At 37.4% G+C, this 72,089-nt stretch overlaps 1 protein-coding gene across 1 annotated transcript; it reads left to right on the top strand.

The window, feature by feature from the left end:
• Positions 1-36,024: 36,024 nt before the first annotated feature.
• On the top strand, positions 36,025-40,183 carry LOC107761325 (uncharacterized). Its single transcript, XM_016579551.2, has 6 exons — positions 36,025-36,207; positions 36,327-36,377; positions 37,240-37,291; positions 37,456-37,514; positions 37,700-37,745; positions 39,761-40,183. Exons 1-6 carry the CDS (start codon positions 36,082-36,084, stop codon positions 39,901-39,903), a joined length of 477 nt encoding a protein of 158 aa, XP_016435037.1. The 5' UTR covers positions 36,025-36,081; the 3' UTR covers positions 39,904-40,183.
• The last annotated feature ends 31,906 nt before the right edge of the window (positions 40,184-72,089 follow it).

Below are 72,089 nucleotides of genomic sequence, written 5' to 3'. Positions count from 1 at the left end.
TGCCGAAAAAGTATTCTTTCCATTTCGACTTAAACCAAGTGCTGGCCAGTCATCTACGAACTACTTTTTTTGAATTCTACACTTTCAAACTAAAACTATATATGTGTATGATTCTTTGAGAAATTCACCATATGAGCGTGCGTTGAAACATGTCCAAAATTTTGCCTGGTTGATCCCACGCTTGCTAGAATGCTTGAATTTTGGCACACACAATAAAACTTATCGGGAAATCCTGTGAAACGTTTTACGATTAAGTGGATGAACACACCCCTGCAGGAGAACAAGTACGTGTTTGGCATATGTTTACCATGCATCTTATCTTTTTCGTTTTTTCTTTATTTTTTTAGAGTTGTGTTATTGTGTTAATTAATCTTCAATTTTTTTTCATGTTCTTTTGGTAGTGTTGATTGTGGTATATTTGCTCTTAAGTTCCTTGAGATGCGATTGAAGCAAGATGATGTCTTCAAATTCAAACAAAGTGATGCGTTGACATTCATGAGAGAATTAGCTACGAATCTTTGGGCTCATGGAAAGTGAAAAGAAGATAGTGGTTATTAAACTCCATAAGAGCAACTAGGACATGACTATGGAGAATATGAAAACACTTTATGTGAATATTTTCAATAGAAAAAAATTATAAATGAAAAACAATTTTTTTTGTTATTTTTTCAATGATGTAAGTGAAAACAAAATTGGATTTGAGAATATATATTATTTTTTGTGAATTATGTGATGTCTATCTTTTAATATTTTTGTTCTCTTCGTGTTAATTAGTCTGAAGTTGTCTTGGATTGTATCAAATACTTTTGTATCTTTTATCATGAACTTAAGCATGTTTTGTGAAACTTCAGCATATTTAGTGTAAAGTTTTACCAAATGAACTAAATAATTTTAGCACGCATAATCAAAAACTCATTAGAAAATTACATACTGAAGGACAAAAACTTAAGCATGTTTAGTCTGAAGTTTTAGCAAATGAACTAAAAAACTTCTGCTTGTTTAGACTGAAGTTTCGGATAAAACTCATGACAAAACTGTTGATTGTAGGATAAAACTTCAACATGTTTTGGTATGAAATTTTAGCAAATGAACTAAATAACTTCAGCATCCATTAGCATGAAGTTTTAGCTTCAATATAAAACAACTTCATACGACATTAGCATGAAGTTTTAGCTTCAGCATGTTTAGTGTGTAGTGTTAGAAAATGAACAAAAAAACTTTAGCATGGATAAGTTTGAAGTTAAGCAAAAACTCAATAGAAAATTATGTACTGTAGGTGAAAACTTCAGCATGTTAATTGCTAAACTGTAGACTGCAGGACAAAACTTCAGCATGCTTTGGTATTTTTTTACTTGAAACTTATCTTTTTTGTATTTACTAGCTACTTTTTGTCTTTTACCACCTACTTCATCTTACATTTAATTTGGCTGAAGTTATTTTTTAACTATAAAAAAACTGTGGACTTATTAGGCCGAAGTTATATTTCGTTTTGCATTTACCATCTACTTGTTGTCTTTTACCACCTACTTATCTTGTTACAATCAATTTCTCTGAACGTAAAACAATAAACAGGCCTGAAAAGTTACCTTTGCATTTATAGATATTAAATTGATTAGGTGCACACTTTGGCTATATTAACAATCTCTTCACTTGAAAATTTCATAGTCATCCATAGACTTCTATCATATTTCTTTAAATTTATATTCATCCATAGCCTTTTAGCTTTTTTAAAGAAACAATGTCTGATGCTAGCGGAAGTAGGAAACTTACAATGGATGAACTTATGCAAAAGTGGGAGATTTTAAAGTCTGATTGGAATAGTAACGTACCAACGGCTAATCTTATGTAGAAGTGCGAGCAAATAAAGACCGATTGGGAAAGAATCAGATCACAGTTTTTTGCCGATGAATCATTCTAGAACATGATGAACCTCGAGCGCAGTTATGAAGGTTATTCAACCTAGTTCGACAAGGTTGTCCAGCAGTTTGATTCCTTTATGTTTCTCATCAGGGACGACTATGCCAAGATACACAAAATAGCTTAAAGAGTCTTCCTTATCTAATGGACATAGCAATAATTGAAAAAATCAGTTGTGTGATCAATTCAACAAGTTGAAGTACGATCTCATGAGACTTTGTGGTCTTTTGCCCGAGTATCCTATAATTATCTCTGATTCGGATGATGATGAGATATATCGAGAAATTGAGGAGTACTATTCTGATGATGGTGATACTTAGTTTTTTTAATCCCTTTTTTATGTTTTTCTTCTGTATTTTTGTTAATGTTTTTTATGGCTTTCTTTTATTTTGTGTGGTTTTTTTATCTTATAATATGTTATATAAATGAAAATCATGTTTCATTTTTGTGTATAAGTGTTTTGAATTTTGAAGGATGCATTCTCATTTTAATATGGTGTCTTATTTTATCTCACTTTTTGAGTCTTTGTTTGGTCCCTCTAATATTTGTCACCTTTGTTCAAGCTTCCCAAATGAACTATCAAGACTAGCAAAATCTTTATCTCTACCTAAAGTTGAATCTTGCTAGCATCATCATCATTTTCTCTACACTCTTTGTTTTTGGAACAACTGTTACATACATACACATATATAATATATATATATATATATATATATATATATATATATATATATATATATATATATATATATATATATATATAAAACTTATCCATGCTGAAGTTTTTTTATTCATTTCCTAAAACTTCACACTAAACATGATGAAGGTTTGTCTAGCAGTCTGTAATTTTTGTAATGAGTTTTTCCGAAACTTCAGAGAAATCATGCTAAAGTTTTTTAGTTCATTTGTTAAAATTTCAGCCTAAAAATGCCGAAGTTTTATGTAACGACCCGGCCGGTTGTTTTGAGTATTACAGCCTCATTTTCTCATTTACTTCTCTATTTGTGCTTTATACTTATATTATGATCTATCGGATTAGTTAGTTCAGGTCGGAGAGATTTCGGAATGAATTGAGACACCTATCCTTGTAATGGAAAGCTTAAATTGAAAAAGTCGACCGAATGTCGACGTATGCATAAACGATCTCAGATTTGAATTCTAATGATTCCAATAGCTCCGTGTGGTGATTTTAGACTTAGGAGCGTGTCCGAAAAATTATTTGGAGGTCCGTAGTGGAATTAGGCTTGAAATGGCGAAAGTCGAATTTTTGAGAAGTTTGACCGGGGGGTTGACTTTTTGATATCGGGGTCGAAATCCGATTCTGAAAACTGAAATACCTCTGTTATGTCATTTATGACTTGTGTGCAAAATTTGAGGTCAATCGGACGTGATTTGATAGGTTCCGGCATTGTTTGTAGAAATTGAAAATTTCAAAGTTCATTAGGCTAGAATCTATGTATGATTCGTGTTTTTAGTATTGTTTGATGTGATTGGAAGGCTCGACTAAGTTCGTACGATGTTTTAGGACTTGTTGGTATATTCGGTTGAGGTCTCGGAGGCCTCGGGTGAGTTTCGGGTGGTTAACGGACCAGATTCGGACTTAGAAGAAAAAGCTGAAGTTTCTGTCATCTGATGCAATCGTACCTGCGGAAATTTCATCGCAGAAGCGAGCATAACAAGCGCAGAAGCTGCAAGGGGCTGGTGAGGTAAAGTGCGCAGGTGCGAGCATTTTACCGCACCTGTGAGACCGCAGGTTCAAAAGGAAATGCGCAGAAGTGGAGGGAGCATTGTGGGAAATCGCAAAAGCGGACATTTCGCCGCACCTGCGAGACCGCAGATGTGGCTAATCTGGTCTCAGGTGTGACTGGCCCTGGACAGAATAAAATTGGAAGAGTTCCGAGTTTTGCCATTTTTGGACCTTCAAGCACGGGTTTGGGGCGATTTTCAGAGAGAATTCAAGGGGAACTTGAGGTAAGTCACTTGTGATCATTTCTACTTCATAATATTGAATTATCATCGAATAATCCGACTAGATTACGTGTTTTTGAGGTGTAAATCGGGAATTTGAACCTAGGGATTTGAAAATAAGATTTGAGGGTTTGGAGGTCGAGTTGAGGTCGGATTTTGGTAAAATTAGTATGGTTAGACTCGTGGTTGAATGGGCTCTCGGATTTTGTAACTTTTGTCGGATTCCAAGATGTGGGCTCCACGGGCAATTTTTGGAGTGTAATTTCGGTTTTTATGGGAAAATATTAGTATTTTGGTATGGAATTAATTCCTATAATTGTGTGGACTGAATCAAATTTATTGTGGCTAGATTCGAGACGTTCAGAAGTTGATATGCGCAGAATGGGATTTCTGGAGCATTTTGATCTTGCTCGGAATTGGACTCGTCTTGTTCGAGGTAAGTAAATCTTCGAATCTTGGAGTTGAGGGTATGAACCCTAAATATATTTATTATGTGAATTGTTTGGAGGTGATGCACATGCTAGGTGACGGGCGTGTGGGCGTGCACCATAGAAATTGTGACGTAATTGGTTCCGTAGAATTTTGTAGTCATAATCTTGGCATTTTCTATGTAGTTTTATGTGTTAAAGAAGCTGAGAATCATATTAAAAATCATTTTGAGACTATGTGCCAGTATTATTGAGACCCACAGAGGTCATATTGCTGTGAATTATTTGTTTAAATTGAAATTTCATATTCATTTCATTACATATCATATCTCAGTCTCTATTGTTATTTATTGATACATCATATCATCATTTTCGGGCTATTTTCATGACATTGTAAGCCCATGAGAGAGAGACTGGAGAGATTGATGAGTGTGGGAGGCCGAGGGCCTGACTGTGAGGATATGTCTGGGATCGAGCTGCACGCCGCAGTAGGCCATGTTGGCTTTATATATATTATTATTATTATTATTATTATTATTATTATTATTATTATTATTATTATTATTATTATTATTATTATTATTATTATTATTATTATTATTATGTGGATCGGGGATGCCCGCCTCCAGTAGGCCTTATAGGCTTTATATAGCACTTGGGGCTAAAGGAGCCCCTTCGGAGTCTGCACACACCCCCAGTGAGCGCGGTTGATATTATTGAGGGATGAATCTTCCCTGGACATGGATCTTGTCCGAAGTATTATATACATGGAGATGAATCTTCTCCACGGGCTGAGTTGGCCCTACTCGGTACTGAGTGACTGATGATCAGTTTATGTGTATATTCCGGGATGGATCTTCCTAGGGCCGGATTGGCCATATACAGTACCGAGTGATTGGGCATGATGAGTGGAATGTATGAGAAAGTGAGATTGAGTACTCTGAAAGTATAAATACACACATGACATACATGCATAGAGATGTATTTTTCTCAGATACATTGCATTGACATACACACATGACATACATGCATAGAGATGTATTTTTCTCATATTGTACTGTATCACATCATTCATGATTTCTCACACATATTTACAGATGTGCATAGTGATGCATTTGTTTTACACGGGTTATCTGGAAAGAAAATAAAACATCTTATTTATTATTGAAAGGATTTTGGGAAAATTATTGTTTTCAAACTTATTCATATTTTTGGCACCCCCGGGTAAACGATTTGGGTTTTCATTGATGTACCTGAAAGGCAGAACTATTTTCAGAAATCTTATTTTTGTTGAGCATTTGATTGTTGAGTTATTTATGGTATTACTTGCTTTACGTTGTTATGGACTGTTGTGGACTATTGGTTTTGGACCCGACCTTGGTACAAGCTCGTCACTACTTTCAACCTAAGATTAGGTTTGTACCTTATTGAGTACGTGGAGTCGGTTGTACTCATACTACACTTCTACACCTTGCGTGCAGATGTTGGTTGTTGATGTTGCTGTGTTCGTTGGGAGCTGGATCATAAGATATACCTGTGTTCCGGTTATAGCTGCCTCTTGTTCATGGTAGCCTTAGATTCATAAAACTTTGTTTATGTAATTTTCAAACAGATAATGTATTACTTCATACCAGCTTTGTATACTCTATTCTTAAAAGCTCATGATTAGTACTATTAGTTCTTGGGAAAATGTATTAGTTTTATCTTTTTTTTTTAATTAATTGCCTTATTAATTTCATTGGAATTAGATAGTTGGTAATTGGCTTACCTAGCGGGTTGGATTAGGTGCCATCACGACTAGATGGATTTTGGGTCGTGACAAGGTGGTATCAGAGCTCTAGGTTCATAGGTTCTACAAGTCATGAGCAAATGTCTAGTAGAGTCTTGCGGATCGGTATGATGACGTCCATACTTATCTTCGAGAGGCTACAGGGCATTTAGGATAATTTCCCATCTTTATTTCTTTATCGTGCGTAATTGATTCAGCTTGAAATATAACTCTTTGAATTCCTTCCACGCATTCGTGAGCGCATGTGAGCACTCGGTATCAGTTGTGTATCGCCGGCTTGTGATCTCAGGGATGACGTGCGAGATGTGTATTCTGTGTTTTGGTGATGGGCCAGTGTGGAGGACTTGAGGCCAGTTTTAGACCACAGCTTAAGCTCGGTAGCTTCAGTTGTAACTTGTACATTTGGACTCATAGGTCCGGTAATGTCTCTATGATTGGAATTTGTGGCGCGATGAGCAGTGGAATTGCTTTGTGATGAGTATGATGTAACTGCGGGATGTGTTAAGATGTTTTGAATATGACGAGAAGTGTTTCCTTGAAATGTAAAGGAAGGCCATTGGGTGCTTTATTTTCGTTTTGATATGACGTACAGTCTCGAGTGTGAATATTTTGAAGGATCTTTCACGTTGTAAAATTTTGGAATAAATTAAATTCTCATGACTAGTTATTGAGTTTGGACCCAGAAAGATTAAGTGATTTCATAGTAATTGTAACTACGAAAGGGTATAACAAGGTACCAATTTGAGGCTAAATAGGTGGGTTATCCCCTGCGGAGTAATCTACGTAGGTATGTTCCTTATAATGTGAGTGGAGAGTTTCTTTTCTGCTAGTAGGGCGTATCTATTGAGATTTGAATTTGAATCTGGTTGAGAAAGTTGACTTGAGTGTTAAGAGAATGAATGCGAGCTTAGCGGATGATTTGGGGTATTTTTATGGTTGGCGTTGCATGAGCTTGAGAAGAATTTTCGTTGTACTGACTACGGTATTATGACAGTAATAAAGTATGGATATTGTGAGTTATCGAGTGTTTAAATTTATGGCTTGGAGCCAAGTGGGGGAGTCTGCTATTGACAATTTAATTCATAGTTATGTGTCAAATTTTTATTTTGGCCTAAGGCATATTTGGGAATCAGTGACGACTTGCAGAGGTGGAGTTAGAGAATGACTCGAGTAAGAAAAATCCTTGATACGGGTTATATTGCGCTTAATGAGTATATAAAAATCATGGGATGAGTGAGTTGCTATTTGTGAATGATGTAGTGCGCACGGAGTATGAATTTGATAGGTGGTCTTAAGGCAGGATTACCTATTTGAGTGATGTTATGCTAATGGGGCACGTGTCTTTCAGCCTATTTGGGCGGTGTAATTTGGATTTGAACAAAGTGGGTGACTCTCGAGAAAGTTTCAATAAGAAGAATATAGTTGCTTATGGGTCGTATGGCATTAGGTTTGTGGGGTGAGTTGTGGTTAAATATCGTGGTATTTTAGCAAGGAGAAGTATCAATCTGAAGACAAATTTAGAAGGGACTCGGAGAAATAGGACAACTGGATAGTAGGCTGGACCAGTATGGTAATGGTAGGATTGGCCCTTTAGGTAATTACGATGTGGTAAGACTTTACAGATGTCTTGGTAGCAATATTCTTGGTTTGGTGACCTGCGTGGCCATGTCGAGTTAGAGGAATTCAGTTCTAATAGCTTGGTTATGTACAAATGGATTTCAAAATGTTCTTGATGGTTTCTATCATGGTTTGAACCGGATATTTTCTACCGGTGTGGGGAACGTGTTGTGCATTGTGATTTCCTCTTAGAAAGAAGCAAGAGAAAGGTTTCTAACTAATAGGGTATGTAAATTGTTGGTGACTCAAAGTTGATAATGAGATTCTTGTGCTTGTCACATGATGGCATGATAGATACAGAGTGTTGTGCGGTATTAAAATCTACATATACGAGGTGGCAGTTCAGTCTTGAAGGGAAGGTCCCGAATTTTGGAAAACATGGTCAACTTCAGATATTTAGACGAATGTTATAACTGCTCGGTAATCCCTGAGAAGGGTGCGAATTTCAAAAAGCGCATTGTGTTTTGATGTCATTAATATTACGGTACTCACCTGGTTGATAGACTGCTGATATTCAAATTATTGATATGTGGCATGAAAGAATTATGGAAATATTCTGAGTGGGATGATCGTGCATTAAGGATGTGATAGACGTTCGGACGGTAGAGATGGAATCATAAATAGTGATTCGTGTGTTCTATGGATTTCGAGACTGGGAGTTTACAGGAGCAATTGTTTCATGGTTGCGGACTGTGAAGTCGTGGACGAGGCTAGCTAGATGATAGTATGTATTATAACTCAGTCATTGTGGATTTTCGGAGGGTTATTTATCTATCTGTGGGTAACCGGAGTTGATTTGGGGGTCCATTGGTAGACCCAATTAGGATGCGTATTCTATACTGAGTCGGATTGGTTGGCTCTATACTGCTATTGTTGAGGGATGAGCCATTCGGTTGGTGTTGGAATTATTCGTGTTCTGAAGTGATCTCTGCGTTACTCTTCTATGCTACGAGGAGTTGTAATTCGTTGGCTATAAGCACGCCTGGTGCGGTTCTATTTGGGCTTTATAGCAAAATTTGAGCGAGATGAGTAATTGGGTATTACATGGTTGATGGCGTATAGGTTATGTTCTTTCGGGTTTTGTGTGGCATTGTGTCATCTGCTTCTCCATGGTTATGGTAATGCATTTTGAGTACTTGATGTCGGATTGCGCGTGGTTATTGATTTTGAGCATGGTGGCTGAGGTATTTCATATGGATCAGTGTTTGGATGGGGTCACACATTGCAGCGGAGTTATGTTGAGATATGATCCCTTGTGTTAGATTCGTGTGTGTTGGTTCTACGGTGTGTGATAGGTTCTTAGCATTGCGTTGTGGTGGTACTTGAGGAGCTTGCAGGACAATTCTCTCGTCTGAGTCATTTTCCATGGTTGAGTACATTTGAATTATTGCATATTGGTGCACGGATGGCACGGTTTGTGGCTCTGAGTTATATTGGTGTAGCATGTCTATGGGATAGTTGTGTTTAATAATATAAGGTCATTGAACCTAAAATGGGTACTATCAGGTTTGAAACAGTATATGTGGGAGGACGGCATTGAAAGTCGGCTTAGAAAGTGATTATGGTCATGTTTGGGGCGAGAGAGCTCCATAACTTGTTGATCTGATAAGGGGTTACAAGATTCTGCGTGTTTCTTTTATTATCAATAGTGTACGAAGGTTTTGGGATGAGGTTTTGTTCGATATGGGGTTTAATACTAGTACTTGGTTGGTTTGGAGTAGTTACTGTGATCAGGAATGGTGCTACGAGCATGTGAGTATGTAATACATTAGGTGATTATATCTGTGGTTATGGTTATGGCTCGATGCAACTTGTTCAGAGTCATACAGTTTGTAAATGTAAGATTCGTGCCTTGAAAAGAAATTCTAAGGGTTGGGAATTGAACCCCCAAGGTTTATGGGCTAAGGTTAAATTAATGATTTTCAGTTGTATTGTGTTGTTAGGCCTATATGGAATAGGGCGACGCGGGATCACCCCCGGGTATGTGCGTGGTAATATGGAATAGTGATTTGATGGCTTGGAAACAACTCTTGGCACGATCGAGGACGAACTTATGTCTAAGTGGGGGAGAATGTAACGACCCGGCTGGTCGTTTTGAATATTACAATGTCATTTCCACATTTACTGCTCTATTTATGCTTTATAGTTGTATTATGACCTATCAGATTAGTTACTTCAGGTCCGAAGAGATTTCGGAATGAATTAAGACACCTAGTCTCGTAATGGAAAGCTTAAGTTGGAAAAGTCGACCGGATGTCGACTTATGTGTAAACAACCTCGGATTTAAATTCTGATGATTCCAATAGCTCCGTGTGGTGATTTTAGACTTAGAAGCATGTCCGAAAAATTATTTGGAGGTCCGTATTGGAATTAGGCTTGAAATGGCGAAAGTCGAATTTTTGGGAAGTTTGACCGGGGGTTGACTTTATGATATCGGTGTCGGAATCCGATTCTGAAAATTGGAATACCTCTGTTATGTCATTTATGACTTGTATGCAAAGTTTGAGGTCAATCGGACTTGATTTGATAGGTTCTAGTATTGTTTGTAGAAATTGGAAATTCCAAAGTTCATTAGGCTTGAATCTATGTGTGATTCGTGTTTTTAGTGTTGTTTGATGTGATTGGAAGGCTCGACTAAGTTTGTACGATGTTTTAGGACTTATTGGTATATTTGGTTGAGGTCCCGGAGGCCTCGGGTGAGTTTCGGGTGGTTAACGGACTAAATTTGGACTTAGAAGAAAAAGCTGAAGTTTCTGTCATCTGATGCAATCGTACCTGCGAAAATCATCCGGCAGAAGCGAGCTTGACAAGCACAGAAGCGGCAAGGGGCTGGCGAGACAGAGTGCACAGGTGCGAGCATTTTACCGCACCTGCAAGGATGCAAGTGCGAAAGGAAACGCGCATAAGCGGAGGGAGCATTATGGGCGATCATAAAAGCGGGCATTTTGTCGCACCTGCGAGACCGCAGATGCGGCTAATCTGGTCGCAGGTGCGATAGGCCTGGACAAAATAAAATTGGAGGAGTTCCGAGTTTTGCATTTTTGGACCTTTAAGCACGAGTTTTGGGGCAATTTTCAGAGAGAATGCAAGGGAAACTTGAGGTAAGTGATTTGTGATCATTTTTACTTCATAATATTGAATTATCATCGAATAATCCGACTAGATTACGTGTTTTTAAGGTGTAAATCGGGAATTTGAACCTTGGGATTTGAAAATAATATTTGAGGGTTTGGAGGTCGAGTTGAGGTCGGATTTTGGTAAAATTAGTACGGTTAGACTCGTGGTTGAATGGGCTTTCGGATTTTGTAACTTTTGTCAGATTCTGAGATGTGGGCCCCACAGGCAATTTTTGGAGTGTAATTTCGGATTTTATGGGAACATATTAATAATTCCTATTATTGTGTGGACTTAATCAAATTTATTGTGGCTAGAGTCGAGCCATTCAGAAGTTGATACACGCAGAATGGGATTTCTGGAGCATTTTAATCTTGCTTGGAATTGGATTCGTCTTTTTTGAGGTAAGTAACTCTTCTAATCTTAGAGCTGAGAGTATGAACCCTGAATATATGTATTATGTGAATTGTTGGGAGGTGACGCACATGCTAGGTGACGGGCGTGTGGGCGTGCACCATAGAAATTGTGACGTAATTGGTTCCGTGGAATTTTGTAGTCATAATCTTGGCATTTTCTATGTAGTTTTATGTGTTAAAGAAATTGAGCTGAAAATCATATTTAAAATCATGTTGAGACTATGTGCCAGTATTATTGAGACCCACAGAGGTCATATTGCTGTGAATTATTTTTTTAAATTGAAATTTTATACTCAGTCATATTTATTTCATTGCATATCATATCTCAGTCTCTGTTGTTATTTATTGATACATCATATCATCATTTTCGGGCTATTTTCATGACATTGTGAGCCCATGAGAGAGAGACTGGAGAGATTGATGACTGAGGGAGGCCGAGGGCCTGACTGTGAGGATATGTTTGGGACCGAGCTGCACGTCGCAGCAGGCTATGTTGGCTTTATATATATTATTATTATTATTATTATTATTATGTGGATCGGGGATGCCCGCCAGCAGCAGGCTTTATAGGCTTTATATAGCTCTTGGGCTGAAGGAGACCCTCCGGAGTCTGCACATACACCCCCAGTGAGTGCGGTTGATATTATTTAGGGATGGATCTTCCCAGGACATGGATCTTGTCCGAAGTATTATATACCTGGAGATGGATCTTCTCCACGGGCTAATTTGGCCCTACTCGGTACTGAGTGACTGATGATCAGTTGATGTGTATATTCCGGGATGGATCTTCCCTAGGCTGGATTAGCCATATACAGTACCGAGTGATTGAGCATGATGAGTGGAATGTGTGAGAAAGAGAGATTGAGTACTCTGAGATACATTGCATTGACATGCACACATGACATACATGCATAGAGATGTATTTTTCTCATGTTGTACGGTATCACATTATTCATGATTTCTCACACATGTTTACAGATGGGCATAGTGATGCATTTGTTTTTACGCGGGTTATCTGGAAAAAAAATAAAACATCTTATTTATTATTGAAAGTATTTTGGGAAAATTATTGTTTTCAAACTTATTCATATTTTTGGCAACCCCGGTAAACGATTTAGGTTTTCATTGATGTACCTGAAAGGCAGAACTATTTTTAGAAATCTTATTTTTGTTGAGCATTTGATTATTGAGTTATTTATGGTATTACTTGCTTTACGTTGTTATGGACTGTTGTGGACTATTGGTTTTGGACCCGACCTTGGTACAAGCTCGTCACTACTTTCAACCTAAGATTAGGTTTGTACCTTATTGAGTACGTGGAGTCGGTTGTACTCATACTACACTTCTACACCTTGCGTGCAGATGTTGGTTGTTGATGTTGCTGTGTTCGTTGGGAGCTGGATCATAAGATATACCTGTGTTCCGGTTATAGCTGCCTCTTGTTCATGGTAGCCTTAGATTCATAAAACTCTGTTTATGTAATTTTCAAACAGATAATGTATTACTTCATACCAGCTTTGTATACTCTATTCTTATAAGCTCATGATTTGTACTACCAGTTCTTGGGGAAATGTATTAGTTTTATCTATTTTCTTTTAATTAATTGCCTTATTAATTTCCTTAGAATTGGATAGTTGGTAATTGACTTACCTAGCAGGTTGGGTTAGGTGCCATCACGACCAGATGGATTTTGGGTCGTGACATTTTGTCCTGCAGTATATATTTTGCTAATGAGTTTTTGTGAAACTTAAGACTTATACTTTTAGGCTTGAAATATTACTTTATATATATGAATACTTCATGCAGAAAGGTGTTGTTTTTTATTATATATATGTGTGTTCTTTTGTGTGTGTGTGTGTGTGTGTGTGTGTGTGTGTGTGTGTGTGTGTTAAAGATATATATTTCACTTACAGTTTTTTCTCGTTGAAGTGATTACATACTTTTTTAGAATGCAACCAAACATGTAAGCCGCCAACAAAAATGAGTGGTTTGTAATTCAAGCAATATATAAACGAGTATTTTTCAATCCAAGAGCTTTTTTTATTTCTATGAAAACAATCACATTTCACCTATATTAATCAATAATGAAAGTCTAAATTCAGAATATCTATCTTCCTTTAGAATTAATTATTTTCCAAGGATTACTGAACATTGGAGTATTTTTCAGTGTGTTTCTTGCAGTATGGATTAGGTGCTGAAGAAGACAAGCAAGTTGTTCTGTTATGCCCAATTTATTTACAACGACTGCATTTGGTATACTTCAATCGTACTGATTCAGTCGCAGGGATATACCTCTTTTTTTGTCTTCTTCCTTGTAGAATCTCTACATCGAGAGGTTTTGTGATTTGAGATTCTACATTTTATGGTATGTCCCATGAAATTTGATCTCCCACAGTACTGGCATGCCCTTCATAAATTATGCACCATGTTTCCCTTGAATACCATTTTGAGTAGTAATAAGATTTCTGCAAATGTCTCTTATTGATAGCAGCAATTGCGTGTGGACAGGGCAATTCATCAAGTTAGAATTTCAAGAAGTCACAAGTTCTCTTCTTTAAGTCTACAATGAATTCCATTCCTTCATTATTTATTCTAAACAACATTGAATCAAGGTTGAAAACCTAAGAAAAAATAAAAAATTAAAAACACTATATTAGAGTATTATTGCTTCAAAAGGACAAAGTATGAAGTTTTTTATCTGTAAGCACTAAATCACTGCAGACATAAAAAGCCGAAGTGAGTATGCATTAGTTAATTACTTCAGACAAAATATGCTGAAGTAAATTCTGAAGTTAATAAATATACTTACAAACATTTTGCAAGCCAAGTCTGTAACGACCCGACCGGTCGTTTTGAGCTCTAGCACATAATTCGGAGGTTTGAGGCCTTCAGTAGCTTTACTCCATGTTTTATGACTTGTACGTGTGGTTGGAATCGAATTTCGGGAAGTTCAGAGTTGATTCGGATGGAAAATTCTAATTTTGGAAGCTTTAAGTTGGAAGAATTGACTAAGGTCTGACTTTTGAGTAACCAACCTCGTAATCAGGATTTGAAGGTTCCAATAGGTTCGTGTGATGATTTCGGACTTGAGCATATGTTCGGGTTGAGTATCAGGTGGCCCGGGAGCATTTCGGCACTTATTGTGAAAAGTTGGCATTTTGAAGGTTTCATAATTTCCTAAGTTTGGCTTGAAGTGAATTTTTATGTTATCGATGTCCGCTTAGGGTTCCGATCCATGGAGTAGTTTCGTAGCATGATTTGTGACTTGTGCATAAAGTTTGGCATCATTCCGGAATGTTTTAATATGATTCAGACATGTTCGTCGAAGTTTGAAAGTTTGAAAACTTTAAAGAAGGATTTTGATCGTCGATTCGTAGTTTTGATGTTGTTTGGTGTGATTTGAGGCCTCGAGTAGGTCTGTTTGATGTATTGGGACTTGTTGGTAAGTTCGGACGGGGTCCCAGGGGCCTCGGGTGTGTATCGGACGAATCGCGGATCATTTTGGTGCTTGGTTGCATTTCTTAAGGGCCTGGGTACTAATGCAATCGCACCTGCAGAATAAAAGCCACAGATACGACTCCACAGAAGCGTCTAGGCTAGCACAGAAGTGGATTTACCGGGGAAGGCTGGGACCGCAGATGCGGTCGAGTTTCCGCAGAAGTGGAACTGCACCTGCGGATGAGGCATCACAGAAGCGTGGGCGCAGAAGCACTGGGGGGCGCAGGTGCGGTTGGCGATCTTGGCTGGATTCACGTAGGTGCAAGCTTGATGCCGTAGAAGCGACCATGGGACAGCAGATGTGAGGCATCGCTAGGCAGACTTGATATTTTACGGGATTTGGCCCATTTTCTTACATTCTCTCTTGGCTTGGGCGATTATTGGAGAGCTTCAAGGGGAGATTTTTATCAACCATTGCAAGGTAAGTAATTCCCACACAATTTTAGTGAAATACATGGATTATATGTGGATTTAAACATGGAAATTAGTAGAAATTGTGAGATTTTGAAAAAACCCTAGAAATTGGTATTTTTGGAATTTGACCACGAAATTGGACATGGAACTTGGAATAAATTATATATTTGAGTTCGTGGTGTTATGGGTATTGTTTATCTTCGACACTTTTCGAAACCCGGGCACGCGGGAGAGAGTTGATTTTATTAACTTTTCGAGCGGAGTTAGGAATATTTATGAATTGATTTAGTATGAGTATTAAAGTATATTTTTATTGGTTTGCACATTGTTAGACCAGGTTTGGAGCGGCTGGCATCGGTTTGAGGTGTTAGAGTGGTGTTGGAGCTGGTTATGGAGCTTCGGAGCGAGGTAAGTCTCATGTCTAACACTGTGAGGGGGAAGCTACCCCTAGGTGTTGTATTTGTTATGTTCTACTTGTTATGGGGGCTACGTACGCACGAGGTAACGAGAGTCTGTACGTAGCTAGATTCATGTTATGTTCGGGTAGACTTAGGTTCATGTCATGCTATAATTTTACTATTGGAGTTATCTTTGCTTGTTTAATTCCTTTATTTTACGTTACGACTTGAGACTAGACTTGCGTAAAGTGTTAGACTTTCTATTGTGAGGTCCATTTTCTTTTTATACATACACTCCGGTTGAGGAGGAAACTGCTAACTGATAGCTTGAGTTTATTGTTGAGAGGAGGTTGTACCACGTATTTATACTTGTTTATTTCGTTTATTCACTCTGCCTCATGTCTGTTTACTTCCTATTGTATTTAATTTATTGGACCACTAGTAAGTTTCGATGTCGACCCCTTGTCACTACTTCTCTAGGGTTAGACTAGATACTTACTGGGTACGCGTTGATTTATGTACTCATGTTGCACTTATTGTGCATGTCAATATATGTTTCCGGTGGTCCTCTAGGTGCAGAGGCACGGCTATTGCGGGGACTTTAAGGTGAGCTACATTCCATGTTACGATCTGCATCATACAGAGTCTCCATCAGAGTTATTTATATTCTCCTGTCTAACTTGTATCCCAGACGGATGTTGTATTTTTATTGTACTCCTTAGTAGATTCTCATGCACTTGTGATACCGGGTTTTGGAGGTTCCTACTGGTTATTCGTTATTGTTGTTCACGTAAATATTATCTTTTTACCCTGTAAATTCTATTTTATACTATTTAATTAATGGAAATTATGGTTTCAAAAATAATAAAAATGAGTAATTAAATTGATAAATCACTGTTGGCTTGCCTAATGGCGGCGTTAGGCGCCATCATGACCTATAGTGGATTTTGGATCGTGACAGCTTGGTATCAGAGCTCTAGGTTCACTTAGGTCTCATGAGTCATGAGCAAGTCTAGTAGAGTCTTGCGGATCCATAGGGAGATGTGTGTACTTATCTTCGAGAGTATACAGGGCTGTAGGAGTACCTCCCTTCTTGATTCCTCATCGGGCGGCTTGATTCCTTTGAGGCTTATGCCTTTATTTCCTTCCTACTCAATCTTATGCGATGTGGAGCGGGTGTTATCAATTGGGCATTGAGGAGTTGTAGTGGTACTGCAGATGTGGTGCATGATGTTTTTCCCTGCGGAAGGGGGTTCTATCGTTTCATGCATTGTATCAGTATTGCCTATAGTTTTGAGGCTACGCACATATTGCTATAATGTTCAAGCATTTTTATCGTGCAGTGTTGGCGTAATGGTAGGGTGTTTGTCTATGTATCGAGGCAGTGAATGACTCGAAAAGAGGATTTCTCAATGCATGGTTTAGGGGCTCAACATTTAATTCCAGCGAGGGAAAGACAATCGGTCTATGGATGTTCAGGCTTTGGTTGATGGAGTAGCGAGACTTGATATTTTTTAGCGTGGTGGAATTCTCATTTGTGATGTGGTGTCGTCATCCGTGTTTGAACGTATTAAGGTTCTCCTATGCTATGGTCTTCTTCGATTTGCTTTCCAGGCAGGGTGTTGTGAAGTGGTGCCTAAGAAGCGGCTGTCAGAGATGGCAGTGTGTAGCGGTTTCGGAAATCGAATTGGTGTTACTAATGTTGGTGGCTCGGGAAAGATAATCTTCTAGGAGGTTTAGAGTTGGTAGCAATTTATTAGTTCAAGTGCTACAGGTATGGAATTTGATTTAAGGCAGCATTTGGGCAGTGATGAATGAGGAACAACGTGTGGGAGGTGTCTTGCACTAGTTGAATTACTAGCAGGTTAAAGTATGAAGAGCAGAGGTCGAGGAGTTGCTTAAAGGAGGTGGTTTAACCTAAGTGGGAGTGGAAGAGTAGCGTATGTATTTTATGGCAGGAAAGCCACCTGCCTTGAGAAAGTTTAGGGCAATTTGGGATTCGTGACGGAAGGTGATTTGGTCTATGGATGTTATTTGGAATGGTGCCTACTGTGCTGAGGAAGGTTGAATATGATGGAAAGAAGTTTGATTGGAGTGTTTAGGGGTGTAAGAGCTTGATTATCGTTATGAGATACGACGTGACTTCGATTTTGGAATGTGTTGTTGGACTTTCAGTTGATGTCAACGGGGAATGGACGGACTTGTACAGTCGGTGGACGAGCATGGACTCAGGAGGATTTACTGATTTCGTAGTAATTGTACCCAGTGTAGTACCGTTGGAAGATGTCGGTATGGAATTCCACATATGGGTTATCTCCTATGAGCAGGTTAGTGGTTGCGTGATTTCGATGAAGTTTCTGCGAAGATATCTACTTGCTACCCGACAGAAGGTCGAATATGCGATTGTGACTGCTAATTCGGAATGTTCATGAAGAGTTTAACATGGGACTACGAGAAGTTTGGAAAGTCGATGGTGCGAGATCATGGTAATAGAGAAGGAGGAATCTTTGTGGGTTCTACATTATGTGATGGTATCTTAAAGCTAAGTGGGGGAGCCCACCGTCTACGATTGGATCGCGTGGTTATCTGCTTGTGCGGTTTCTGGTTATCGGTGCATTGGTAGATAATTTATGACTAAGAAAAGAAAACATCAGGGGTAACTCGAGCAAAGAACTTGATGAATGTGTGCTATATTTGGCCTTATTGATTCATGTGCAGGTTTTGGGAAGACTCAGAGTTTATGCTTCATATGGATGTGATGTATAAGGAAAAGAATTCATCTGGTTGCTTCTTTGGGAGTGTCCATGTGCTAACAGAGCGTTGGAATTTGATTATATTTGGGACCAGGTCAAAGTGGGTGACTCTCAACAACGGTTCTAGTGGGTTCAAGAATTTAAGTGTAGTGCCTAAGAATTTTGGATCTGTTGTGTGGTAAAGGATCGAGTTTTGCAATGGATTATGAAAGGGGCTTGGGGTGTTCTATGTTATCATCGGGTCTGCAGTACAGTATTAGAGGAAAGGGAGAAATAGCTTTGGATTTGCGAACGGTCTTGCAGAATGGATGTGCCAGTGGAGATGTTATTGTGCACTTGAGGAGGGTATGAGATGGTTCATGAGTATTGAGACGATGTGGTCTCGTGATTCGGGTCACTCGGGATGAGTGCGGATTGAGTTCGTTATATTTTGAATGGAGCTATTATTATTTCTAAGGTAAGTCAAGAGTAAATTAGGAGAAGTTAGTTCGGTTAGTGATGGTTTGAATTGACATGATTGTGGCAATGATCAGTTCCTTCGGCGTGTTAAGTTATACAGGTGGTTTGTGGTTGTATGTGCGGGCTTCACAGCCGCCAAAATTTGATTGATTTGGGAGGTATTTGATTGAAATGGCCTTGTTATGTGTAAATGGATCCCGGAAGAGTTATGGCGATTTAGATCACAACTTAAGGTTTGTATTTTCTGCAATTATGGAAATTTAGTTACGTGTTGCAATGATTCTTCTAAAATGAGTTAAGTGAAGGGTTTCTAGCCAATGAAGTATTTATTCTACTAGTAGTTCAGGGGTATGATGAATTCTTGTACTCTCACGTAGCGGCGGGATAGGGACAGTAAGCGGAATGGGAATTGGAAGTTGAGGATCAAGGTTGCGGTTCGGTGTTGACAAGAGTGTCGTGAGCTTGGATGAGCAGGGAAGAATTCAGATGTTCAGAGTAAGCTGGCATTTTCTTTAGTGACACCTGAGAACGGTGTCATGTGTAAGAGGCTTTGTGTACTGAATGTGGATTCTTGATTTGCTTTACAACATTAGTAATGTAGGTGGTATGGAGGTGCAGACCTTGCTACCTGGTGCGGAAGGTTGTGGGAGCATATCCCACGGGGAAATCTGTATAAGTGTGACATGTTAGTCACTTGACTGTTAAAGATTGAAACCAAGTATGGAAATTTATGGTACTATCGTTAATGTGAGAGTTTATGCCTGGAAGGCGCTCTATTCCTTTGGTTGTGAACGGTGGGCGTTTGTTCTAGATTGGGACGGCTGCTCGTGTGTGTTTTGAATTAGGCCATTGCAAATCCTTAAAAGGTTGTTGGCCCAGTATGGTATGATCAGAATCGGCTTTAGGTCCGTCGATGGGTCTAATGTGAATGTGTGCTCTACATCAGCTCGGACGTTTTCGTTCAGCATAGCATTGTTTGCGGAGGGGTCTTCGGGCATTGGATATTATTTTCGTCGTCAGCTATTCCATGTAATACTCTATTGTGCCATGTGGGTTATGAGACGACTTGATTATTCACACATGTGTTGTGATCCTGTGTAGCTTATGGTGTTATATGAGCAGGATGGCTCTCGAGATGTAGGTCATTTATGACACCTTAGTTGTGCTTGGGTTTTGTATCATATGGCGCTATCCGTCTCCCCAGGGTTGTATTTTTGCACTTGGCGTGCTGGTGGTCAAAATTCGGTATTTCGTAGGTATAAGCATTTTGGCTTGATGGGTATTTTCGTATTTATTGTTATGTGTGGATCGGGTGGAATTCCACCACGGGTATGTTGTTTGGATCGGGTTGCACGCCGCAATGGTATCATGTTTGGATCGGGTTGCACGCTGCAACAGTGAGATGTTGAATACGATTCCCTATATCTATTTTGTGTATTGTGTTTCTCATTTTCCGAGAAGGGTTCACAGCATTTGTTCGACCGTTTTATTTGTTATACGGGCTGGGTAGTTCTTTTCCAGAGTTTGTTTTTCCTTATATATCATATTCGAGTTGTAGATTATTGGCGCATTGATGGTTTCATATGAAATCTTGGGCAGTGTTTGAGGTGGCTTATTGCTTGGGCAGCTTATACTATGTGAGACGAGGTTATTGGGCCTGAAATCGGTGCGATCGGATTTGTGTAAAGTATATTAAAGAGCAAATATCATTATTCATTTCAAAATGAGGTAATAATTCTTGTCAGGAGGAGAGACTCCTTGATTTGTTGGTTCGGCAGGTGTTTATGAGTTTCTACACATCTCTTCCGTTGTGGCAGTATTGTGAGGATTGAAACCAGGCTTATACGAGCATCGGGTAAGTGAATTTGCAGTTGTTGTTCTTGGGAGAGGTTGCCTTGGGCAAATGAGTGATGTGGTGTGTTGTGTGATGTCAGCATGGGTGCATGATCATGTGTGGGTTCAGCGTGTGGAGATTGAAACAGTGTTCGTATATTAGAATCAGGTCTGGTAGAGGAATTCGGAGGTTGGAATTTGGTTATAAGGCTTATTGACTAAAAAAAAGGGAGAATCTTTAGTCTAGCTCGAGCTAATATGCTCAACTGGGTTGTGGTGGCACGGGTAGGTGTACAAGGTGTTGAACAGTGATTTCGAGGCAACTCCGGAGCAGTTCTTAGCACGTTCGAGGAAGAACGTATGCTTAAGTGGGAGAGAATGTAACGACTCGACCTGTCATTTTGAGCTCTAGCACGTCGTTCGGCAGTTTGAGACCTTGAGTAGATTCAATTCATGTTTTATGACTTGTACATCTGGTTGGAATCGAATTTTGGGAAGTTCAGAGTTGATTCGGATGGAAAATTCTAATTTCGGAATTTTTAAGTCGGAAGAATTGACTAAGGTCTGACTTTAGAGTAAACGACCTCAGAATCAGGATTTGAAGGTTCCAATAGGTCCGTATGATGATTTCGGACTTGGGCGTATGTTCAGGTTGAGAATCGGGTGGCCCGGGAGCATTTTGGCGCTTATTGTGGAAAGTTGGCATTTTGATGGTTTTAGAATTTCCTAAGTTTGGCTTGAAGTGAATTTTTATGTTATCGATGTCCGTTTGGGGTTCCGAGCCTTGGAGTAGGTTCGTATCACGATTTGTGACTTGTGCATAAAGTTTGGCATCATTCTGGAATGTTTTAATATGATTCGGACGCGTTCGTCGAAGTTTGGAAGTTTGAAAATTTTAAAGAAGGATTTTGATCATTGATTCGTAGTTTTGATGTTATTTGGTGTGATTTGAGGCCTCGAGTAGGTTCGTTTCATGTTTTGGGACTTGTTGGTAAGTTTGGACAGGGTCCCAGGGGCCTCGGGTGTGTATCGGACGAGTCGCAGATCATTTTGGAGCTTGATTGCATTGTTGAAGGGCCTGGGTACTAATGCAATCGCACTTATAGAATAAGGGCCACAGATGCGACTCTGCAAAAGCGGCCAGGCTAGCGCAGAAGCGGATTTGCCGGGGGAAGGCTGGGACTGCAGATGCGGTCGAGTTTTCGCAGAAGTGGAACCGCACCTGCGGATGAGGCGTCGTAGAAGTGTGAGCGCAGAAGCGCTGGAGGGCCGCATATGCGGTTGGAGACCTTGGCTGGATTCTCGCAGGTTCGAGCTTGATGCCGCATAAGCGACCATGGGACCACAAATGCGAGGCAACGATGGGTAGATTTGATTTTATACGGGATTTTGCCCATTTTATTTCATTCTCTCTTGGCTTGGGCGATTTTTGGAAAGTTTCAAGGGGAGATTTTCATCAACCATTGCAAGGTAAGTAATTCCCAAACAATTTTAGTGAAATACATGGATTACATGTGGATTTAAACATGGAAATTAGTAGAAATTGTGAGATTTTGAAAGAAATCTAGAAATTGGTATTTTTGGATTTTGACCACGAAATTGGACATGGAACTTGGAATAAATTATATATTTGAGTTCGTGCTGTTATGGGTAAAGTTTATCTTTAAAACTATTCGGAACCCGGGCACGTGGGCCAGAGGGTTGATTTTATTAACTTTTCGAGTGGAGTTGGGAATTGTTATTAATTGATTTAGTATGAGTATTAGAGTATATTTTTATTGGTTTGTACATTGTTTGACTAGTTTTGGAGAGACGGACATCGGTTTAAAGTGTTAAAGTGGCGTTGGAGCCGGTTATGGAGCTTTAGAGCGAGGTAAGTCTCCTGTCTAACCATGTGACGGGGAAGCTACCCTAGGTGATATATTTGTTATGTGCTACTTGTTGCGGGGCCTACATACGCACGAGATGGCAAGAGTCCGTACATAGCTAGATTCATGTTATGTTCGGGTAGACTTAGGTTCACAACATGCTATAATTGCACTATTGGAGTTATCTTTACTTGTTTAATTCCTTTATTTTGCGTTACGACTTGATACTAGACTTGTGTAGAGTGTTAGACTTGCTATTGTAGAGATTTGATGCGCTACTTGATTTAGCTGCGGAATAATTGTGCTTCCCTTACGAATTTCTCTTGTGTTGTGCGTTTTCATCGAAAAGCTTCCTTAAAGTTCATAACTCATACATTTATTCGTGAATGGGATCAAGGACCCTTTAAAGCTTCTTATTCTATTGGGATCGGGTTATTCGCCTCGGCAGTATAATATATACATCTATGGTTCGTGCCATTCGACCCTCGGCAGTGCACACATTATGATGGGATCGGGTCGTTCGCCTCAGCATGATTATGTATCACACTCTTATGGGAGCAGCCCGTTCGCCTCGACAATATAATAGATGTATCTATGGTTCGTGTCGTTCGACCCTTGGCAGTGTACACAGTATGATGGGATCGGGCTGTAAGCCTCGGCATTTCTATAAAATACTCTTATGGAATCGTGCGTAATATTTGACAAGAAGCCAGTGTATCTGTGAGTTTCCTGATTTGAATTGTGAGGTCCATTTTTTTTATATGCATACACTCCGATTGAGGAGGCAACTGCTAACTGAGAGCTCGAGTTTATTGTTGAGAGGAGGGTTGTGCCACGTATTTATACTTATTTATTTTGTTTATTCACTCTGTCTCATGTCGGTTTACTTCCTACTGTATTTGATTTATTGGACCACTAGTAAGTGTCGATGTCAACCCCTCATCACTACTTTTTTGGGGTTAGGCTAGATACTTATTAGGTACACGTGTTAATTTATGTACTCATGCTGCACTTATTGTGTAGGTCTATATATGTTTCTGGTGGTCCTATGGGTGCAGAGACGCATCTATTGCGGGGACTTTACGGTGAGCTGCATTCCATCTTACAATCCGCAGCATACAGAGTCTCCATCACAGTTATTTATATTTTCATGTCTAACTTGTATCCCAGACGGATGTTGTATTTTTATTGTACTCCTTAGTAGATGCTCACACACTTGTGACACCGGGTTTTAGGGGTTCCTACTGGTTGTTCGTTATTGTAGTTCACGTAAATATTATCATTTTACCGTGTAAATTCTATTTTATACTATTTAATTAATGGAAATTATGGTTTCAACAGTAATAAAAATGAGTAATTAAATTGATCAATCACCGTTGGCTTGCCTGACGGCAGCGTTAGGTGCCATCACGATCTATAGTGTATTTTGGGTCGTGACAAAGTCTATCTTCTTATTCATCTCTTCTTCTGCCCATATTGATACTTTGTGAAAACTTTCATGTGTTGTTTTTCTCCATTCGTAAAACCATTGTCCCAACTTTTCTTGGATGAAATCTAACATTCTTAAAGCATGCATCTCTCTCGCTTTTAGTAAAACAAAATTCATTGATTCTACCATGTTTGTTGTCAGCATATCATAACGTCGCTGTGGGAACCACGATCGAGCCCATCTCTCTGGTGGCTCTTTCATTATGTAATTGTATGTTTTCTTGTCAACACTTTTGATCTGGGACATTAACTGATTAAAATCTTCACGTTTGTATGACCTTGTAGCGCTTTGAAAAAGATTTATTACCGTGCTTTTTGCATGTCTTTGCTTTAAATTCTTCTCAAAGTGATAGAGGCATATATCATAGTGAGCTTCAGGATAAATTTGTCTAATCCCATTTGCGATCGATTGGTTTCTATCTGATAAGAAAACCAGTTCACGGCGGACTTCAATTGCTTTTCTCATTTCCCCTAAGAACCAAATGTATGCCTCATTGTTTTTTGAATCTGCTACACCAAAAGATAGAGGAAAGATTTGATTGTTTCCATCCTTTGATACAGCAACAAATAGAACACCACGATATTTTGACTTTAAAAACGTTGCATCAACTATAATCACGGGTCTACAGTAACGCCAACCAGCTATTGATATCGCAGAAGAAAAGAACATGTAAGAAAACCTGTACAGGTGAAATACAAAAAAAATAAATTATAAGGTGTGAGGTTTTCAAATGGGAACATTTGAAACTTCAGACTGATGGTTAGTATGTTTTTTCTTACCGATTCTGCTCATCTTTTTTTATGCTAGTGTACTTTCCTGGGTTTCTATGCACCATCATGTGTAGGTATGAAGGAAGAATATGGTAGTTCTCTTCCGGTGTTTCTTTTATACAAGCAATAGCTTTTTGAATAGCGCGCCATGCCTTGTGATATCCAATTTCAATTCTAAATTTTATTCATTTCACTATCAACAAAGGTTGGTGTAACCTCAATCTTTTTATCCCTAACATGTTCTAAAATTTTCTCACTTATAAAATTTGATATAGCATGCTTCTGATCTGATTTTCTTGCATCAACCGAGCATTCATGGTTGTTATGAAATTTTATCACCCTTAAAAGTGTGGAATTTTTTATTCTGGTAGCACGTACATTCTAACCACATTTCTCCACGATGCATTTTAGCTCGTATCTCTTTGAACATGATCTAACCAGTGAATTCAACCTTTTGGTTTATCTCCAAGCTGCAAAAAAATTTAGTCATGCTCTTCTTGTTCTCAAAAATTGATCGTACTTTTATTTCCTCAGGCAATGCATCGTGCCTAAGTATTTTACAAGGTGGAGATTCTTTCAGCTTTCTCCTGACTCTTTTTCTTGATTTCTTAGAAGCAATAGAAGTTTTAGCAATTTCTTCAATTGTATCTAATGTTATCGGTATAATTTCTGTATTTTTTTCATCTTGGTTGTTGCTTATCATTGCAGGAGATAACAAAAAACATTGTTGGATTGTGTGTTGGTTGTCTTTTGCATTATTTGATGTCCTTTTTCTTGTTGGGCCTCACCAAACTGGTATGAATTTATTGTAGCGGCAGGTAATTCTTGCAGTGTTCCATATTCTGAATCAGCTGTAATATTAGAAAGTTGTCGCTCGTTGTCTACTTCCATTATTGGATGTTTTACATCATGTTGATAATCAACAAGTTGTTTTGAATATATTGTATGTGCAAGAGATGGTTTGAATGTTGCAAATTCTAAAGTAGTTATATTGTCAAAAAGTAGTTGTATTTTTTCGACGATAAAATGACAATTCTTGAAGGCTGAATCAGTTGTTAGTAAATGAATACAGGTTCTGAGTTCTTCATCTGAAGTTACAAGTATCCCTTTGCTTGTATTTAGTTTGATATTAAACCATATTTTTAGTGAATATTTGGTTGAATCAAAATCTGTGACTTCACTAATTTTCTTAAGGAAAGTATTGAATGATACTTGTTTATTAACCAGAACAAGTTTTGTATCATGATCTAAGTAGTTGTAATTAAAAGTCCACCTCCCATTGAAAGTAATAACAAGGCAAATCGAGCTCATCCTGCAGAATGAGAACTTCAGCATGTTTAGTGTGAAGTGTTAGGAAAATGACCAAAAATATTTAGTGTAATAATTACATTTCTCTGACATTCATGCACCCTTTACACTGGACGTTCAAAATTCCTTTATGCCTTTTCATATACAATGCAAAAAACAATTTCGCCTATATAAATACGCTATGCCTTGTGAGTTTATTCACTCAAACACATATATTTTCAGTAGATAAAAAACAAAAGAGAGAAAAATAGATGTTGTCATCAGGCAAATCATTGACGAAATAAACAAGATATCATAGAGGCATTCGAGTTGAAACTCGATGAGTTCATAGACAAGTACGAAAGGGATTTGGAAATAATCAACACCAAGCTCGATAGGCTGGAGATGCTGGCCAGAGATGGCTCCTATGATAGTCTTGGAGCCGCTCGTGGGTCTGACGATGATGACGACGATGGAATGGATGTTTATTTATTTATTTATTTTTGTAAAATCCTTTTATTTAAACGGTTATTATCTTATTTTTAGTTTATTATGTAATTTTAATTTCTATTAATTTAGTTTAGTGAAATATTATATGTTTTTGTTTTAATCTTTTTGTGCGTTATTTTTTTATATTAATTCTCTTCAAACTAAAAAAATAACAGAAGGAAAAACATAATTTTTCATTCAGCATAATACTACAAAACTTCAGCATGTTTTGGTATGAAATTTTAGGAAATGAACTAAATAACTTCAGCATGCATTAGCAAAGAATTATTAGAAAATTATATATTGCATGACAAAAACGTAAGCATTTTTAGTCTGAAGTTTTAGCAAATGAACTAAAAAACTTTAGCTTGTTTAGACTGAAGTTTTTGAAACATAATCTCCAAATATCATCAAGAGCAAACCCCAATCATCAATTTGTTAAAACAACAATAAATCTAATGAACCCATTTTACAATTAAAAAATACCCTAAACAATAGTAAAAAATAAAGTGTCACAATAGCTCACCACCGTAAAACATCATAAACTACCTTAAAATTATATACTGCAGGACAAAAACTTAAGCATGTTTAGTATGAAGTTTTAGTAAATAAACTAAAAAACTTTAGCATATTATAGACTGCTTGACAAAACTTCAGCAAGTATTGGTATGAAATTTTATCAAATATACTAAATAACTGCAGCATCCATTAGCATAAGGTTTAGTTTCAAAGTGAAACAACTTCATGCTACATTAGCATGAAGTTTAACCTTTAACGTGTAGCATGAAGTTTTAGCTTTAATGTAGTTTTAGCTAAATTTTAATTTCTGTTAATGTAGTTTAATGAAATATTATATGTTTTGTTTTAATCTTTTTGTGCGTTATTTTTTTATATTAATTATCTTTAAACTTAGAAAATAACAGAAAGAAAAACATAATTTTTCCTTCAACATAATACCACAAAACTCCAGCATGTTTTGGTATGAATTTATAGCAAATTGTAACGACCCAGCCGGTCGTTTTGAGAATTTAAGTCTCGTCCGGCAGCATAAGGCCCTGAGCAGCTTCGTATTATATGCCTTGACTTACGTGCGTGGTTGAATTCAATTATCGGGTGATTCAAAGTGATTTGGGACACTTATTCCCTAAATGAGAGCTTAAGTCTTAGAATTTGGACCGTAGTCGGAACTGTGTGAAGACGGATCCGGAATTGAATTTTGTCGACTCTGTTAACTCCGTTGAGTGATTTTGAGCTTAGGAGCCCATCCGGAATGTGTTTTGGATGTCTGTAGTATATTTAGGCTTGAATTGGCGAAAGTTAGATTTTCGGCGATTTCGGCCGATAGTGGAAATTTTGATATCGTGCTTGGAATGGATTTTCGAAAGTGGTTGTGGGTTGGTAGTGTCATTTGTGACATGTGTGTAAAATTTGAGGTCATTCGGACGTGGTTTGATAGGTTTCGGTATCGGTTGTAGGAATTTAAAGTTTCAAGTTCTTTAAGTTTGAATTGGAAGGTGATTTTAGCATTAGTTGATGTAATTTGAGGGCTCGACTAAGTTCGTATGGTGTTTTAGGATTGGTTGGTATGTTTGGTTGAGGTCCGGGGGGGGGGGGGGCTCGGGTGAGTTTCGAGTGCTTAACGGATCAAAAGTTGGATTTGTGTTGCTGCTGAAGTCTTCAGGCATCTGTCATTTTCGCACCTGCGGTGGAGAGACCGCAGGTGCGTGATCGCACAAGCGGGGAGGCAAGCGCAGAAGCGGAAAAATGAAAGAGTGCCAGGGGTCGCAGGTGCGAGGTGAATTCCGCATCTGTGATGCCCGCAGATGCATTAGGGTCACGCAGGCGCGGAGGAGATCGCAGAAGCGAACAATAGTCCGCAGGCGCGCACTCACAGGTGCGGCCCTTTTTCCGCAGAAGCGGACCCAGCCCTCTTAAGCCGTTTCCGCACCTACGAAGGAAATTCCACAAGTGCGGCGTCACAGGTGTGACCCAAGGTCCACAGATGCAGAATAACTGGGGTAGAAAAGGGGCAGATTCGAGGGTTTGAAATTCACTTCACAAATTTGATTGAGAGCTCTGTAGAAAGCGAAATTTGGAGAGATTTTCGGAGGAAGTTTTTGGATAATGATTCTTAACTCCCTTATGGTTATATTCCACTAATCTATGCTAGAATTCATCGTTTAAATTCGAATTTGGGGTGAAAAAATTAAGAAAAGTTCTTAGGCCGAATTTTGGGGTTTTGATCGAGATTTTGGTGTCGGTTTTTAGTAAATTTGATATGATTAGACTCATGAGTAAATGAGCTTTCGTATTTTATGACTTTTACCCGATTCCGAGACGTGGGCCCGTATCGACTCTTCAAGGCGAATTTCGAAATTTTTATTAAAGTATTGATTTAATTAATTAGATGAGTCTATTATAATTGTAAACATGATATGTAATTGCTTTTGGCTAGATTTGGGCCATTCAGAGCTGGATATTCATGGAAAGGGCATTCTTACGGATTGATTGAGCTTGACTCGAGGTAAGTATCTTGCCTAACCTTGTATGGGGGAACTACCCCTTAGGATTTGAGTCATCTATGTTGATTGTAGTCTGTGTACGCGAGGTGACGAGTGCGTGCTCGGACTTATTTGTGGAAAGTTTGCCTTTTAGGGTTCTTATGTTCTTATATTCACTGTGTATGATGTTGTTTTTGATACGTTTGAATTCCTATTTGCTAGTTTTACCTCTACATGCTTTGATTAGATATAATTGCTTTAGGATTCACTCTTATTGTCTATTTGACCCTTATTCGACTTAACCAAAGATTTTACCTCTTCTATTGTCGTGCTATATTTTTCATAACTGCTTATCTTTAATTGAAATTATTATTTTCTCATCCTATAATTGTTTAGTCTTAATTGGAGTTATGATTATCTTCCGCTGCTTATCCTTACTTGAATTGTTGAATTTTCCTCGTAATTGCTCAACCTCAAAAGGAGTTTAGATAACCTATATCTTAGTTGACTTGCCATTATTTGGAACTATTTGACTCGTGTTGGCTTCTTATTGTTGACTTGAATATTGTGGAATTGTTGTTACATTTTTTTTCCCTTGTTAAGCTGTTCTCCTTGTGCCTAGCATTCTTTACTGTGGTTATTCCTTGTGAATGAGTTCTACCGTTCTTGTGATTTAAATTCTTGAGTTGATTTGCTCGGCGTACCTTGCATTTCTGTCATTGTTGCTTTTGTACTCGTTGTGGTGATGTACGAGGTTTCTGTCGTGTTATAGTTGTTATCTCTGTTGTCAGTACTGCATATTTAAATTGGGACTACGGACATATTCCGGGAGATCCCCCATCACTACATATTTAAATTGGGACTACAGACGTATTCCGGGAGATCCCCCTGTCTTGCATATTTACTTTGGACTACGGACGTATTCCGGGAGATTTCCCAGCACTGCATATTTATTTTGGGATTACAAACATATTCCGGGAGATCTCCAGCACTGCATATTTAAATTGGGACTATGGACGTAATCCGGGAGATCCCCCAGCACTGCATATTTAAATTGGGACTACAGACATATTCCGGGAGATCCCTCTATCTTGCATAATTAATTCGGGACTACGGGACGGTATCCCGATAGATTTCCCCTGTGGTTATATCTATATTCGGAGCTGCTAATCTTCCGTGCTTAGGTGTCACAGGGTGACTTATATTCGAAGGATATTACTTGAAGAGTTTATATTTGAAAGATTTTATCTTGAAAGAACTATGTTTGAAAGATATTTATTTGAATGAAGTATATTTCAAAAATAATTTCTTATTGGAAAGGATTATATTCTAAAGACTTCAATTTAAAAAAAAAACTTACGGGTGAGATTTTTCACTTGAAGGATTTGACTAATTTATTGGGGTTGTTTGGTGAGACCTGATGTGAAAACTATTGCAGCTGCTGAGTTACTACTTGCCTTTGCTGTATTGTGATTTCTGGATTTAGGTTGTGTTTTCGTTCATTCTTTTGTGTCTTATTCTGGTGTTCCGCTGTTAATTCATGTTTTTCCTTCCTTATTGCAGTTGCTATGTCGTTAGCCATATCGTGGGGTCCTTAGATAGATGTCATGTTCTGTCATCTCAATACTTATGCTTGTTCAGTTTATTAGACCAGTGGGTGTCTTGCCTAGTCCTCGTCACTACTTCACCGAGGTTAGTTTTGATACTTACTGGGCACTGTTGTGGTGTGCTCATGCTACTCTTCTGCACATTTTTTTGTACAGATCCAGGTAATTGTTCGTTAGCTAGCGGTGTGGACTGTTGTTGCGGAGACTCAAGGGAAATCTACCGCTGCGTTCGCAGGCTTCGGAGTCACCTTTAACTTTTCATTTGGCACTGTTTATTCTTATTTCTGGACAGTTGTATTTAGAAATTTTCTAGCAAACACTCTATAGAGCTTATGACTTGTACTACCGATTTTGGAAACTATAGGAGATTCTATTTAAATAATGTTGTTGTTTTAATTATTGTTAGGCTTACCTAGTCCTTAAGACTAGGTGCCATCACGATACCCGCAGATGCGTTAGGGTCACGCAGGCGCGGAGGAGATCGCAGAAGCGGACAATAGTCCGCAGGCGCACACTCGCAGGTGCAGCCCTTTTTTTGCAGAAGCGGACCCAGCCCTCTTAAGTCGTTTCTGCACCTGCGAAGAAAATTCCGTAGGTGTGGCATCGCAGGTGCGACCCAAGGTCCGCAGATGCGGAATAACTGGGCAGAAAAAGGGCAAATTTGAAGGTTTGAAGTTCACTTCACAAATTTGATTGAGAGCTCGGTAGAATGCGGAATTTGGAGAGATTTTCGGAGGAAGTTTTTGGGTAATGATTCTTAACTCCCTTATGGTTATATTCCACTAATCTATGCTAGAATTCTTCGTCTAAATTCGGATTTGGGGTGAAAAAATTGAGAAAAGTTCTTAGGCCGAATTTTGGGGTTTTGATCGAGATTTTGGTATCGGATTTTAGTAAATTCGATATGGTTAGACTCGTGAGTGAATGAGCTTTCATATTTTATGACTTTTATCCGATTTCGAGATGTGGGCCCGTGTCGACCTTTTAGGGCGAATTTCAAATTTTTTATTAAAGTATTGATTTAATTAATTAGATGAGTGTATTATGATTATAAATATGATATGTAATTGCTTTTGGCTAGATATGGGCCATTCAGAGCCGGATATTCGTGGAAAGGGCATTCTTACAGATTGATTGAGCTTGACTCGAGGTAAGTATCTTGCCTAACCTTGTGTGGGAAAACTACCCCTTAGAATTTGAGTCATCTATGTTGATTATAGTCTATGTACGCGAGGTGACGAGTGCGTGCTCTGACTTATTTGTGGAAAGTTGGCCTTTTAGGGTTCTTATGTCCTTATATTCACTGTGTATGATGTTGTTTTTGATACGTTTGAATTCCTATTTGCTAGTTTTACCTCTACATGCTTTAATTAGAGATAATTGCTTTAGGATTCACTCTAATTGTCTATTTGACCCTTATTCGACTTAACCAAAGATTTTACCTCTTCTATCCCCGTGCTATATTTTTCATAACTGCATATCTTTAATTAAAATCATTATTTTCTTATCCTATAATTGTTTAGTCTTAATTGGAGTTATGATTATCTTTCGCCGCTTATCCTTACTTGAATTGTTGAATTTTCCTCGTAATTGCTCAACCTCAAAATGAGTTTAGATAACATATATCTTAGTTGAATTGCCATTATTTGGAACTATTTAACTCGTGTTGGCTTCTTATTGTTGACTTGAATATTGTGGAATTGTTGCTACATTTTTGTTTTGTTTTCCCTTGTTAAGTTGTTCTCCTTGTGCCTATCATTCTTTACTGTGGTTATTCCTTGTGAATGAGTTCTACCATTCTTGTGATTTAAATTCTTGAGTTGATTTGCTCGTCGTACCTTGCATTTCTGTCATTGTTGCTTTTGTACACATTGTGGTGATGTACAAGGTTTCTGTCGTGTTATAGTTGTTATCTCTATTGTCAGCACTGCATATTTAAATTGGGACTACAGACGTATTCCGGGAGATCCCCCAGCACTGCATATTTAAATTGGGACTACAGAAGTATTCCGGGAGACCCCCCTATCTTGAATATTTACTTTAGGACTACGGACGTATTCTGAGAGATCCCCCAGCACTGCATATTTATTTTGGGATTACAAACATATTCCGGGAGATCTCCAGCACTGCATATTTAAATTGGGACTATGGACGTAATCCGGGAGATCCCCCAGCACTGCATATTTAAATTGGGACTACAGACGTATTCCGGGAGATCCCTCTATCTTGCATAATTAATTCGGGACTACGGGACGGTATCCCGATAGATTTCCCCTGTGGTTATATCTATATTCGGAGCTGCTAATCTTCCGTGCTTAGGTGTCACAGGGTGACTTATACTCGAAGGATATTACTTGAAGAGTTTATATTTGAAAGATTTTATCTTGAAAGAACTATGTTTGAAAGATATTTATTTGAATGAAGTATATTTCAAAAATAATTTCTTATTGGAAAGGATTATATTCTAAAGACCTCAATTTAAAAAAAAAACTTACGGGTGAGATTTTTCACTTGAAGGATTTGACTAATTTATTGGGGTTGTTTGGTGAGACCTGATGTGAAAACTATTGCAGCTGCTGAGTTACTACTTGCCTTTGCTGTATTGTGATTTCTGGATTTAGGTTGTGTTTTCGTTCATTCTTTTGTGTCTTATTCTGGTGTTCCGCTGTTAATTCATGTTTTTCCTTCCTTATTGCAGTTTCTATGTCATTAGCCATATCGTGGAGTCCTTAGATAGATGTCATGTTCTGTCATCCCTATACTTATGCTTGTTTAGTTTATTAGACCAGTGGGTGTCTTGACTAGTCCTCGTCACTACTTCACCGAGGTTAGTCTTGATACTTACTGGGCACCGCTGTGGTGTGCTCATACTACTCTTCTGCATATTGTTTTGTATAGATCCAGGTAATTGTTCATTAGTTAGCTGTGTGGACTGTTGTTGCGGAGACTCAAGGTAAGCCTGCCGCTGCATTCGCGGGCTTTGGAGTCACCTTCAACTTTTCATTTTGCACTGTTTATTCTTATTTCTGGACAGTTGTATTTAAAAATTTTCTAGCAGACACTCTATAGAGCTTATGACTTGTACTACCGATTTTGGGAACTATAAGAGATTCTATTTAAATAATGATGTTGTTCTAATTATTGTTAGGCTTACCTAGTCCTTAAGACTAGGTGCCATCACGATACCCAAACGGAGGGGAAATTGGGTTGTGACACAAATGTATTAAATAACTTCAGCATGTATTCGCAAAAAATCATTAGCAAATTACATACTGCAGGACAAAAACTTAACCATGTTTATCGTGAAGTTTTAGCAAACGAACTAAAAAACTTCATCTTGTTTAGACTGAAGTTTCGGATAAAACTCATGACAAAACTATAGATTGCAGGACAAAACTTCGGCATGTTTTAGTATAAAGTTTTAGCAAATGAACTAAATAACTTTAGCATGCATTAGCAAAAAATTCTTTAGAAAATTACATACTGCAGAACAAAAACTGAAGCATATTTAGTCTGAAGTTTTAGTAAATAAACTAAAAAACTTCAGCATACTATAGACTTCTTGACAAAACTTCAGCAAGTGTTGATATGAAGTTTTATCAAATGAACTAAATAACTTCAACATCCATTAGCATGGAGTTTTAGCTTCAAAGTGAAACAACTTCATGCTACATTAGCTTGAAGTTTTAGCTTTAACGTGAAAAAACTTCATGCTACATTAGCATGAAGTTTTAGCTTGTATTTGATTAAAACTTCAGACTTCAACGTGAAACAACTTTATTCTATATCTTTCATGCATTAAATTTGAAGTTTTAAAATTTTTTTGAAGATCTACAAGTGAAAATTTCATGCTATATCCGTCAAACAACTTCATGCAAGTGTGATTAAATGAGCATAAGTAAAAATATCTATAGGCGTTAATTGAATTCAGATTTTATTTTTTAAGTTTAAAACTTAAAAAGCATGACGAATTACGAAAATAATTGCTGAAACATATATCATGAAGATCAATCAGTTTCACAAACTAATTCGAATTCTGAAGATGAATTGCAATCCTTACAATGTATTTTATAATTTTGAATTCGGAATATGAATTTGGTTCAAGTTTCTGGTTTTTTGATAAAGCTGCTGAGAGGAGAGGAGATCTTCAACCAGGATTGAGGAGGGACGGATTGATGAAGGAGATCTTTATTCACGAATGAGGTTGTAGATCACGCGATTAATGCGTGATACAACTTTTATATCTTTTGTCAGGGGTATAATTTTTATATTATTACGAATTTTTTGTCAGCTGGCTATGAAATCAATAATTTTTAAAAATAGGGTACATGGTTAAAGGTTGCACAAATATAAGGTACGACTGCAAATCCACCCATAATTTTGAGACAGTTTCATAAGTGGGCAATATTTAAGAATTAAATAGACATGCCTAGCACAATTACTTAATAAACAAAAGGAGCAGCAAAATAGTTACAAAATTAGCAACAAGCAAGAAACGGTATCCGCAAATCTCTCTCACCCAACACATCAAACCTTTCCTATTTAATAAATATTCATTAAAAGGGACCAGATCCCATCTAGTTGCCTCTTTTATATGTTTGCGCAAATTAACGATTTTAATTTATTATTATACGTATGTAATAGTTGTCTCAATTTATATGCATTATTCGTTGTTGCATATCTAAATGATTGTGTTTACTTATATACATGGTATAATGTGTATTTAAATGTGATTTTAAGGAGATATAAACTTAAAATGCATGTCAAAGAAATTGCATAATAATGGAATAATTTTTATACAATGTATAATAATGATATAATGTGTATTTAAAATGTGAATCAAAATATATAAATTTAAAATACATATTATATAAGTTTAAAATGCATGTCATATAAATAGTATAATAGTGAAATAATTTTTATACAATGTATAATAATGATATAAGGTGTATTTAAATGTGAATTAAAATATATCAATTTAAAATACATATGATATAAGTCAAAAGTACCAAATCTAATAATGCAAAAATACACAATATATATATACTAGGAAAGTTTATAAAAGAGGGGAAGACTCCTTCGAGAATGATGATATATAGAAAAGAGGGAGTGGTGGGAGGGGGTATCTTTGAGAGAATCCAGTGAGGAATCGAAACATATTCCTTAAAAGTGAGATACTAATCCCGCAATTTGTGGAGTCCGTTTATTGCTTAATCTACGCATAAAATTTAAAACCTGCTATACTTGTAAAAAAGGCTATTAATGGAATAAACAAAAAATAATGTTATTAATAAAAATATTATTAAATACAAGATTATCCGTGTAAAAATGGGTCAGAAAGCTCAAAGTCCAGGCCCATTATCCATTTCCGGCCCAACCTCAAACCATCATACATCGAACCCATGTTCAAGAAAAGAGCAACAGCTGAAAAGGGAACTAAAATGTTGAAAAGCTTCTAAGTGGAATATGGGAACACGAGAGGTATACGAAGAAAAGCTGAAGAGAGGAAATCTCGATTATGATCCTACAATCAAACCTGGCCTCGGCTCTGCTCGATGCCCTCGTTGTCTTTCTCTCTTGAACCCCACTTCGGTACGTAACATGTTTTACTCATTGTTGTGTACCTGTAATTGTATTACATCTTGCCTATTACATGTTTGATGAAATGCCTAGCTAGTAATTCGAGCTGTTTCTGTTTGATTTGGGTTCAGAAAAGTGGAGAATGGGCGATTACTCCTGTACTGCACGATGTCACGGCTGTGGTAAGTATCCGCTATGTCTTTCATATTTTCTCTGCTTCGACAAAGAATGATGGTATTTGAACTACAAGATCAAATATCTAAGATTTTGTTATAATAAAAGTTACATAAGTATTAGAAGTCACAATTTTCATAATTAAACATATTTGAAAATGTATGAAACAAATTTTAGTCAATGGAAGAATGTTTGACTCTGTAAATAGTAATTTGTGTCATATAAAATGAAATAGAGGAGTATGAAAGAATGTTTGACCCTCAAAAAACTTTTGCGCCAACACCTTTTTCAAGTTTTGATCAGTTGTGTTCGTTTGATAGTGTTTGCAAAGAAAAAAGTTACCTTTTTAACATTAAAAAAGAACTTTGAATTTTGTTTTTCAGTTTTTTCTCTGGAAAACTTGAAAATCACCTTTTAGGAGTCCATCAAGTTTTCCAAAAACTCTAAGAAAGTCCTCCCAAAGAGGTGAATTGGATAAAAATGTTTTTGAGTCTCAAGAGCTCTTAATGTTATATGGATGTTTTGTATATTTAAAGATCTTTTTCATAGTAACTTGGAATTCAGTTGATTCAATGCAGCGGAAAGTTGCTATTGTAACCCGTGGGATGAGTTTCATTTTGGAACGTTTTCCACCCAAAATCTGAAAGAAGTCACGAATTACTTTGTTAACAGTCGACACTCTATATGGGATTCCTCACGAAGTGTAAACTTATACCTAAGGCTGGAATAATAGCCCTCGTTTTACTAATCAAAAGTTTTATAACCAGTTGGACAAGGCTACTAAACCCCTGAGCGAAATAGAGATATAGAGCAATCATAATATGAAGAGCTTTTACCTGTTAATTAAAGTAATACTTTACCTTTGATTAGGCTGGCTCTGGAATTGGTGGACTGCTCAGTGCAATTCATGGTTTCAATACAGGCATGATTGATGTATTATGGCTTCTGTGCTTACCTTTTTTATCTTTATTTTGTTCTCTCTTTCTATTAAATCATGGTTGAAATCTTAAACTAAATATTTCCTTCTCTTCTAAGTTTTATCTTAAGAATTCATGGCTGAAGTCTTTAATGCAAGTATCTCTTCAGGTATCCCTTTCGTCCAGAGACATGTGAAGGGACCAAAGTGGCTTCCATTTGTTATAGGGGTAGGCATTTACACCGCTTTTCTGTTCCTTAACACTTCTCTTGTAGTCTCCCTGATTTTCATTGTATTCTTGATTTGTTCTTTTCTCTGACTATCTATAGCGGACTACAATTGGCATGTTATTTACAGCTCCCTTCCTCTCACATTTTCTGTTTACCCTTTTCTTCAATGGTTTTGCTATTGCAGCTTCCTCCACTTCTCATGTTCTCTTCAGCAATTGCGGCAGTTGGAGGTGATTTTCTGAAGTTATAATTACATTTTAAGCTTTGTTCTTTCCATTTTGTATGTGTTATTCTATAATGAAAAAGTTGCTATGATACTCAGCAGCTTTACATTTTCTGTTTTCTCTTAAATAAGTAACAGTAAGCAGCAATACTTCCTTATTCACTGTTGCTTAAAAGTTGGTAATTTGAAGGCTAATGTCAAGCATGGGGGTGTTAAATATTAAAAAAAAATGTCAATCATGGGGTTGCTAGGATGTATATTGGGTGTCTCTGCTGAAGTTTTCTTTTCTCTATCTTAGTATAATTGGATTATTACTTTATCCCTTGGGTGTTTGTGAATAATCTAGCAAAAATAAATCTTTCATCTGCCCTTTGTGGAATCTGAAATTGTTGGTGATATTTTAAATCCCTGCTATAGTTACTTTACTTCTTAATAAACTGTTATAAACTTTTAGAATGAACATCGCTAAAAGAATGCTTTAATCACGAAGACGTGCTTGATCTGTTTCTTGCAATACGTTGAGTAGAATCAATTTGGTTCCTTAAACTTGACAAGAACATAGTTAATGTGCTGCTAATATTGAGGCTTGTCTAGAATTTTACAAAACTCATAACATTCATATCTAATAGAATTTGTCACTTGGTTTTTCTTCTCCACTTTCCATTTTACTTGAGAATTTAGCGAATTAGGAGAGATCGGATGGAGATACATAAGATGGATGCAAAAAGCAAGAGGAGAAGAGAAGAACAATCTTAGAAATCCCACTTTGATATAGTTGGATAAACTTTGAACGGTCAAAGTAGGATTTATTTTGCCAATTTGATAGCCTACACATTAATGTTCAGTCTATTGACAAATACATATATTATTTGGCAGCCAAATATGGCACTCCACTTGCTGGGATCCAAGATTCACCCTGCATGAAATTTCTTACTATAAATGGACTTGCTTCATTGGCATCATATAACACATGAAAGCCAGGCTGATGAAAAGTAAAAGTGATCCCATTGACGGATCTGATTCATATGTCACCCCCTTCTACAAAGACATCTACCAAGCTATTAAGGAGGTTTTATCTAAAATTAGGCAATTAAAATTTTACGTGAAGTCTTAGTTTTATGTGAAAAAAAGTTTAGTATGATAAAAATAAATAAAAAAAAATCTTATTATGATAAATGAAGTCCTAATTGCACCTTTTCTTCAAAAATAACTATCTTACTTTTATTATGGATTGTCCCACGTTCTCTTTTCTAGAGGGGAAGCTTTTTCCTATATATTATTCTTTTCCATATCTTATGATAAAAAGGTAACATGTACTCGCTTTCACACTCAAAAGATATTCAAGTTACTGTGAATTGGATTGTGGGAGTAACAGATATTTGGTTTCAGCATACATGCAGCTACAAACTTTGTATAGTGCTATAGAAATTCTGAACTTCCTTGTATTACATTAATTTTTATGCCTTTTTCATCATGTTATCTTAGTACCTATGTCAAGTAAAAGTGGGATATTTAAAAGAAACGGAAAAGCATACAAAGCTCAACTGAAATAATTCTTTGAGAGAAGAAAAAGCTGCATCGCAATTGTAAGTTCTGTGGCCAAGTGGTTGACAAGGACGTTTGAAACCATGTAAACAATAGATTAAAGCACCGTTTCTTTGCCCTACAGCTCAATATCAAAGTGAACTAGTAGACAGAATTCATGCATTCAGATCATAGTTGAGCAACCTTTCTGTTATGCTAAGGTTAATTGTCGTCTTCAAACCTTTTGATATTTACTCAGCATCACTTGATGTGAAATATTTCCTGCTATTAGGATCTTTTTGGTGCTGTAAGTAATATAGAGCACTCGAGTAAAAGAGGCATGGTTAGGACGAACAATAGAGTCATGCCAGACACAGTCAAGGACGCGAAGATTCAATAACATTTACAATAATCAAAGAGCTTTTTCCTTGCTGATTATCTTATTTATTGATTTTTAATTTGTAATTGACCAGATTAATGTGTAATCGTGCATTACAGGATATGCACTTCCGAAGTTTACTCAACTTACGGTGACTTCATATTATGCTGCTTCAAGTGCATCACATTACGGAATATCGTTGCTTACCAGACATATTGAGGAGGCCCATACTTCTGCTGCTCAACGTGAAAGACTCAGCTGATTCACTCGAGATGCACAAAATCGGAGCTAAACCTTACTTCAAATTCTGCCACAAATTTATATTTTTCTGGAGCAACTGTTAATCGAAAGATGTTTCGGTGCTGGGGTGATTTCTTAGGTACATCTTTTTTATCAAAGAAATAGTTTTTACTTTGTAATAATAGGAGAGCTTGTGCCTAGGAATGTTCAAAACATTCGTGCTTCACTTGTTAACTGCTAAAGAATATTTCATGCTGAATAATTTGGTAAATAGCCTAAACGGCATAATTATTGGATCTTGCATCTAAGTGCTTCGTATTAGAACTGAATGCCTCTGTAGATTGTTGCATCCTCATCGGTGTTTGATGGAGTTGACAGTGACAAAGAGCCTTTGTTCCAGTTATATAACTTTTTGATTACCAGCAAATAATTGGATGAGTCCTCTAATTCATATTTAAAACTCATGTTCTACTTTCACATTATTGTACTACTGTCAAATAGTTGTAATTTGGTTGTATGTGGAATTTCATCACTGCTATGATGCTCATCAGCTTGTTTTGAAAATTGTTACAGAATAGACCATAATCTTCTTCTGCAATGATTACATTATTATTCTATCTACTGAATTTTAAGTTGTTGTCACGACCCAAAATCCAAACCGTGGTGATGGAACCTAATCCAACCCGCTAGGTAAGTCAATTAACAAAATAACATAATAAAATAACACTGATGTAAACTAAAGATGAGATAACTGAATTTTATACAACTCCCCAAGGACTGGTAGTACAAATCACGAGCTTCTAAGATTTAGAATTTACAAAGATGATATGAATTGGTATGAATTAAAGTACATTATCTGTTTGAACTATACAGGAACAGATTAAAACTCTAAATCTACTAAGATCAAGAGGCAGCTATGACCGAAACGCAGGTACATCTTCAGATCCAGCTCCCGTCGTGCACTGCAACATCAATATCCAACATCTGCACGTAAGGTGCAGAAGTGTAATATGAATACAACCGACTCCATGTACTCAATAAGTAACAAACATAACCTTAGGTTGAAAGTAGTGACGAGCTGGGACAATGGTCAGAGTCCAAACTTCAATAACCAGCAACAATCATAACAATAATAATAAAATGGTACATGAAAATAATTCAGAGATAAGATGCTCAACTCGTTCACAGTTACGAAAAGATAGGTATGCTTTTCAAGTATAAGAGTAAATCCCAAATCTTTCACCGAAAGCACCAAAGGCATATGAATAAGTTTGAAAATCGTGATTTTTCCCAAAAACCTTTCAATAATAAATAAGATGTTTTATTTTCAGATAGCATGAGGAAAATACATCTCTATGCCGACATGTCAATATACAGGTGAAATCATGAATGCCACCAAAGCCGGATAACAGAAGGAAATGCATCTCTATGCACGTATCTTAAGTACGCATGTCAAATATAATGCATCTCAATGATGAACTCATGTACTCACCCTCTCAGAGTACTCCATCTCACTGTCTCGTATTCTCACTCATCATGCTCAATACTCAGCACACTCAGTCACTCAGTACTGTACAGGGCAGATCCAGCCCAAAGATGCAAATAAACCAGGACAGATCCAGCCCAATGCAAATGAACCGAAATGCAAATAAACTATGGCAGATCCAGCCCAATGCAAATGAACCAGGGCAGATCCAGCCCAATACAAATGATTGATAGCAATTGTACCCACTGTGGGTGTGCAGACTCCGGAGGGGTCGATCCAGCCCAAGCGCTATAATAAGCCAAATCCTGGCATGAATCAATAAAGCATGTTGCGGCATACATCACGATCCCATAAATATCACTCACACCAGGCCCTCGGCCTCACTCAGTCATCAATCTCTCCAGTCTCTCGGGTTCACAACAATCATGCTAAGCAGCCCAAATCAATGATATGAGATGTGACAATATACGATAACAAAGACTAAGATATGATATGAAATGATGAATGCGACTGAGCACATAACTGCAATTAAGCAAATAACTCAACAGCAAAGAGCGACCACTGTAGGTCCCAATTGTACCATCATTTAACCTAAACATGATTTCTAGCATGAATTACAACTCAAGTGCTCTAACATATAGAGTACAATAAAAATGTTCTGATAAAATTGCTACACAATTTCATGGAATCGACTAAATTACAATTCACGCGGTGCACGCCCATACGCCCGCATGTCCTTAACATCAATCACATAGCACTTAATTCAGGGTTTCATACCCTCAGCACCTAATTTAGAAGTGTTACTTACCTCGAGCAAGCCAAATCCAATACCGAGCAAGCCATACAATGCTGCAAAAATGTCATCCAGTGCGTACCGACCTCCGAACGGCTCGAAACTAGCCAAAAGCAACTCAAACACATTAAACAATACCAAAGGAAATAAACTCAATCGATAAAAGTCGAATCCTTAATCAAAAACCCAAAATTCTAACCCGGGCCCACGCCTCGGAACCCGACAAAACTCACAAAATTCGACAACTCATTCAATTACGAGTCCAACCATGCTAGTTTCACTCAAATCCGACTTCGAATCGATGTTCAAAACTCAAGAATTCGCTCTATGAAACTTTAGTCACAAACCCCCCAATTTTCTCTTTTGGAACCCTCAATCAAATGCCGAAAACGAAGATAGATTCATGATATAAAATCAAAAATGAGTAGAGAACACTTACCCCAATCCACATGGTGAAATATTGCTTTAAGAATCGTCTTAATCCGAGCTCCCTAGCTCCAAATTTGTAAAAATGGCTGAAACCTCCGAAATAGAGTACTTTATAACCACTGGGCGAATTAATGAATCGCGATCGCGGAAACATCCTCGCGATTGCGAAGTAGAAAAGCACTACTCCTGAAAAATGCCTTATGTGATCGCATTCGAAGACTCGCAATCGTGGTACACCCAACTGACAGAACTACGTGTTCGCGGAAGCAACCTCTCGAACGCTAAGAGATGACCAACACTGCCTAGTCCAGTCCCAAGAACTACGCGAACGCGTAGATACAGACCATTCCCACTCTACGCGAACGCGGCTAACCAATCGCGACTGCGATGAAGAAAATGCCCAGCTCCAGATTTCCTCTACGCGATCGCACACAACTCTTCGCGATTGCGAAAACCAATCGAGGCACCAGAAACTAGAACACACCAGCATTGAAAACATGAAGATAAATGATCCGAAATCAGTCTGGAACACGCCCGAGCCCCTCGGAACCACGTCCTAACACTCCAACAAGTCTCATAACATAACACAGACTTATACGAGGCCTCAAATCATACATAATAACATCTAAACGATGAATCGCACCTCATATCAAACTTTAAAATGAACTCTGAGCTTGAAATCTCCAAAACTCGTGCCGAAACATATCAAATCAACACGGAATGAATCCAAATTTTGCACACAAGTCCCGAATGACATAAGGAAGCTATTCCAATTCCTAAAACTACAATCCGAATCCGATATCTACAAAGTCAACTCTCGGTGAAACTTATGAACTTTCCAATTCTTCAAATTTTTATTTTTCGCCAATTAGTGCCGAATCCTTCTAGGAATATCCAAATGCAAATCCGGGCATTTTTCCGAGTCCAAAGTCACCATACAAACCTAATGGAACCATTAAAACTCCGTTCCGAGGTCAAATTCACAAAAGTGAAACTTAGTCAACTCTTCCTACTTAAAGCTCCAAACATGAAATTCATTCTTCCAATCCCTTCCGGATCACCTGAAAATTAAAACCGACAATTCACACAAGTCATAATACATCATACGGAGTTACTCATGCCCTCAAACTACCGAGCGAAGTTCAAATGCTCAAAATGACTGGTCGGATCGTTACATTTGTATGATATATCTGTTCATTAGCTTGTTGTATATGGTTGCAGTACTTCGAACTTGCTTGCTCCTCTTAAAAAGAGTAGCCATGTCCAGTGGTGAAAAACATCCTTATTTGTCTCTATACTGTTATGGGCATTAAAGAATCGCCCTTTTATTCAAAACATTTGGTGATGCACATAGCCTAATCAACACGCAAGCTGCATGTGTTGATGGTTAGAGTTACCCGGTATCTGTGCTAGTTTGGAGTGTAACGACCGATCGTTTTGAGTACTAGTATTTCTTTTTGTGTTCCAAGACATTTCATAGCTATATTTGGAGTTTATGATTTGCGTGTCGTGGTTGTGTGGATTTCCAAAAAATTAAATGTAAAAGTTTGAAGAAAATGTGATTTTTGACTTTAAAAAGGAATTTCGTAAGAATTTGAATTGAGTCAACGGTCTATTGAAAACAACCTCTATATTTCTACAAGGTAGGGATAAGGCTGCACACAGACTACTCTTCCCAGAACCCACTATGTAGAATTATACTAGTTTGTTTTTGTTGTTGTTTTTGACTTTAAAAATGACATGGTCAACGTTTTTGGTAAACAACCTCGGATCGGTGTTTTGACGATTCTAGTGGGTTCGTATGATATTTTTGGGCTTGTACTCATGTTTGGTTGGGGTCCCGAGTGACCCGAGCGCGTTTTCGCATATTACGTGAAAAAAATGAAAAAATTAATTTCAAAGATGAAATTTTGAGTTTTTATGATCGATTATTTATATTTGATGTTATTTTGATGATTTGAGTTAGCGAGCGAGTTTGTATGATGTTAATACGCTTGTGTGAATATTCGTATTGGAGCCCGAGGGGTTCGGGTGAGTTTCGGGTGAGTTTTGGTTGATTTTGGAACTACTAAAGCCTAGCAGTTACTGGTGTGATGTTGCAGGTCTCGCATTTGCGAAGACCTGATTGCAATTGCGAGCATCGCATTTGTGATGTCAGGCTCGCAAATTCGAAATATGGGCTGGGCAGGCATGCTCCGCAAATGCAAAGAAATTGTTGCATTTGCGAATGGTTATGTTTCACTTTTGGGGCCAAAATGTCGCTTTTGCGACAGGTTGCTGGGTTGGTCAGGTTCGCAAATGCAAATCTTTGACCGCATTTGCGATGGAGGGAGATGTGCGAGGGTTTTTGTCGCATTTGCAACTTCTGAGGAGCTGGGCAACTATTCGCATTTGGGGACAGTTGTTCGCAATTGCGAACGATACCTGCAGCTGGGTAAAAGTGGAGAAAATTGGGACTTAGCTCATTTTATACTATTTTCAACCCTAAACTCTCTAGAGGCGATTTTTAAAGAGGATTTTCTTACCAAATTCATTGGTAAACAACTTTAACTAGTTTTCAATCAATTTCAATTACTTTTTCACGAATTTATTCATCAAATCTATGAATTTCAAGGTAGAAATTAGGGGTTTTGGGTAGAATTTAGGAATTTTGTAAAATTGAGATTTAGACCTCGAATTGAGGTCGGATTTCGAAACAAATTACATATCCAGATTCGGGGGTGAATGGGTAATCGAGATTTTGGTCCGAAGCTCCAATCTCGACTTCGTGTGCTCGGGTTGACCTTTTGTTGACCTTTTAAATTATGATCAAAATCGAACCTTTTTCACTTGTGGGTAGTTTCTAAAGCTTGTTTTGAATTGTTTGAACGATATTTGGCTAGATTAGATTGGTCTCAAGGCATGTTCTAAAGGAAAAGCCGTGGTTGATTGTTGATTGTGTTCTGGAATGAGGTAAGTATCTTGCCTAGCTTTGATGGAGAAATATTTTCTGCTAAATAATATTGTTTTCTACATGGGGGGGGGAGGGGGGTAATACATATATAAGGTGACGAGCAGAGGCAGAGCCAGAATTTCAAGCTTATGGATTCGATATTTTAATTGCTTTAAGTTACTGGATTCTAAATTAACAATTTATACATATTCAATAAATTTTTAAGACAAATAGAGAGTTCGAACCAAGGCTACTAGGTTCGATCGAACCCCCTTTTCGCATTGTAGCTCCGTCTCCGGTGACGAGCGTAGATGCATGTGCCAGGGTTTCAATGCTCAGAAGGGAGAATTATATGCTTCTTTGTGACTTTGTTGAACTTGGTGATCCCTTAACTTATGCTTCATTTAATTCGATGACTAATAAACTTAATTAACTGTGTTAGAAATCATGCTAGAATATATGACATCTTAAAAAGGATTTAATGTGTTGTTTTTGAGATTCGTTTGCATACTTAACTTGATCGTAGTATCACGAACCTATATCTATACATGTTATTGTCATGTTACTTGAGATTCTTTATCTGTAATAAGAGATGATGATAAGGCCTTAGAGCTTTGTTTGGCACGATGGGTATTTCCATGCGGTTAATTTGTTGTTGGCACGATGGGTATTGTCGTGCGGTGTGAAATAAGATTGGTCGGTTGGTTGTTACCGTATGAGAAGAATGGGAGTTGGACTTTTGTTATTATTACTCGTTCATTAAACACGTACATGCTCTCTACCTTGGTTTCTATTAACGTTTGTTGTTTTGTATGTTGCTTTCCCGTTTGTGTTCCTTATGTAGTTACCTCAATGTTTCCCAAATTGTGTTTTACTGTTATAGCTATGCTTTTACCTTGTTTGTTATTGTTACTCCTACGCTTTTACTTGATTTACTTCTGCTACATGTCCTCTTCGAATTCATGACTTTACTTCTTATTATTAGCATGTATATGTTACATGCCTCTATTTGTTACATGATTTGCTTAGTAGATTCTTGACATGTTACATGCCTTCACTTACTACCCGCCTTCATGTGATGACCCAAAATATTATCTTTAAATTTAATAATTAATTTTATATTCTAAGACCTCGAAAAGCACTATTTTTTACTCCTCGACTTGCGTGCGAAGTCCGTAAAATTTTCCGAAATGTTTTAATGTGAAAAATGGATTAAAATGTGAACTAGAGCCTTAAAACTCAACTGAGTTGACTTTGGTCAACATTTTGAGCAAACGGATCCGGATCAGTATTTTCACAGTTTCCGTAGCTCCGTATTGTGATTTTGGACTTGGGCGTATGCCCGGAATTTAATTTGGAGGTCCCTAGCTCAAGTTATGACCATTTAACGGAAACTAGTAATTTAAAGGCTAAAGATTTTCAAGTTTGACCACGGGGTTGACTTTTTGATATCGGAGTCGGAATCCAGTTCCGAAAATTTTTATAGCTCTGTTATATCATTTATGACTTATGTGCAAAATGTGAGGTCAATCGGACTTGATTCGATAGGTTTCGGCATCGAATGTAAAAGTTGGATATTTCATAAGACTAAAGTTTCAAGTGAGTTCGCACAAGATCTAACTTCAAATGAGCATAACTCTCATGATACGAAGTGTTATATGGTGTATTACCTATTGAATGAAAGATCTTTGAGTCTAGTTTCTAACGCTTTAAACCGTTCGTCATTTGGACATTCCTACAAGACGTTATGACCAAATTACCAAAAGCTGAAAAAATACGATTATGCGGCAAATTGTGCGACCACAAATCATGTATGCGAGCCGCAAAACAGGTTTGTGACCCACAAAATGGTCGCTGATCTACCAGTGCACATCACTTCTGGGCATCAGTTTTGAGATCCATTGTGCGACCCGCATACCTTTTTGGCGGTGCATTGTGCGATCGCATACATGTTTTCGGAGGGGTAATTTTTTTATTTTTATAACTCGACCCCATTTTGATAAATAGGTTTTGGGGCATATTTTGGGGCAATTATCTGATGATTTTAGAGAGAAGTGAGAGTGTTCTAGAGAGAGGAAGTAGATAAAGTGTCTTGTTCATCAAATTCTTGTCCAAGCCTTGAAATCCAACAAGAAATCCCTCAAGTTCTTCATCAAAGAGGTAAGGTTCTAACCCCTAATCTTCAATTTCGAGTTTGGGTAATGATGGGTGATTAAGAGTATGATTCTTAGGTGTAATAGTATTATTTGTACGTATCAATAAGGTTTATGGAAAGAGTGTTGATTTACATCATGAATCCGTGAATTTAGGGAAGAAAAATCAGATTTTTATAAAATCTTCCAAAAATGAGAATTTAAGATTTGAAGGTCCATTTGATATCGGAATTGGATAATTTTTGTATGGTTGAACTCGTAGTAGAACGGGTGTTCGAATTTCGTAAAAGTTTTTTGAGATTTGAGACGTAGGTCCCAATGTCGAATATTTAAATAAATTTTGAATTTTTATCCGAAAAATTAGTAAATTTATATGGAATTAATTCCTATGATTCATATTGAATATATCGAATTGTTTGTGAATAGATTTGAATCTTTTGGAGATAAATTTAAAAGGAAAAAGTTATGGTCGAGTAATTGATTGGAAATTGTAAAGCGAGGTAAGTGTCGTGGTTAACCTTGACTTGAGGGAATAGAACCCTTAAATTATTTGTTATGTGAAATGCATGTGAACGATGTATAGGCGAGGTGACGAGTGTCTATACGTCGTCAAATTAGTTATTTGCCTACTTACTTGAAAAATCATAAATTATTTTAAATCATGAATTAATTGTTATAATAATTGTTTCTCTCCTATTCTTTGTCAAATATTAATCCTTGAATTCTTGCATTAATTGTTACATGCTATTTGAATTATGTATCTTAATTGTTATTTGATATTTAGCATATTAAATATTAAGCTGTCTATTTTCTCTTTGATCTCCATAATAACTTGCTATTTGTCATTGTTTGTTTCATAATTAAATCATAATTATTGTATGCTTGTTGTCTTATAAATTTATATTAATTGTTACATTTATTGGGGAAATTTATTCTATAAGAATTGGTAAATGAATATATTGGAGGAGCAGGTTGCACGCCACAACAACATAGAATTGATTGAAATGGATATATTGGAGGATCGGATTACACGCCGCAACAGACTTATTAAAAGTCAATATTTGGGGGATCGGATTGCACGCCGCAACAGACTTATTAAAAATCAATATTTGGGGGATCGGATTGCACGCCGCAATAGACTTATTTAAAAATCAATATTGGGGGATCGGGTTACACGCCGCAACAGACTTATTAAAAGTTCATATTGGAGGATCGGGTTGCACGCCGCAACAGACTTATTAAAAGTCCATATTGGGGGATCGGGTTGCATGCCGCAACAGACTTGATTAAAATTAATATATTGGAGGAGCGGGTTACACGCCGCAACAGAATTGAATATGAATATATTGTGAGAGCGGGTTGCACGCTGCAATGGAAATTGAATGAAATGATAATTGGTTATGACTGCTGAGTTGACTTCAATTATTATAAATGAGTTACCTGATTTATTTCTATTATTTGTTGTTGTTACTAATATTGCGTACAGGTTAATGTAAATGAACCGCCTTAGCCTCGTCACTACTTCATCGAGGTTAGGCTCAGCACTTACCAGTACATGGGGTCGGTTGTACTGATACTACACTCTGCACTTCTTATGTAGATTTCGGAGTTGGTCCCAGCAAAGTACCATAGACTTGCTCGGATTTCAGATACTCAGAGGAGACTTGAGGTATAACTGTACGGCGTTCACAGTTCTGAAGTCCCCGTCTACTTTACTTTAGCTGTATGTTTGTTCCCAGACAGCTTTATTTTATTCAGACCTATATTTGTATTATTCTAGAAGCTCGTGCACTTGTGACACTAATTCTGGGATGATATTTAGACACTGTTGTTTTTAAGGATTATTCACTATATTTTAGACTTTACTTCCGCATTTGTTCTTTGTTATTAATAAATTTAAAAATTATTTTAAAATGGATAATATTATTCTAATGATAGCTTGCCTAGCAAGTGAAATATTAGGTGCCATCATGTTTTGAAGGTGGAAATTTCGGGTCGTGACAGTTGGTATCAGAGGACTAGGTTACATAGGTCTCACGAGTCATGAGCAAGCTTAGTAGAGTCTGAAGAATCGGTACGGAGACGTCTGTACTCATCTTCCAGAGGCTACAGAGTTTAGGAATAATTCCACTTCTTTCATTCCTTATCGCGCGACATTGATTTATCTTGAACATATATCTCATATTCCTTTGTATCCACTCGTGTATGACATTGCACACTCGGTATCAGTTGTGCGTCGACAGTTCGTGATGCCACAGATGGACTACGAGAGATCCAGAGATGCTCAACATTGCCTCAACGTGTGGTTCCAATCGAAGATGCGGACGTATTGAGAGATCAACGAGTGAATCATGTGAGAGGTGCAACAGACCTTGGCATCTGGTTGATTTATACAAGCTGTGAAGGTTAATATCGCAGATCATCGGACGAGGTGAACTATGACATCACACCGAGTGAGAGAGTCCACTATCAATGGATGGATTGAGGGGTCATGTGTTATATCAGTTTTGGCCTTAAATGTATATGTGAGGTACTAAAAGGTTCTCCAAAATTTATACATGTTTAAGACCTGAGATTTTGTAGAGGATAAGGTTGGGACTTGTGGTATGTCCGCCTACTTAATAATCCTATACTTCAGTACCAAAGGAGTTAGAGAAATAACTTTAATTTTCAGAAAGTCTACTCAGCGTGGACGTTATGGTTGCAGATTTTGGGGTGCTTCGGAGGAAGTACAGTGGTTGACGAGATTCTGGACTATGTGGTTCGTGCCAAGATTTGTTTGTATGGAGCTCTACTTTTGTGATCGTTGTGTATAAATAGGGGTAAGGGTTACCCCAAAGAAGAATCAAAAAGTATGTTAAGAAATGGGTCAGCTCAACAGTGTTGAGTCAGCATAACAAAAGAAGAAATTGGCCTTGGGAGAGATAATTCTCCAACAGTGTCCATGGCAAGCCTATGAAGAGGGCAGACCAGCCAATACAACACTGCCCACTTGGCTCAGTTCTCAAAAATACTTTTGAAAGAGTTTGTTTCCCGGAATCTTCGTAATGCGTGGCGCATAGGGTTTGAACGGTTGCGTCAGGTCACCATGACAGTGTCATAATATGCCATCAAGTTCAATAAGTTAGCCGTCATATTCGTACTTTGCTTCCTACAGCCAAAGAGCGAGTCCACAGACTCATTAAAGGACTCAATTATAATCGTAAAATCTTGTACGACTCGGGAGCTACAGGATGATACTTCATTTCCGCTAGTGGTAGAAATTTCCAAGATATTAAAACGTGTTCGGGGTGAGGAAAAAGGAAACTAAGGAGACCAAGACGTCTTGAGGATCTAGAGGATTCAGTGGATTCTACTCTGTGAGTATAAATCATTATGGCGGGGGCTCGGGCAGTCGGCCAACCCAGTCCGCACATCGAATTATTCGGGGTGCTCTAGTAAGTTCCTTTAATGCACTACTGACATGAGTTTCCTACAATGGTTATTCTAATTATCTGGTACAGACTCAGTATGAGCAGCCAAACCCGCAAAGGGGTTGTTATGAATGCAGTGATACTAGGCACATCATGAGAAAATTGTCCCAAACTTGGGAGAGATATATTTCATCAAAGCACTACACACCCCATTACAGTTACTACACCACCCACACGACCAGTTAGGGGTGGAGGACAGGCGAGTAGAAGGCGTCCTAGAGGTGGAGACCCAGCCGTTGATATTTTTGTTTTATGGTATGGCGGAGGTCGCTACATCAGATGGTGTCGTTACAGGTACATCCTCGATTTAATATAAAGGAATAATTTCCCTAATTTGATTCGGTTATGAGTATCGAGATGAGTCCTCCTATTGTGCTCCACTTATGATGAGCTACGTAATTCTATAATCTACTTATGTGTTTACTCCTGTTGGGAGATTCTATGGAGAGAACTACGCTTATCTTTCCATATTGGTCACTAATAAGAGCTGTGAGGCTAAAGGTGGCTTTCTAGTACTCATTTCGGTAAGTTTTGATGTAATTTCCGGATAATCAATTACAAATTGTGAATTATATGCCCTACCGGTGTGGGGTTCATTATGTGTTGTGATTTCGTTTAACGAAAATTATTTAAAAGGAAAAAATAGAAAGTTTCGATTGGCACGATGTGCATATTACTTGTGATTTAGAACTAAGGACGAGATCCTCGCATTATTAAAAATAAATTGATATATTTAAACCTTGGCTACAAGCTGCGGTGGAAGTTATATAAGGACGAGATCCTTGTGATAAAAAATTCTTGTGTTTAAATTCTCCCTTGTGAAATTAAATTTGTACTATAGTACTACTAGGGAGTCATGACTGTTAGGCTTATTTGAAAGTTTTTGTATGAAATTCTCCGTGCATACTTGCCAACTTCGTGTGGTAATTATTAAGTTTTAACCTACGAGGTAGGTGCCCGCCCAAGTGGCGTTAAATGTGACTCGTTAATTCAGGTAAATAATTATGAGGTCTGGTTACCATCAGTTAAAGATTAGGGCATCTGATGTCCCTAATGCAGCTTTTCGGACTCGGTATGGGCATTACGAATTCCTAGTAATATCATTTGGGCTTACTAACGCTCCAACAACACTTATGGATTTGATGAATCGGGAGTTCAAGCCCTATTGGTATTCTTTTGGTGGTTGTATTCATTGATGATATCTTGATTTACTCCAGCAGTAGAGAAGAGCATGAGCAACATCTTCGGAGTGTGCTTCAGAAATTGAAGAATAACCAGTTATTTGCCAAATTTTCAAAATGTGAGTTTTGGTTAGGTTCAGTTGCCTTTTTGGAGCATGTTGTATCGGCAGAAGGCATAAAGGTGGATCCTAAGAAGATTGAGTCTGTTTAGAATTGGCCTAGATCTACTTCAGTTACAGAGATCCGGAGTTTCCTGGGTTTAGCAGGTTATTATCGTTGGTTCGTGGAAGGGTTTTCATCTATAGCAAGCCCATTGACCAGACTGACCTAAAAAGGTATCCCATTCAGATGGTCAGACGAGTGTGAGTTGAGCTTTCAGAAGCTCAAGACTGCTTTGACTACGGCGCCAGTGTTAGTATTACCCACAGGTTCAGGATCGTATACGGTATATTGTGACGCCTCTCACATTGGGCTTGGTGCAGTATTAATGCAAGATGGAAAGGTGATTGCATATGCATCGCGGCAGTTGAAAGTTCACGAGAAGAATTATCATGTTCATGACTTAGAACTGGCAGCCATTGTTCATGCGCTGAAGATTTGGAGGCATTACCTCTACGGTGTCTCATGTGAGGTATTTACTGATCATCGTAGCCTTCAGTACATGTTCAAACAAAAAGATCTTAATTCGAGGCAGAGAAGATGGTTGGAGTTGTTGAAAGACTATGATATCACCATTTTGTATCACCCCGGAAAGGCCAATGTGGTGGCCGATGCTTTGAGTAAAAAGGCTATGAGTATGGACAGTCTTGCATATATTCCGGTTGGTGAGAGGCCATTAGCTGCAGATGTTCAGACTTTGGCTAATCAGTTCTTGAGGTTAGATATTTCAGAACCCAGTCGGGTTCTAGCTTGCACAGTCACTCGGTCTTCTTTATATGAGCGCATCAGAGAGAGGCAGTATGATGATCCTCGTTTACTTGTCCTTAAGGACACGGTGCGGCACGGTGATGCCAAACAGGTTGTTGTGGGGGAAGATGGAGTTCTGCGAATGTAGGGTCGTATTTGTGTGCCTAATGTAGGTGAGCTTCGTGAATTAATTCTGAAAGAGGCCCACAGTTCCAGGTATTCTATTCATCCAGGTGCCGCTAAAATATATCAAGATTTATGGCAACATTATTGGTGGAGGAGAATGAAAAAGGATATAGTTGCATATGTAGCTCGGTGTCTGAATTATCAGCAAGTTTAGTACGAGCATAAGAGATCTGGTGGTTTGCTTCAGAAGTTAAAAATTCCTGAGTGGAAGTGGGAGTGTATCACTATGGATTTTGTTGTTGAGCTCCCACAGACTCAGTGAAAATTTGACACAGTTTGGATCATTGTGGACAGGTTGACCAAGTCAGCACATTTCATTCCAATGGCAGTTACCTATTCTTCAGTAGGTTAGCTAAAATTTACATTCGTGAGATTGTCCGCCTCTACGGTGTGCCCGTGTCTATTATTTCAGATCGAGGTACGTACTTTACCTCAAACTTATGGAGAGCTGTACAGCGTAACTAGGCACGCGGGTTGAGTTGAGTACAACATTTCATCCACAGACAAACAGACAGTCAGAGCGCACCATTCAGATATTGGAAGATATGCTTTGCGCTTGTGTTATGGACTTTGGAGGTTCTTGGGATCAATTATTGCCACTTGCTCAGTTTGCTTATAATAATAGCTACCAGTCGAGCATTCAGATGCTCCATATGAGGCATTATACAGAAGGCGATGTCGTTTGCCAGTTGGCTAGTTTGAACCGGGAGAGGCTCGGTTGTTGGGTACCGATTTGGTACAGGATGCCTTGGATAAGGTCAAAGTTATTCAAGATCGATTTCGCACAGCTCAGTCTAGGCAAAAGAGTTATGCCGATCGTAAAGTTCGTGATATTGCATTCATGGTTGGAGAAAGAATATTACTCCGGGTTTCACCTATGAAAGATGTAATGAGGTTCGGAAAGAAGGGCAAGTTGAGCCCTAGGTATATTGGACCCCTTGAAATTCTTGAAAGGGTGGGTGAAGTAGCCTACAGGCTTGCATTACCACCTAGTTTATCAGTGGTTCATCCGGTGTTCCATATGTCTATGCTCCGGAAATATCATGGTGATCCGTCCCATGTGTTAGATTTCTGCTCAGTCCAATTGGACAAAAATTTGACTTACGAGGAGGAGTCGGTGGCTATTCTAGCACGGCAGGTCCGACATTTGAGGTATAAGAGTTATTCTTCAGTTCGAGTGCATTGGAGAGGTCAGCCGGTAGAGGCATCTACCTGGGAGTCCGATTCGGACATGCTGAGTAAATATCCACACCTTTTCTCCAGCACAGGTACCTTTTCTAACTCCGTTCGAGGACGATCGTTTATTTTAGATATGGAGAATGTGATGACCCAAAATGTCATATTTAAATCTAATAATTAATTCTGTATTCAAAGACCTCAAAAAGTACTATTTGTCACTCCTCGACTTGCGTGTAAAGTCTGTAAAATTTTTCGGAATGTTTTTATGTTAAAAATGGATTAAAATGTAAACTAGAGCCTTAAAACTCAACTGAGATGACTTTGATCAATATTTTAAGCAAACAGATCTGGATCAATATTTTGATAGTTCCGGTAGCTCCGTATTGTGATTTGGGACTTGGGCGTATGCCCGAAATTTAATTTGGAGGTCTCTAGCTCAAGTTATGACCATTTAACGGAAACTAGTAATTTAAAGGCTAAAGATTTCCAAGTTTAACCACGGGGTTGACTTTTGATATCGGAGTCGGAATCCAGTTCCAAAAATTTTCATAGCTCTGTTATGTCATTTATGACTTGTGTGCAAAATTTGAGGTCCATCGGACTTGATTCGATAGGTTTCGGCATCAAATGTAGAAGTTGAAAATTTTATAAGACTAAAGTTTCAAGTGAGTTCGCACAAGACCTAACTTCAAATGAGCATAACTCTCATGATACGAAGTGTTATATGGTGTATTACCTATTGAATGAAAGATCTTTGAGTCTAATCTTTAATTCTACAAACTGATCATTATTTGGACATTCCTACAAGAAGTCATGACCCAATTACCAAAGGCTGAAAAAATGTGATTATGCGATAAATTGTGCGACCGCAAATCAATTATGCGAGCCGCAAAACAGGTTTGCGACCCACAAAATGTTCGCCGATCTGCCCAGCGCACACCACTTCTGGGCATCAATTTTTCGATCCATTGTGCTACCCGCATACTTATTTGGCGGTGCATTGTGCGATCGCATACCTATTTTCGGAGGGGTAATTTTCCTATTTTTATAACCCGACCCCATTTTGATAAATAGGTTTTGGGGCATATTTTGTGGCAATTATCTGATGATTTTAGAGAGAAGTGAGAGTGTTATAGAGAGAGGAAGTAGATAAAGTGTCTTGTTCATCAAATTCTTGTCCAAGCTTTGAAATCCAACAAGAAATCCCTTAAGTTCTTCATCAAAGAGGTAAGGTTCTAACCCCTAATCTTCAATTTCGAGTTTGGGTAATGATGAGTGATTAAGAGTATTATTCTTGGGGTAAGTGTTCTTTATCCTATATTGATTATATTTCATGATTCCACACTCATTTACATCATGAATCCATGAATTTAGGGAAGAAAAATCAGATTTTTATAAAATCTTCCAAAAACGAGAATTTAAGATTTGAAGGTCCATTTAATATCGGAATTGGATAATTTTTGTATGGTTGAACTTGTAACGGAACGATGTTCGGATTTCATGAGTTTTTCCGGGATTTGAGACATGGGTCCCACTGTCCGGAAAATTAGTAAACTCATATGGAATTAATTCCTATAATACGTATTGAATATATCGAATTGTTTGTGAATAGATTTGATCCTTTAGAGATAAATTTAAAAGGGAAAAGCTGTGGTCGAGTAATTGATTGAAAATTATAAAGCGAGGTAAGTGTCGTGGTTAACCTTGACTTGAGGTGACAAGTGTTGATTGAAATACATGTGAACGACGTATAGGCGAGGTGACGAGTGTCTATACGTCGTCAAAGTAATTGTTTGCCTACTTACTTGAAAAATCATAAATTATTTTAAATCATGAATTAATTATTATAATAATTGTTTTTCTCTTATTCTTTATCAAATATTAATCCTTGAATTCTTGCATTAATTGTTACATGCTATTTGAATTATGTGTCTTAATTGTTATTTGACATTTAGCATGTTAAATATTAAACTGTATATTTTCTCTCTGATTTCCATAATAACTTGTTATTTGTCATTGTTTGTTTCATAATTAAATCAAAATTATTGTATGCTTGTTGTCTTATAATTTTATATTAATTGTTGTATTTATTGGGGAAATTGCTTCTATAAGAATTGGTAAATGAATATATTGGAGGAGCGGGTTGCACGTCGCAACAACATAGAATTGATTGAAATGGATATATTGGAGGATTGGGTTGCACGCCGCAACAGACTTATTAAAAGTCAATGTTTGGGGGATCGGATTGCACGCCGCAACAGACTTATTAAAAGTCAATATTTGGGGGATCGGATTGCACGCCGCAATAGACTTATTTAAAAGTCAATATTGGGGGATCGGATTGCATGCCGCAACAGACTTATTAAAAGTCCATATTGGAGGATCGGGTTGCACGCCGCGATAGACTTATTAAAAGTCCATATTGGAGGATCGGGTTGCACGCCGCAACAGACTTATTAAAAGTCTATATTAGAGGATCGGGTTGCACGCCGCAACAGACTTATTAAAAATCCATATTGGAGGAACGGGTTGTATGCCGCAACAAAATTGATTAAAATGAATATATTGGAGGAGCGGGTTGCACGCCGCAATAGAATTGAATATGAATATATTGTGAGAGTGGGTTACACGCTGCAACGGAAATTGATGGAAATGATAATTAGTTATAACTGTTGAGTTGACTTCAATTATTATAAATGAGTTACCTGATTTATTTTTATTATTTGTTATTGTTACTAATATTGTGTACAGGTTAATGTAAGTGAACCGCCTTAGTCTCGTCGCTACTTCGTCGAGGTAAGGCTCAACACTTACCAGTACATAAGGTCGGTTGTACTGATACTACACTCTGCACTTCTTGTGCAGATTTCGGAGTTGGTCCCAGCGGCGTACAATAGACTTGCTCGGATTTCAACTACTCAGAGGAGACTTGAGGTATAAGTTCACGGTGTTCGCAGTTCTGAAGTTTTCGTCTACTTTACTTTAGCTGTGTGTTTGTTTTCAGACAGCTTTATTTTATTCAGACCTTTATTTAGCTGTGGAGTCGAGGCTGAGATGGTTCGGACATGTTAAGAGAAGAAGCATTGATGGTCCTGTCAGGAGGTGTCAGAGGTTGGCCATGGAGAGTTTGAGAAGAGGTCGAGGTAGGCCTAAGAAGTACTGGGGAGAGGTGATTAGGCAGGACATGGCGCTTCTTCCGCTCACTGAGGACATGATCCTTGATAGGAGGGTGTGGAGGTCGAGGATTAAGGTAGAAGGTTAGTGGGTAGTTTATAGTTGTTCACTGATAGTCTTAGTAGCATGCATGTCTCTTCATATTCTTAGATTTTTATTACGTTATGTGATTTTGTTCGCCTCAGGTATTGTATTTTCATGTTGCTATTATTGGGTACTACTTATCCTTTATCTCTCCCTTTTTTTTTTCTCTTCCATCTTTCTTCCTTCCTTGCTTTCCTCTTTTTCTTCTTGCCCTTCCTGAGCCGAGGATCTATTGGAAACAATCTCTCTACCTGCATTAGGTAGGGGTAAGGTCTGCGTACAAACTACTCTCCCCAGACTCCACATATTGGGATCAAACTGGGTTAGTTGTTGTTGTTGTTGTAGAAGCTCGTGCACTTGTGACACCAATTCTGGGATGGTATTTAGACACCATTATTTTTAATGATTATTTATTACATTTCAGACTTTACTTCCATATTTATTCATTGTTATTAATAAATTTAAAAATTATTTTAAAATGGATAATATTATTCTAACATTGGCTTGCCTAGCAAGTGAAATGTTACGCGCCATCACGTTCCGAAGGTGGGAATTTCGGGTCGTGACACTTCACTTGCTATATGTCTTTACTTGTTTCATGCCTCCACTTGCTACACGTTTTCACTTATTACGCACCTCTACTTGATACCTGTTTTTTTTATCTGAAGTACATCCTTCCCCGTTTCATGCTCTACACTTCTTTTCTTAGCCGAGTTGGGTGACTTTTAAATTGGTTGTGTGTTATGCTCTGTGGAAGCTTTGTTCTTATATGTGGGAGACTAATTCTGGGATGTTGTGTTGCTCATCTTACTTGGTTTGAGTCAGTATTCCCTAGTTGAGGTTACATTGTGAACTTTTCCGTGCTTGGTTGTTGTTGAACAATATATATATATATATATATATATATATATATATATATATATATATATATATATATATATATATATATACACACACACACACACGTGTGTGTGTGTGTGTGTGTATTGATATTGGAATCGGGTTGCACGCTGCAATAATATTTATTGATATTGGGATCTAGTTGCATGCCGCAACAGTGTTCATTGATTGGGATTGGGTTGCACGCCGCAACAGTGTTATGTATATTGGGATCGGGTTGCACGCCGCAACAAAATTTGTAAGTGATGTTTGGTTATGATCCTTGCGCATACTTCATGATTACTGTTTCCTTCGTAGAAATGGCTATGAGGTTATGTCTTGTTTTCCATGTTTGTTAACTTGCTCCATAGCTCTCCAGTTGATGCTCTTGCCATTATTCGACATATCTCTTGCCTTATTTTTCCTGCTATTATCTGCAAAGGTACACAGTAAGTGACTATCTTTAACTTAGAACTTTATTACTACTTCACCGATGTTAGTCAAGATACTTACTGAGTACATGAGATCGGTTGTACTCATACTACACTTCTGTACCTTGCGTGCAGATCTTGGAGTTGCGTAGCTATGGAAGACGAAGCCTTGCATTGAAGACGTACCCGCGTTCCAGATTCAAGCTACCTCTTGTTCATGGCAGTTTAGGATTTAAGTTCTGTTTATGTAAACTTCAAACAGATATTGTATTTATTCTTCCTATAGGTTTTATAAATCCAAATCATAGTGGCTCATGACTTGTACTATCGGTCCCTGGGGTAGTTGTATTGAATTCATTTGTAGTTTCTATTATATATATTATTGATTTTTTAGTTTAGTTGTAATTTATATTGTTTGACTTATTTAGCGGGTTGAGTTAAATGTCATCACGACTTAGTGAAAATTTTGAATCGTGACATCGAGATAGTAGGTACCCGATGGATTCGTCTACACAAGTTGTCCTTACACCAATTTTATCCAAAAACAATAGTATGCGGTTAAGAGGATCTCTTTTCTTCGTACCATATTAGTCTTAACGGGGTGGGACGAGGGGTGTGGTGGGTTGGAGGAAAGGATGAGTTAAATGAGTCGGGTCAAGACAGGACAGGCAAGACTTTGGTAAGGAAGGCCCCTCCCTCGGGGCAATGCAATGCATATTTAGTGTGTGATTAGACTGAAGGCCTGAATTTCTTGTTTTAAAGATGTTAGCTGAGATCACGTTGGATTTCTGACAATCGTTTAAAGAAGATTGAAAACATTTTTCAGTCACCCCTTAATGAAATAATCAAACTTATGGCTGGCGTTATAGTACTGCTAATCCTGAAATTGGTCTCTCTTTTATAAGCCACTCAGATGCCTGAGATTATTACCTGTCATATAAGGTGAGGAATTTATAAAGGCAGCCCTGACAAATATGGTTAGAAAACGCAATTAATATTATATAAAGCCTATATATCATGTACTGAAAACAATAAATTGAACATCTGTAGAGGCACATATAAGCAATAGGTGTACCACTGTGCATATTAGGGGTGTACAAACCGAACCGAAAAACTGCACCAAATCGAAAAGTTAAACCAAACCGATTAAAAAACTCGACTAGGTTTAGTTTGATTTGGTTTGGTATTGAGTAAAAAAATTCGAACCAAACCGACATATAAATATATAATTTTTATATATACTTTTAAGACTTTACATAAAATTTTCTTTACAAAAATTCTAGAAATATTTGGGATTCTCTTATGCGATGTAATACTTAATAGAATATGAAGTGCTCCATTTTTATTAACGTTAAGTAATGAGTTATATGATCACTTTCTTATCAAGTGTTACTGAAATGCGTCAATCTCTTTATTCTTCCATGTTCATATGTCAAGATTTATTAAATTTTTATATCTTTTTCGAATTTGAAGTGGTATTTCGACAATCTTTATTAAATAGAACATATCATTAATTAGGTATCATACTGATTTTTATGTTTAATTAGTAAATTCGTTTAACTTGAAAGTATACATCAACGAAAACTTATTGTCAGACGACTAAAAAAGTAACTATCATGTATTACTAACAAAATTCTCCCACAAAATTATTTTAATAGATCATATGTTTGTCATTTTTTTCAATTTTTACTAAACATATATTTACTTATAAAAATTTAACAAAGTAAGATTGAAATAATATTCATGTAACAAAAAAAAACCCGAAAACCCAAAAAATTCGACAAAATCGAATCAATCCAAACCGATATAGTTGGTTTAGTTTGGTTTGGTTTTAATAAAAATCGAACCAACCCGGTCCACGTACATCCCTAATGCATATAATAATCTTTAAATTATGTGCAAAATTAGTTAAGAAAAAGAGACAATAAAGGCATATAAATACCCAAATGATTTACTTTTTCTGGTGTATATATCTTGTTAATTCGTTAGAATATGCATTTAACTTTGTTTCCAGTTAGTTTTGTTATTTTTTTCCTTTTGCTCTCTTTTATAGAAATCTTTAATTAGATGGAGATGTAAATCTGCACATATACAAAAGTATTTCACATTCAAACATAAATCTTCTTTTAATTTATCTCATATCAATTATCTCTAGTTGACTTTGGGGATCAAAGCTAGATGAAGTTTAATTACGAGATTATCCATAATGTATTTAATCTTATTCAACAAAACATTTATACTTAGAAGAAATAAGAGTGGTATTTAACTATTTATGGTTGAATGAGAGTAGCAGTAATACTAGTAGTTAGACTATTCACCACTTAGAAAACAACACCCGCTCCTCAACCCCGAGCAAGTTGTGGTCGTTCTGATACGCTCCCAGGTGAGCACTCCCAATGATATTTTTGAGGGACTCAAATAACCAAAATGTGTGAAAACAATGAGCAGTGACCATAATATATATAACGCCCTTTAAAAGGGTGCTATATCTTAACGGCCGTTTGCTCAGTTAAGTATAGCGTCTTTTTAAAAGGCGCTATATATATAAAGCCCCTTTGAAAGGCGCTATATATATTATGTGGGCCCACCAGTAATTCTTCTGGGCTTAACTGACATAACAATAATTCAACTGGGTATAGCGCTCATATTTAAGGTCCTATACCTCAAATAATTGTACCCCCAAACTGGTTTTTGCCTTATTTAAAGAGGTTAAGGATTTTGTAAAAATTCATTTATAAATATTTTCAAGTCTTCTGAAATATTTCTTCGTTAAGTTATTTTGCTTTTTGTCATAATGTCTGAATAGCGAAGAATTAGGGTTTCATTATATTGGGGGGAGAGGTGAGGTTGTGGTGGAGAATAACTCAGTAAGCTATAGTTTATCTCCACAGTGTCATGTTAAGTTGCCACTTACAATGGAGTATGATACATTGGTATCGTTGTTATGTAAAAAAAATGAGTGTGAGCAAACGTTCGGTGAATATTAAAGTAACCGGAAGATATCCGTATTCTGTCACTCCGCAAGGGGTTACTTGTTATGCTAAATTTAACATTGAGGACGATGAAACTATGAGAGATTTTTTGAGGACTCCGGATGAATATCGGGAATTTCTTGTGATAAAAATATTGAAAATGTACGTCAAGGCTGAAGACGTTCGCAATAATGAGGTTGCGCAAAGTAGAGATATCCCTCAATCATCGGGTGATTATTTTGGAGCAGTTTTAGCCGAACAGGTTCTGGGTGAAAGAGTTTGGCCTGATCTAAACTTATCTCCACGGGCGAATGAGGAGCGAGGAAATAATTTCTCACCTAGTTTACATAATCCACAAGCCGATTGGTAAACTTCAATTTTCCTTTGTGTTAAGATGTTTATTTTTATGTATTGAATTTGTATTAACACTCATGTATCCATAGGGGGTACCGACCAGATATAAATTTTAAAAGTTATGAATTAACGCCTACTTGGAATATGCCTAATTTTGGTATGTTGGATTATGGTGGTTCATCCGGGAGTCATCATCAACAGGATAATGTCCATCATGGGATATCAACATATTATGATTTGTAAGTGAAGTGATAAAGCTATATGTAAAGTTTGGATCAATTTGAGTAACTCGTTATTTTGTTGGTTGTGCAGTGAAAACGAGCAACTTGAAGGTCATGTCCTTACTCAATTGCACGAAGATGACATATTTAATCGGGATCTGGCAGATGCGCAGAGTCAGGAAGAGAATAGTGATTATAACAACAATACCGATGAGTCTGGAGATGACACACTCTTCCCTGATGAGGGTGATGATGAGGAGGAAGAGAATGTTGAACCTGATTTGACGAGGGAGCATGCTCCACCTCCCATTAGACAAAGAGTGTACGAGTCCCACGTGTCGTTTCATTCAAGGGAGATTCCCTACCTTGGTCACTTGACAAGTATGCCGGATGTGGATGCCCTCACAAGGGATATTGACGAAATTCGGACAGCAATATGGGATGAATCTAGAGCAACGACGTTGTCAAAGAATATGTTTTTCCTTACAAAGCGCGCCTAACCAGGGCGGTGCGAATGTATAGCGTAAAAGAGTGTCGTGAGATCACGGTAGCAGAGTCATCTGCGGATGTATACAAGGTTATTTGTTGTAGATGGTTTACGAGTTGTAATTGGATATTGCGTGCGAGGAAGAAGAAAATAAATATGTGGGTTGTGGGTAAATACATTGGCACCCACAATTGTAAAATGGACACATTCAGTAGGAATCATTTTAACTTGAATGTTGACTTGATTTCTCTTGTCTTGATTCCACACATTGAAGCGTCCATAAGGTACAAGATCAAAGAGTGTATAATATCTGTCCACCAGGAATATGGGTGTACATTACCAAAAGAAATGCATTTCTCGGACGTAAACGTGCGTTTGAAATTGTTTATGGTAGTTGGGATAAGTCATTTGCATCTATACCCAGGTACATGGCCGCATTGCAACACTTTAACGCCGGGACTATTTTTGAATGGAAGCTTGAGCGGAGTCCGGGAATACCAGAACATATATTCAGATATGTGTTCTGGGAATTTAAACCAGCAATTGATGATTTTGTGCATTGCCGATCGGTAATATCTATAAACGACACTCAAGTCTATGGAATGTATGATATTAAGTTGTTGATCTCCGTTGCAGTAGATGCTAATAGAAGTATATTTCCCCTAACTTTTGCTATTTGTGACAATGAAAGCCAAGAGACGTGGACACTATTTTTGAACCACTTGAAGGAGCACGTTGTCAGAAACCGTTCAAGTATTTGTCTAATATCTGATCGGCATGGTGGTATTTTAAGTTCTGTATAGAATTTGCCTGCATGACAGGAACCGTATGCCTACCACCGTTACTGTGTTAGGCACATGAAGGCTAATTTTCAGAAGCCACGTCCCAACAAGGATTTGCATGATTTAATATAGATGGCTGCAACAGATCACCAAGAGTGTAAATTCAGGAGTCGTATGGAATCGATCAGACAGGAAGACGAAGAAGCCTATCGTTGGTTGATGCGACATGAGCTTGACAAGTGGACTTTGCATGTGGATAGTGGCAGAAGATGGGAAATTCTGACTACAAACGTGTCAGAGTCTTCCAATGGGTTATTGAAGTCTGCCCGTGGATTGCCTATCACTGCCATGGTGCGGATCTCATTCAACCAGATGGCGGAGAGCTTTGTTGAAAGGGCTAGAGGTGCATCGTCATTGATGGAAATGGGTGTTGAATTTATGCCAATACCAATGAAAAGATTTGAGAAATACAGGAAGCGAGCACATTGGCATTCATTTTTACAGTATTGCAACGAGCGAAATATTTTTGAAGCTCATACCGCTATCCATCACAACTGGGGGAATAATACACATACCGTCAATGAATCCAGAAGATTTATGCTCCTGTAAAAAATGGTCCATCTATCACATACCGTGCTCACATGCCATGAAGTGCTTTCAACATACAGGTTTCGCGGCAACGAGGTACATTGATAAAGAATATAGTGTTGCTGCATATTTAAACACCTATAGTGGACAGTTGCAGCCAGTGGATGCTGAGCATTATTGGCCGCCGGAACCATTTAAAATGGTGTGTAACAAGGAGTATTTGCGTAAGCTACAAGTGCAAAAAAGAACGCGTATACGGAACCAAATAGATATTGGTGATATCGTTTATGCCCGTAAATGTGGCATATGTTCACAAACAAAACACGACCGTCGCAAATGTCCTTCAGCTGGTTTGGGTAGCGGTGGTAATAGAGCTCCTGGTGGAAGTTCATCCAATGTGCCCAATTATCAAGGATACCCGTAGTGTTTTATTTCAATAATTTGTTGTAATAAGTGTATGTACATGTTCATCTTGCAGAATGTATGAAATAAAATTATGTTTCCATTGGTATTAAGTCTTATTGATATTTAGCATTAATACTTCAGTGCAACAATTTAACATACACCCCAAGAAAAAAAATTGTCATTCGCCATTATCATCGCTATCTGGTACTTTTTCATTGTCAATGTCCTCAACTTCTTCGTCAACATCGTTTACGCACCCTTTGGGATCGAGGGCATCGTAATCTAGACCCCAATTGACACACATTTCTCGTATTTCATCACTATCATCAATAAGACCACTTTCTTGATTTTTACAACAATATGGGACTCCAACATCCAACGTTTGTGGTAGAAACTTAGGTAGTCCCTCCCACTCGACAACTGTTGGGAAAACAGGATAATCATCGTCTCTATATAATTTTTTATTTTCTAATAAATCCCAGTACTGATCCTCCGTTTCTCCCAGGAAGTTAATATCATCCATTGCATAATGAACAACTAGTACATTTTTCATCTCTAGAATCTCCTTCATCAAATGCCGAATCACTTCTGGTCCATCTTTGTGTGTGTTTGTTAGGAAGGTTGCAGACAGTGCTTGTGGCACAACAAGCCCATGCCAGCGACATAGTACTTCATAATCATATCGTTTTGAATAAAGGGGAACCCATTGTATTTTTTGCCCCAAATTCGCATACCTTCAGGCTTTGTAGAATGCGCTTCGCCCTCAATAATGTGCCCTGCAACTTTGAGATCAGTGTGTATATTAATAGGCTTATTTTTCAAGAGACGCAGAACACCATACCACTTGTCATCAACCAAGTTAGTATAGCAACCTAGCATATTTCTTTCAAGGTAGGGATCGATAGTGTTAAGACGTGTTCCATGGGGATCTGTTGAACTACCTTCAACCTTCTGCCTCTTTTTGAACCACTTATTAAATATTAGTGACATTTTTTAAATGGATATTGTAAACGAAGAAATATTTCAGAAGACTTAAAAATATTTATGAATGGATTTTTACAAAATATTTAACCTCTTTAAATAAAGCAAAAACCATTTCGGGGTACAATTATTTGAGGTATAGCGCCTTAAATATGGGCGCTATACCCAGTTGAGTTATTATTATGTCAGTTAAGCCCAGAAGAATTACTGGTGGGCCCACATAATATATATAGCGCCTTTTAAAAGGGCGCTATACTTAACTGGGCAAACGACCGTTAAGGTATAGCGCCCTTTAAAAGGGCGTTATATATAATATGGTCACACCTAAAGGGGTTAATAATGGGATTATACTATTTGACAAGAGGGGTTGCTCTGATGGTAAGCAACCTCCACTTCCAACCAAGAGGTTGTGAGTTCGAGTCACCCCAAGAGCAAGGTGGGGAGTTCTTGGAGGGAAGGATGCCGAGGGTCTATTGGAAACAACCTCTCTACCTCATGGTAGGGGTAAGGTCTGCGTACACATTACCCTCTCCAGACCCCACTAATGAGATTATACTGGGTTGTTGTTGTTGTTGTTGGTTCTTTGAGTCCAAAAGAACCACATTTTAGTTCCGGACTCTGATATTTTTATTACGTAGATACATATGAGTTGATTAATTTTACATCATTGGCTGTCGCCTGTCAATCTATTGTAACCCTTTTCTTGTTGGAGTTTGGGACAATGAGCGAGCACACACTGATGGAGTACATAATAGGGGTTGTACAAAGTGATCACAAACGAGAAATTCATGGGGTTTCCTAAATTCCACTGGTTTTCTTTGCATAATTTTGTGCTCTGGTCCTAATAATGCACCTCCTCGATCTTATGTCTTTATCATCTTACATGCATTTCATATGTCCTCATTGTGTCTGTTTGTTATGTTCTACCATATTTCTGCATTTACTTGGAAGCCTTAGATAGTTAATTTGGAGTTGGAAGGGTAAAGTTAATAGGTTAGTGGTTGTATATTTTTATCCTACATAATAATGTTTCAATTTATCAAGAGCATTCTCTCACTATTTACAGGCTCACACATTGACGAGTTCTGGATTCAGAGTCCGTAGTATTTCGATAATTCTAGTCATAAGCAATGAATGCAGTTAAATGGGTGAAAATCAAGTGTGAGTAAGGGCTACTGAAAATCACTTTCGAAATATTTCAAAAGGCAAATTTCTTTTTCTTCAGGTTTTACTTTTAGTAATAATAGTACTTTCTGTCCTATAGTGTGACTCCTATATACTGAAAAATAACAAAACACCTTTTCTGTAGACCAAAAGAATTTGAGGAGCTTGGAGAATAATCTGTTGTTCTTTCTGGAGCTTCTTTTTTTATTTTTAAATAAAGAATTTCCAACGGAGAGATGCAACTTTATTCCAATATTAACTTATGTACTAGATTTTACCTTTTCAGAGAGGATATTATCATATATACACATCCTATGATCCACCGGCTTCTCTTTTCCTTTTGCATTATAGGTAAGTCCTCTATCATTCTTTTACCTTTTTTGGAACTAATTGGTATATTAAGAGGAGGAGGGAAGCGCTCCCTATTAGGGGTGGGCATAGTTTGGGCAAATTCGAATTTTTGATTTGGATTTTCGGATTACGATTGAAATTTAAAATTATTGGATTTCGGATTATTGGATATTGATTTGGTACTATTTAGTCTACCAGTCTTAGGGTACGCGGGTTACGCGTGTTCCCAATATTAATGAAAATAAATTCTTTTAAAAAAAATATAAATAATATTTAAAGTATATATATTTGAGTTATAAAATAAACATTGAGTAAAATTGCAAGTTCCTTAAAATTATAAATGTGATTATGTTTAGGAATTTGAATCCACTCACGATGGTTCATCCTCTTGTTCCAGTTGGTTCATGTCATGCCACTCATCGGTCATCCTAATATAATTCAAGAATTTGATTTTTAATTAAGATCCAACTCATCATAATAAGATTCAAGAGTTGCAATTTGTTATCATTAAAAACTTTAAAAAGTTATTTACTGCTACTTTGCATACGCATGTGCTTTAACAAGCTATGTATTTTGCATGTGTACATTAGCCTTAGTAAATTTAATTTTAAAACAAAAAATTACCTAAGTATTATATTTATATTCATTTTATAATATAAAATACAAAAATTAAAACGTTAATAAAAATTCAAGCAAGCAAGATAAATTTAATAGTTCGATTCAGCCCGTTATTTTATTAAATTTATATCATAGCAATTTTTCGATTACTCTATTTTGTATAACAAAAATAAGACTTTTTGAAACCGTCTCGTTGATCTCGATTTCTCTTCGGTGTCGGTATGGTTCGATCAATTTTCGATAATTTTCTTAAAATATCATGTAAGAGTTGCTAATAGAATTTAGAACGCGATAAAATATGTATTCTCTAGATATTTTTATAGTTTAAAAGACACGAATCAAGGGAATATGAAAGATAGCCATAATAGAGATTCATCTTACTATTCTATTACATCATAAGAGAAATTAAGCAAAGGCAAAAGAAATATAGATCACACGAGTTGGAATATATTAATCTAGATTGGACTCAAGAATATAGTCTATTAGAAGATTAAGTATCTCGTAAGAAAAATCTAAAACTTTTAATTAGCTATTCATCACTATTTTAATCCAATAATTGTCGCCTATTCATTGGCAAACCCTGTAAATTTGTTTGACAACTACTTGTAGGAAAGAAGAAGACAAGGGTTTTGAGAACTCTTAAATTGCAAATACGTCCATGTCTAGTACTCCTTATATAAATTTAAAGGCGGTAGAAAAGAAAGTGACCCCAACAGGATTTAAAATTCCAGTTCCTTCTCTTTTTATCAAAATAGAGTTGAAAGCGAAAATTTTATTAAAAACAAAAAAAAAACTTACAAAGTGGTGAAACTTTCCAATTGAGAACGCGTAGGAATTTTAGAACCAAAGGAATTAAAAAGTCAAAGTACTAAATATTAGGAATAATTAAGTGGCCATTCCTAAATACTAGGGTAATAATTTAAAAAAATATATCAAATTGCTATTTTATCTAATGTGAACTCTATTTTAAATGGGTAAAAAAGTCAAACAATATTTCGCTAAGGGCATTCGTGCTTTTAATATAGTATAAATTATTCATATACCAATAGTAATAAGTTCAATAGCCTACTCATTAGATATTATCTCATATATTCAATATTAATTAATAAGTTGTTGTCAGAATACTTTCTATTTGGACATGATTTTACTAATGCTACTTCTTATCGGCCGTATTAATGCCTCTGTTGTATTTTTTTGATAATAATTTTATTGCTTGAATACTTTATTTGGATGATTGCGGTGAGAATAAGAAAATTTTTAGGCAACTTAACATGAGTATTTCACTTGGATATTCATTTTTGTAAAAAGAAGAATTAAGAAATATCTCAACTTATAAGCTCAAAACCGAAAATCCAAAATATCCAAACCGATTAATCCGAAACTAAACTCAAATAATCCGATCCAATCCAAGATTATTTGGATTAAATTTGGATTGTCATTTCTTCAATCCGAAAATCGAAAATCCAAATCAAAATATTCATATCCAATCCGAACTGTCCTAATGGCCACCCCTACTCCCTATCATGAATTTATCGATTCTCAAAATTTAAACCTGAGACAATATACTTTCATAGAGACAATGTGATAAAAGAAAAAAAGTTATAAGGTGGTGACATAAAAGGATACAATGGTACAAAATAACCTGAAGAGTCTGTCTGAAGCATTTATCCAAAATGCAGTAGAGATGGTGGCTAACTGTAAGTGTCATTATTTTTGTGTACAATCATTTATTTGTATGACAGAGCATATATAATTTGAGTCTGGAATAAAAATGTGGTTTTTTTGCATTCAAGGAACAAAAATATGTGGAAAAAATACATAGTGACAATAATATATATAGCGTCTTTTTAAAAGACGCTATATATATATATATATATATATATATATATATATATATATATATATATATATAGAGAGAGAGAGAGAGAGAGAGAGAGAGAGAGCGTTTTTCACTAAGACGCTATATGTATTATGTGGGCCAACAAATAATTCTTCTAGGCTTAACTGGCATAACAATAATTCAACTGGGTATAGCGTCTTAAGCTAAGACGCTATACCTCAAATAATTCACCCCCGGGACTAGTTTTTGGCTTATATAAGGATGTTAAGGATTTTGAAAAAACTCATTCAGAAATACTCTCAAGTGTTGTGAATTTTTTTTTTTGTTAAGTTGTTTTGCATTTTGTCATAATGTCTGAAGCGCGAAGAATTAGGGTTTCATTATATTGGGGAGGGGGGAGGGATGAGGTTGTGGTAGCGAATAACCCAGTCTCATGTTAAGTTGCCACTTACAATGGAGTACGATACATTGGTATCGTTATTATGTAAAAAAATGAGTGTGAGCAAACGTTCGGTGAATCTTAAAATAATCGGAAGATATCCGTATTCTGTGACTCCGTAAGGGGTTGCTTGTTATGCTGAGTTTAACATCGAATACGATGAAACTCTGAGAGATTTTTTGAGGACTCCGGATGATTACCGAAAATTTATTGTGATAAAAATATTGGAAATGTACGTCAAGGCTGAAGACGTTCGCAATAATGTGGTTGCGCAAAGTAGGGAAATCCCTCAATCATCGGGTGGTTATTTTAGAGCAGTTTTAGCCGAACAGGTTCCGGCTGAAAGAGTTTGGCCGGATCTAAACTTATCTCCACGGGAGAATGAGAAGCGAAAAAATAATTTCTCCCCTAGTATACATAATCCACAAGCAGAGTGGTAAACTTCAATTTTCCTACTGTGTTACGATGTGTATTTTTGTATATTGTATTTGTATTACCACTCATATATTTCACAGGGGGTACCGACCAGATATGAATTTTACAAGTTATGAACCAACGGTCAGTTGGAATATGCCGAGTTTTGGTGTGTTAGATCATGGTTGTCCATCCGGGAGTCAGCATCAACAAGATAATGTTCATTATGGGATATCAACACATTATGATTTGTAAGTGAATATATAAAGTTATATGTATTGTTTGGATCAATTTGAGTAACTCATTATTTCTTTGGTTGTGTAGTGAAAACGAGCAACTTGATGGTCCTGTCCTTACTCAATTGCCCGAAGACGACGTATTTAATCGGGATCTGGTAGATGCACAGAGTCAGGAAGAGAATAGTGATTATGACAACAATGCCGATAAGTCTGGAGATGACACACCCTTCCCTGACGAGGGTGATGTTGAGGAGGAAGAGAATGTCGAACCTGATTTGACGAGGGAGCATGATCCATCTCCTGTTAGACCAAGAGTATGGGAGTCCCACGTGCCGTTTCATTCAAGGCATATTCCCTAACTTAATCATTTGCCAAATATGCCGGATGTGGATGCTCTCACAAGGGATATTAACGAAATTCGGTCAGCAATGTGGAATGAATCTAGACCAACGGTGCTGTCAAAGGGCAAGCTTTTTCCTAATGCGCCTAATCAGGGCGGTAAAAATGTACAGCGTAAAAGAGTGCCATGAGATGATGGTATGGGAGTCATCTCCGGATGTATACAAGGCTGTTTGCCGTAGATAGTTTACGGGTCATCTCCGGATGTATACAAGGTTGCTTGCCGTAGATGGTTTACGGGTTGTAATTGGATGCTCCGTGGGAGGAAGAAGAAAATAAATATGTGGGTTGTGGGTAAATACATTGGCACCCATAATTGTGAAATGGACACATTCAATGGGAATTACTTTAACTTGGATGTTGACTTGATTTTTCTTGTCTTGATTCCACACATTGAAGACTCCATAAGGTACAAGATCAAAGAGTGTATTACATCTGTCCACCAGGAATATGGTGTACCATTACCAAAAGAAAGGCATTTTTCGGGCACAAACGTGCGTTTGAAATTATTTACGGTGACTGGGATAAGTCATTTGCATCTCTACCCAGGTACATGGCCGCATAGCAACATTTTAACCCTGGGACTGTTGTTGAATAGAAGCTTGAGCAGAGTCCGGAAATATCAGAATATATATTCAGATACGTGTTTTGGGCCTTCAAACCAGCAA

The sequence above is a fragment of the Nicotiana tabacum genome, chromosome 15 (genome assembly GCF_000715075.1).
Source record: "Nicotiana tabacum cultivar K326 chromosome 15, ASM71507v2, whole genome shotgun sequence".
NCBI classification, from domain to species: Eukaryota; Viridiplantae; Streptophyta; class Magnoliopsida; order Solanales; family Solanaceae; genus Nicotiana; species Nicotiana tabacum.
Note: the sequence above shows the minus strand (reverse complement) of the source record. Positions and strands in the feature narration are given on the sequence as shown.

Bases quoted from the DNA above. Each gene is read 5' to 3' on its own strand.
- LOC107761325 (XM_016579551.2), top strand. From the start codon at position 36,082: ATGGGAACACGAGAGGTATACGAAGAAAAGCTGAAGAGAGGAAATCTC. The intron at 37,292-37,455 runs GCATGATTGATG...GTATCTCTTCAG, and splicing joins AATTCATGGTTTCAATACAG to GTATCCCTTTCGTCCAGAGA. The intron at 37,746-39,760 runs GTGATTTTCTGA...CGTGCATTACAG, and splicing joins AGCAATTGCGGCAGTTGGAG to GATATGCACTTCCGAAGTTT.